The sequence below is a fragment of the Trichosurus vulpecula genome, chromosome 1 (assembly GCF_011100635.1).
Source record: "Trichosurus vulpecula isolate mTriVul1 chromosome 1, mTriVul1.pri, whole genome shotgun sequence".
Classification (NCBI taxonomy): Eukaryota; Metazoa; Chordata; class Mammalia; order Diprotodontia; family Phalangeridae; genus Trichosurus; species Trichosurus vulpecula.
The window spans coordinates 515,034,577-515,106,665 of NC_050573.1; the positions used below are offsets into that span (position 1 = coordinate 515,034,577).

Below are 72,089 nucleotides of genomic sequence, written 5' to 3' on the forward strand. Positions count from 1 at the left end.
GTATTCCCTCCTTGGGTCAAATCCGATGAGAGCAAGATTCACTCATTTCCCCTCACCTGCTCCCTCTCCCCTTCCTACAGGACTGGTTTTTCTTGCCACTGTTATGCAAGATAATTTACCCCATTCTATCTCTCCCTTTCTCCCTCTCTCAATATATTCCTCTCTCATCCCTTAATTTGATTTTATTTTTTAGATATCATCCCTTCATACTCAACTCACCTTGTACCCTCTGTTTGTATATATATATATATATACATACACATATATATATATACACATATATATATACACACAGACAGACACACACATATGTACACAGACACACACACATACATATATATATATACACACACATACACACACACACATATATGCATATTCCCTTCAGCTATGCTAATACTGAGGTCTCATGAATCATACACATCATCTTTCCATGTAGGAATGTAAACAAAACAGTTCAACTTTAGTAAGTCCCTTGTGATTTCTCTTTCTTGTTTACCTTTTCATGCTTCTCTTGATTCTTGTGTTTGAAAGTCAAATTTTCTATTCAGCTCTGGTCTTTTCACTGAGAAAGCTTGAAAGTCCTCTATTTTATTGAAAATCCATATTTTGCCTTGGAGCATGATACTCAGTTTTGCTGGGTAGGTGATTCTTGGTTTTAATCCTAGCTCCACTGACCTCCAGAATATCATATTCCAAGCCCTTTGATCCCTTAATGTAGAAGCTGCTGCTAGATCTTGGGTTATTCTGATTGTGTCTGCACAATACTCAAATTGTTTCTTTCTGGCTGCTTGCAATATTTTCTCCTTGATCTGGGAGCTCTGGAATTTGGTGACAATATTCCTAGGAATTTTCTTTTTGGGATCTTTTTGAGGAGGTGATCTGTGGATTCTTTCCATTTCTATTTTATTCTCTGCTTCTAGAATATCAGGTCTGTTCTCCTTGATAATTTCTTGAAAGATGATACCTAGCCTCTTTTTTTGATCATGGCTTTCAGGTAGTCCAATAATTTTTAAATTCTCTCTCCTGGATCTATTTTCCAGGTCAGTGGTTTTTCCAATGAGATATTTCACAATGTCTTTCACTTTTTCATTCCTTTGGTTCTGTTTTATAATATCTGGATTTCTCATCAAGTCAGTATCTTCCACTTGCTCCAATCTAATTTTTAAGGTAGTATTTTCTTCAGTGGTCTTTTGGACCTCCTTTTCCATTTGGCTAATTCTGCCTTTCAAGGCATACTTCTCCTCATTGACTTTTTGGAGCTCTTTTGCCTTGTGAATTAGTCTAGTTGTTAAGGTGTTGTACTTTGTTCCAAGCTTGAGGGGATGTGCTGTTGTTTTCAGAGCTATTTCTATACAGCCAGCTCTGCCACACCAGCACTCCTCCTTCTCCAAGAACTTTCAACCCAGACCTGACTCAGATCTTAAGCAGGCTCTGCACTCCTGCTCTGATCTGCCACTTAATTCCTCCCATCAGGTGGGCCTGCAGCCGGAAGCAACTGCAGCTGTAGTTCTGTAGCTGCACTGCCTCTGCTCCCCCCAGGGCGGTGGCCAACCCACAAACTCCTTTCATTCCCCACAGCTTTTCCCACTAACCTTCTCTGTTGTCTTTGGTGTTTGTGGGTTAAGAAGTCTGGTAACTGCCACAGCTCACTGATTCAGGGTGCTAGGGCCTGTTCCAGCCGGCTCAGCTCACTTATTCAGAGAGCTAGGGCCTGTTCCACCTGGCTCCTGGTCTGGTTGGTCCTGCCACCACTCACATTCCACTCCACTCCCAGCTCCACGCATGATAGACCTCACCCAGTGACCATCTAGACTGTCCTGGTCTGGAGCCCTGCTTCCCTCTGGTATTTTGTGGGTTCTGCAGTTCTAGAATTTGTTCAGAGCCATTTTTATAGGTTTTTGGAAGGACATGGAGGGGAGCTCACGCAAGTTGAAAAGGTAACCGTTTACCCTACAAACAGTAGCTTCTGCTGTTTCCATGCTCGTCTTTGCCGCAGTCCCTGCAATTTTCACCCTGTCTTGGCCTCCTGTTGTCTCAATCACACGGATCCTGTGGATGGTACCCACACCTCGTCACCTTCACCTCACCAGCATAGAAGCCAGGTTGCCCATGGACACGGGATTATCCTTCCCATGGCAATTCAAATTCATCCTAGGGCAGTGCGCATGCAGTCCTCTATTCTTCTCTGTCCTCTCGTAGGAAGGAGGCTCCATGGGAATCGTCGGGGTGCACGTGTGGCTCCACGCGGGGCCCCAGGTTTGGGTGCCACTTGTTGGGGTCCTTACCCCCCCCCCCAACTCCCAGGCCTTTGTCCAGCAAAGGCCTGATGTCGCGGACAGTGAATGAGGCAGGAGGCAAGATGGTGAATAACTCCGATTTATTCAGGTTAGTAGCAAACTTTTATATCTTTGGTTATATAGCCACTAGGGCCACCCAGGTTCCTCCTATTCTCCTCCTCTCTTTTTCCCTGAGCTCTCCCAAGATTCCCTTGTGGTCAGGCAAATCCAGACTAAGAAACGGAAGTGCCATGTGGTCACAAAGGCGAGACCCTTCCTCCTGACTCCATCTTGTTCCACCCTTACCTCACAGCCCTGAGTTTACCTCAGCAGGCCCTGGGCGTGGAGGTCCAGCGAGGGCAGGGGTCAGCTCTAACTTGCCCTGTTACACATCATGATCAACAAGTGGACTTTGAAGGCTTACCTGGGTTGGTATCTAAAGCAGTCACCAACTACCTTCCTTTTTTCTCACAGTTTCTGGTTCTACTATTTGTCAGATTTGTGACCTTAATAACTAGTTTATCCTATCTGTCCTACTTCCCCAACTGTAAAATGAAGAGGTTGAAGTAGATAGTTTCCAAATTACCTTTCAAGTCTGTAACCCTGAATCTCTGGCTTCCCATAGAGAATGTAAATTTGATAACTTGCACTGTCAGCATCTTCTTTATTATTTCTCTATGTTCACCCTGCTCGCCAATTCCTCTCCACATTCTTCAATAAGACAATCATAAGACTTGAGTGAAATAAAAAAAAACCCAAACAAAACAACATACTGTCTTTATGAGGAAAAGGTCAGGGACCTATGCCTTAGACTTAAAAAATAAAATGCATGACTAATTCAACACCAAATATATCTTACATTACATGGCACTGAAACCTCCCCAAAGAAGATCTGTTCCTAAAATGTCCACACACACACAATGTTATATAAGATTATTTTAATGAATCTGATATTCAAATTACAGTTAAGCAGAGAGGTTATTACTTCATTAGACATAGTCATTATTTTCACAGTGAAGGATTGTTTCTGAAGGTAAGGATGACTTAATAGGATCAGTGAACAGAGTATATCTATTTTGAAACATACCATGTACTAAGTTTTAATTAACAATAAATGGCCCTCAATTTTTTAATGGCTTAAACTCTGCAAGAATTATTTACTAAGAAAAACTCATGACTGTTGTTATACTTGAGGGATCTTGGGTTGATAGCACTTCCCAAATTTCAGGAAGAATAGGCTTCGCCACGTTTACATGAGAGTAAGAAGGCACATGATATGTTCTAGATATAACTTTTTTCATTCTGCCAATGTAAATAATCAGAGAAAATGGTAGTTGTAATATCTTTCATGTTTTAGGGTCATTCATTGAAGATATGGACCACCATCTCCTGTGCCATTCTTAGGAGTTCTTCTCAGAAATCTTGATTGTGACTGTCTTGACTTCAGTGTATTCATGGAGACCATACTCTCCCCTGGAGGGGAAAAAGATTCAAAATTGCATTCACTGTTATCCATATAATATAGTCAATGACTCAATATGAATTTGGCTTTCTTCATTAGGACAGATATAAGACAGAGTAGCCTAGTGGCTAGAAAGAAATTCTTGGAGTCAGGAAGGCCAGGTTTCAAGACCTTCCTCTGACTCATGCTAGCTATATGACCATGGGTAAGGCACTTAATGTCTAAGGGCCTCAAATCTCAAAGAATATACATTAAAGATGAATTCTTGATCTGTATCAGTAGAAGATATTTCTACATGCGTAATTTTCCATGTTCACAAAATCCCATTTATGGACCATTCACAAAAACTTTAGGATTAATGCCCTCAGAAACATTTTATCTTCTGAGAAGCATCAAGTATAGAAATAAAAACTATTAGAGGCACCTTATGTATTAATGGTTCTTCTCCTATAAAATCATATAGAAAGTTATGGCTTTTTGGAATGCCCAGCTCCATTGTTTTATAAATTGGAAGTTTAAAAATTCATGTTCTTATTGTAGTTAAGTGACACATATATTACTCCATTAGACACAGGGCTGACATCCTAGGATTGTTTCCAAAGCCAATTGCAGGGGAATATCTAGCTATGTAAGTAATTGGTGGTGGATGGAGAGTAAGGAGTGGAATGAGCCAGCAACACAGTATGGAGGACAATTGGAGGGGATAGGGCACAGTATGTAGAGAGGACAGTTAAACTATGTACAGTTTCTTTGGGTAAAGTGGTGGCCTGCCTCCCTGTCAATCTGCTAAGAGCTGTGACCTTGTTCCATTTCTTAGAGACCATACTGTACCTCCAAACTCTTGAAGAAGTGCAGGCTGTCAGCCAATGAGGCAAGGAGTGTGTGAACATTTGTAAGATGGGCTGAGTAAATATTCCTTTCTTTCCAAATTGGTACCTGATGCAAAGTCCTCACCACCCTTCCCTAGTTATGTCTCTAAGTGAGTGAGATTCCAAAACACAAGTGAATATTGTGCATATATTTTCTAGGTGATCACTGAACAGGAGGAAGCTGAATCTTCACAGTATTCAAGAATCATTTTACAGTGATTATTAAAAAATCATTAAATCATTGAATTATCTTGAGGTTAAAGGTGACCATTCAATAGACAGATTTACCACTGAGAATTCTAATACTCTTTCAAATAAACACCACCAAATAGATACAGCAAAACAAGAAGAAAACAATACTTCTAAATAAGCAAATACTATAAAAATACAACAGAGGAATTAAACATTCAAGTACTTATTAACAGCAACCTATATTCCATAGTATGGTTATTTTGTTGGCTGGGATGAAATGGAAGGAACTTTGTTTAAAACTGAGAAGCTAACATAGCCCCTAGATATTATAAAGTGGAAAAATTAGTGCATTTTATTATAATGATGAATTTATAAAAAAATAAGTTAAATAATTCTTTTAATGAATTTGAATATGGTGCTGTGGTGCTAGTGTGATCAAAGATCTTCCCTGCTCATTCAATTGGCCTCAGGTGGAGCTAGTTAAGGGAAGCTCAATTAGGAGAGGCTTGCTTGTAGGCAGGCCCACACCCTTTTGCTATTAGGTGCTAAGCCCCTGTATTGGCAACCAAAAATGGGCTCCTTAGCACTTAGTCAACAAGTGCCCTTGACTAGTTTGGCTTTTTCCCCTGAACTGAATGCTGTTTGTATCTTGGACTGGAGTAAGCTTGTCGGCCCCTTCACCTTGCTTCCCTTGCTTGGGCTGATGGAAAGAGCCTGTGCTTTTCTGGTCAGCCCCTTCGCCTTGCTTGGGCAGATTGGGGGAGCCTGTGCTTTCCCCGGCGTGCCTTGCACCCCCGCAGAAGCTGGATGGTTAAAAGCAGCTCCCGTTGGAGCCAGAGGCTGCTACAGCTACAGTTACAGCTACAGTTACAGCTACAGTTACAGCTACAGTTACAGCTACAGTTACAGCTACAGTTACAGCTACAGTTACAGCTACAGTTACAGTTACAGTTACAGCTACAGTTACAGTTACAGTTACAGACACAGCCACAGCCACAGCTGAAGCAGGAGCTGCCAGTAGCAGAGCTGACCTACGGGAGGAAGCTGAACAAAGACTTCAGGCCAGTGGGTAATCTTATTACCATAGAGGGGGAAGCATGATTTTGCTTTACGCAATCATGCTTCTCTGTAGCCTCCTGGTTACTCTTTCAAGGCGTACTTATTGGGCCTGGAAGCCTTTGATCAATATATCAAAATGGGGTTGCTGGTTCATGGGTTGGTTACTGTGGAGCCAAAATATATGTTTTGATTCTTTTGCCTTCTACTTTGAGAGTTTCTTATATCCGGCGGTTCCGAACGTTTCAGACATGTTTATGATCCTCTTTGAGATTATAAACTCTGCCCTCCTAATACAGCCCCAGGCCTACAACCATTTGCTACCAGTTGCTAAGCCCCAGGCCTACACAGGGTACCTCTATCCTGTGGGTTAACCATTAAGCTCAGACTGGAGAGAGCTGTGGAGACCAGAAAGCTGCAGAGAGAAGAGAGAGATGGAGAGACAGAGATGCAGAAATGCAGAGCCATAGAGATGGAGAGACACTGAGATGGAGAGAGAGAGAAAGAACTGCAAGGGCTCTGAGAACTATAGGGGCTTTCAGAACTCCAACCTCTCAGAACTGCGGGAGGAGATGATGCAGGCAAACAGACAGTTAGGATTTGTGAGTGAGTGTTTATGGGAAGGCCCTACCAGAGGGGAAGTTACAGGATGACTTGGCTCTTTGCTGTGATGTCATGTTTTGATTTCCTTGCTGTTACATTGAAATGGATTTACTGGTTTTGGGATATAATTGTTGCTATGTCAAATTGTGATGATTGGTTTTGGGATTTGATCCTCTAGTGTCTGAATAAATGTTTTACTTCTTCTGCCTTCTATACAGAGAGTCTCTTACACTTTGCAATTCCGAACTATATAGGCATATTTGTGGTCACCATTGATATCATGAATCTTGCCTTACTGATACAGGTTCTATTTTGATTTTGATTTTTTGTCCAGTAACAATTCACATCTATATAAATGTAAGGATGCAATTTTATCTATTTGAATACTCTTTTTCATATTAATCGGTGGAACCTAAAATTCAACAAGCTATTTGGGCTTATAGGTTCCTAAGGAAGAGGAAAGAGGGCATATGATGAGAAAGAGACTCTGAATTTATTTGTGAGCACATGGGAAACATCAACAGGTATCATGAAGACAAATTCTAAGTAACACATATTGTGGATATGCCACATAAAATGCCAAAATTCTTTACGTACATTTCTCGCCCATTTCCAGACATCTTGAATCCACCAAAAGGGGCTTGAGGAGAACCTCCAGCATAGCAATTCACCCTGTAAAGACAAAGGTATTTTTACATTAACATTTTGGTGTATTTCACTTTGCATTTGTTTAGTACCTACCATGGATGAGATTCTTTTGATTTTAATTTTGGAAGGGAAGGGAGGAAAGGAAAGGAAATAAGCATTAATTAAGTGTACACTATGTGTCAGGCACTGTGCTAAGTCCTTATAACTCCTTTAACTTTTGGATCAGACCTGTAAGTTCATTTGGATATAGAACTCCCAGTGAAAAATGTTTCTTTACCAAAGTAGTACTTACAGTCCTAAATTGCTCCAGGACACTTAATGGTCAAATAATTTGTCCAGAACTATGGCCAATATATGTCAGAGGCAGGCCTTGAACCAAGGTCTTCGAGATTTTGAGGCTATCTCTTTATCTAATAGAACAAACTACTTCTCTATAAAGGTCATGATAGGTAATTAATGCAAAATTTTCTAGGTTTAGATGAACTATAAAGGGGATAGCACTTAACTCATTAGCTATTAACTCTAGAATAATTTTTATATTTGCTTAAATAATTGAATGGCATTGTCATCTCATCAATTTGTGTATTCCCTCTATTGGAGGAGAACAGGCCCATCCACTTTTTTTTGGAGCCTGTATGACACTCAAGAAGCTGAAAGAACTTATATTTTCTTACATTTTAATAGATTGCATCCCAAGAGACTCTTGTACTATTTATAAGTTATGTTGTCGATACTTCGATAATGCTAATTGATGTTATTAGTATGACAGGTAAAGGGGGTAGTTACCAATATTTAATATTTCACACCTCTTATATGGGTATGTTGACACCTACTTATTGTGTGGGCTATCTTGCTCACTTTAGCCTGCACTCCCAGTGACGGGTCTAAAGTTCCCATTGAAACGGACTGCCACAATATCACTACATTAAAATTCTCTTGAGGTCCTAAGGTTAAGCATGTTTTGGGCTATATATACTTGGTATATAACCATGTTATCTCTTGAGCCCCCACTGATGCATTTCCATTTATATAAACAAGCCACTTACAATGATGACACTTTCAAGTTGTAAATAAAATCATCTCCTTTACAAAAAGGTGAAAAAGATAACAACAACATTGCAGGTACTGATGTACTAAAGCAAATGTTTGAACAATGCAACACATTACAGTCTATAAATAATAATAATAATAACTAACACTTACATAACACTCATTATGTGCCAGGTATTATTCTAAGCACTTTATCATTGTTATGTCATTTGATCAAATAACTTCATAATGACCTCAGAAGGAAGGTGCTATTATTATGCCCATTTAATAGATGAGGAAACAGAGGCAAATAGAGGTTAAGTGACTTGCTCAGGGCCACACAGCAAATGAATGAGGCCACATTTGACCTCAGATCTTTCTAATTCCAGATTCAGTGTTCTATCCACTGAACTTCTTAGGTCATAATCTCAAACTGTAGCACTTAGCATCAGTGGGGGACAGTTGACCTACACTTACAAAAACCTGTCAAGAGAGCATAGGAATCAGCCAAACCCATGCTCTTTAGAAGTACCTCATAATTCTGGGTTTCTGGACCTCAGTATCTTCTTTTTGTCTCAAGAACCACCAATAAAAGTTCTCAGAACATAACATTTTTAAAGGTAAAATCATAGGTGCTTTTTAAATGCCTAGAAATTCCTACAGAAAAGATAATGGAACCACGGGAAAATTCTTAAGGTGGGGAAAATCTTGTGGTTCCAGGGATTCTTTAGCATAGTGCTTCTCAGACTAGAAGTTGGAACTCTCACTAAGACGGAAGTCTATTGGACTGCTTCTGGCAATGCATTACACACACACACACACACAAACACACAAACACAAACATACACGTTATTAGGACTAGCTACGATGGAGAGTGCAGGTAGGAGAAAGCGTCAAAGGAACAGTTTGGATTAAGAAGGAGTAGCTATATGAATGATCCCTTGTCCTAGCCTAAGGTAGGGCCAAAAATGACTAGAAGGCAGGTACATCAAAATTGCAATGTGACCTCAAAGGCTGATACAGCAGCTAATCTGAGAATAGACAAATCCTACAAGAAACGGGACAAAGAGGTTAATTACAGAAAACTGCCATATCACCTTGAAGTGCTGATGTAGGAAAACAACTGAATTTAGAGTCATGGGACTTGGTGTTGTATCCCAGTTTTGTCCTTTACTGTGTGACTTCAACATGCCACTTCACTTCTTTGAGACTCAGATTTCTGATCTATCAGATTCAAGCGGTTGGACTAAATGAACCCCAAGTTTCCTTTGAAGTCTAAATAACATGTCCCTAAATATAACCAAGAAGATAGGGTTCAGTTCTTGCCTCTCAACTATACTGGCCATGTGACCCTGTGCAAATTATTAACCTCTCAACGCCACTGGCAATGCTCTAAGGCAACTTTCCAAGCTTCAGAGCAGGTGCTAGTTTGCACTGGTGGGGGTGTTTTCCTCACTGGGAGATCCTCATACTAATGACATCATAGGTCTACTCCCCAAATAAGAATCTGTAACATTAACATATAACACTGTGCCTTCTACATCAAATAATATAGTGCTGAACATGTAGTAGGTACTGACAAATTATTACTGATTAATTAATTTTTCCCTGTTATCTTGGACCTGTAGTTTCACTGGTATAGTTTCCACTCTTAGTAGGAAATCCTTTCTGTTGATGGAGCAAGACAACTGATGTTTTAACATAATCTTATGTTCCTGTAAGACAAAGGGTTAAATGACTTGCCACACAGCTAGTGTTTGTCAGAGGAAGGGTATGAACGTGAGTCTTTCTCACTCCAAGGATGGTCCTCAGACATTTACTGGATGTACGACACTGGCCAAGTTACATAAATGCCTCCATTTCCACATCTTTAAAATGGACGTAATTCTACCGCTTACCTCCCAGGGATGCTGTCTGGTTAAAATGAGATAATATTTATAAAGTGCTTTGCAATCTTTAAATCTCTCTATAAAGTCCACCTTTGTTATCATAGCTATATTTTATATTATCATATAATATTATTTATTATGACATTTATATTAATAATATTATATATTTTATATTAAATGTTTTGTGTAACATGTATTATTTATAATGTTTTTATATATTATACATCATTAAAATTTGTTCTTCATATTACTAAAAGCAATATTATTATTTACTAACACCAAAATGCCTCTCAATTAGTTAATTTTAAACAACACATTTCATTAAAACATCTTCAGGAACCAAACCATGTAGGATAGACAGATCTCAATTAAACTACTGTTATTACTCATCTATAAAATCATCAAAAGTGCAGAAAAAAGCAGAGAAAACCTACATCTCAGGGGCCTACCTGGTCTGAAAGAAAAAAATGTTGTTTTCCAAATGTCCAAGTTTTTCTTTTAATGTGACTTAAGACGTGATGTAATCTCCTAAAAGGCCATATCAATAAGTTTTGACTTACCGGACTCCTCCAGCTTGAAGGGCAGAGGCAATGGTTAAGGCTTTATCAAGGTCTTTGGTGAAAATGCCTGCTGCTAAGCCATAGTGGGTGTTGTTGGCCCTCCTGATTACTTCATCAACAGTTTTAAATTTCATGATTTGCTGGACTGGTCCAAAAATCTGCTCCATAGAAAGAAGGAGAGAGAAAGAAGTAGAGACAATGAGAGAAGAAAGGAAGGGGGAAGGGGAAAAGCACACAAATATGAATTAAATCAAATTAACTGCTTTGTTGTTGTGTGTATAGTTTGTTTTGGTTTGTTTGTTCATTTAGTTTGGGGTGATAAGTTTTTTAAGAATGGATGTTTTCTTAACATGAAATATGAAATCACTTTGCAGTAAATTGGTCCCCATACTCATGTGTTAGAATTATACCTATGACAAGTAATTTTTGACAAATAGACTGTAAGCTCCTCAAGATCAAAGAGTAGTTCTACATTGTTTTTATTCCCAGTGACAAGCATAGTACCTTGCACATAGTAGTCATTTAATAAATGCTTTTTGAATGAATATCCTGGAAGAAAACAGGTCGGGAGGCACCATGGTATAGTGGAGAGAATGCCAGAATCAGAATCAGAATCAGATGTCATGGGCACTCACGTTGGCTCTGCAATTTACTACCTGTTTGATTTTGCTCAAATCACTTTGCCTTTTTTCAGTCTTTATTTCCTTAACTGTAAAAGGGGGGTAGAATGATGACTTCCGAGGCCACTAAAAAACTTTAGAACTATGATTGTATACATAAGATAAATAACATTTATGTGAGAAATCAAATTCAAAGTGAGGATTTTTTTTATCTTCCTATTCCTCCTTTTAATATTTTGAAAATATTTAATTATTTATTTTTCAGTTTTCAACATTCATTTCCATAAGTTCCATTTACTTTCTCCAGTTTGTTATGAAAGGGGATGGGCAGCATGATCTTCATTCCCCCTTCTTCCCTGAGCTAACACCGGCCAAAAGATTACTTGTGCCACACACTGCTTACCTGCTCTGAACCCCATCCCCATGGCATTATGTAAGAAGGAACATCTGTGTATGTGTATTTGCAGGCATGTGTACATACATACATACATACATACATACATACATACCTACATTATTAATATATGTATATTTATGTATATGCCTGTTGCAAAGTATTACATGTACCCTTAAGTGGCTGTAAAAGATTAGTATATCTATTTACCTATCAGGAAATGACTCAGAAATTGGTGAGAACAAAGCCTGCTATGGAAAATATACAATTTGAAATGGTACTCAAAATACCCTCTAGAAATAATAGCTTTTAATGAATTATCTGTAGTATATTTTAAAATCTATAACTTCTTTTGACCATGCATTTGGTTTTGAGGTTGCTACTTTGCAACCAGTGAAAAAACGTAATGTTACTCTAGTACCTTAGACAAGTGAATTTAATTTTTGTTACCCTACTTTCCTTATGTGTAAAAGGAGGGAGCTGATGCAGATCAAAGCTCATAGAGTGATATCAAAGTGATATCAAAGATTCCCTCCAAGTCTAAAAATAAAATCTATACTTTCAATTTATCCAAATCCCTGGCCAGATACTTCATATTTTTCTACCAAAAAATGAGAGAAGTTGTGGAAGATCTGAGCCCAGGCAATTCTTAATGTGGCCACTTCCTTTTTGGCAAAGAGATGGGGACTACTAATGCAGAATATTACATAATGCTGTCATACTCGATCTCTCTGTCAGTCAATTCTGCCTGTTGTTCTTTAAAATAATGGAGAGTCAATGAAAGAAGGAGCTTATTGGGCAATATCTGTAGTATCAAAAAAGGCACCAATAAAACTTTTAAAAAATGCCAAATATAGACAAACAACATGAGTAAGATATTATGTTCCTAGGTCTTAATTTTCTGCTATAAACCTTCCATTTAAGTTCAGGTCTGGCCAACAAGCATTACACAAAGACTGGACTAATGATTCATAGATGCCTAAAAATTCTTTAAACAAAGTCAGATAATTACTTTCTCAAAGTAAAGTTATTCCTCTCTGAAAGAGAACTGCATGCTTATATATGGCCAGAGGCCTTTGGAACTGAATAAGGCTATAATGCAGATTGATTGATTGTAAAGGGAAACAAGTAAACATTGATGGCAAAATGGTCTCATGAGGAGAATTTGGGCAAGAATCAGGAGGACTGGAATTCTGCTCCCATATTTCCATCAACCAGCTGTGATACCTTAGGCAAGTCATTATGCCATCACTAAATGTCAGTTGTATTGTCTGTTAAAAGGGTAATAACAATGAGTGAGGTAACAGAAAAATATAAAGGATCTCTGATTTTATCAGTGTTGGGAATTCCCTCCAAGAAAATCATAGCATTATCATGCTATGATTTTTTTATGTAAATCCTAAGGAGTGGCTGAATCACAGAGAGGTTAAGTGACATATCCACATGGCTAGTAAGTGTCAGAAGCAAGATTTAAAACTAGGTCTTTCCAACCAGGTGATTAACACTTATCCGTAATATCATGATGTCTCTGTGTGAGTAGGGATGACAAGATCAGAGATTCTAGCACTCTCTGAAAAGTTAAACAGGCTTTAGGAAGATGGCTGTGCGATCCTGGGAATGTCACTTAACTCTGCTTTCCTCAGGTCCCCCTTTTGTGAAATGAGCTGGAGAAGGAAATGAGAAAACACTAAAAAAATTCAGTATCTTTGCCAAAAAAAATCCCAAATGGGATCGAGAAGTATTGGACATGACTGAACAATGACAACTACAACAAATGAAGACAGTACACATGGGTATGCTGGGAAATGTCTACAACTGGATGTCCAAAAATGGAGCCTCAGATTTAGTTTTGATCTGCATTATGAACCTTTTGTTCCTCTTTCTCAAGTCTATTCATGCAACAAAACAAATCATAGCTTCTGAGGTTTGATGTTTTCAAAGTCTAAATTCATGGGATGAATATTTAACAATTGTGGAACAAGTGGAACAGCCTCCAGCATTCCACTGAATGATGTTACTATTAACTACCTTATTCTAGGGCTGAAGAGCAATACTTCTAGTATTGCTTCTAGTTTCTGTCAATGTGATTTTTTTTCATTCAGATATCGTGACTCTTTTTGGTCTTTGCCATCTAGACAGATGGATGGATAGATAGAAAGATAGATAGATAGATAGATGGATATTAAAAAACTGGAGAGGGGTCAAAGTAGTTCAGTGGCAATAGCATTTGTTGGTTTTGGAGTCATAGGATATGGGTTCACATGCCTATTGAATACTGAAGATTTGTGTGATCTTGTATGACTTACTCTCAAGGCCTCAGTTTTTCATCTGGATAATAAAGGTGTGTTCAAGTCTTCTGAGGTCCCTTCTATGACCTTATGCTCCTAACAGTATGACCCAACCATTAACAAGATGAAACAAACAGGTTTGTTAGAAAAAGTAGAAGTAAAAGGAATATACTTGATGTAAAAAAAAGAAGACTAAGGAGTAACTCCAAGGCTATTATCTTGTGAGGAAAGTGTAACTAGTGTGTTCTCTACATTTCTGATAAATAATAGACATTCTGTAATCCTTAGCCTGCTATTTAAATGTTAGCAATAAGTATCATTATGGTTAGTATTAGATTGAGTTGGACTGAAGGGAAATCTTTCTTTTTTAATTTCAATTTTTAGTTTTCAACATTTATTTCCACAAATTTTGACTTCCAAATTTACTCCCCATCTCTCCCAGAGATACATACAAACATATATACATATATATGTATATATGTATGTATGTGTATGTATGTATGTATGTGTATATATATATATATATATATATATATATATATATATATGTATGTATGTATGTATGTATGTATGTATTCCTGAAGGGAAAACCTTTTGAAAGTCAGGGTGACAAAAATGTTGAGAAGTCTTCATCTCTCCAGAAATTTCAACAACAAACCAACAATTTATTCTGGATGGCATAGTTATCCCCAAGCATGAAAGGTAGTGCTCTGGATCAGATAGCATCTCTTCAAGGTCTATGATTCTTAAATAGCCTCAGTGACTTCAATTATATTTTATAAATATATATCATATATATATGTATATATATATATATCATATATATATATATATATCAATTATATTTTATAAATTGAAGTCAAGCCAATAATGACCTGCACAAGGAAGGGTAAGTGTTATGAAGGTTCCCTATCATTGAAAAGGGGGAAAATGCTAATTAATATGGTGCTTTTATGATTTCTAAGTTTTTTTAGCATGTAGAAATAGTTTCTCTTCCTATTATTTGGATATAGTATAGTTTGGAACTGTCATATGATAATTAGTATTTATTGCCAGAGGGTTTGGGAGTGCTTAGTGCTCCCTTCTGTAGTGAAAGTTCAATCAGTGAATGAGACAAGCCAATTAAGGTAAAAATAGAGGGGGAGATTCACATCTATGGGAGGGAAAATATTCATCTAGTTGTGTCTTGAAAATGGATACTTTGTGTACAAGTGTGTAGATAAAAAAGAAAGTAACTGAAGGAACAGGCTGGAACCAAGGCCTTTACCTCTTCTTTGGCGATGCGCATCTCATCAGTAACATTGGAGAAAACTGTGGGCTGGATGAAGAAACCTTTGTCTCCCCATGGTCCTCCTCCACATTCCAGTTTGGCTCCTTGCTTCTTCCCACTCTCAATGAGGTCAAGTATTTTATTGTACTGCTCTTTATCAATCTACATGAATATGAAGGGAAAGGGAGGGAGGGATAACATAAAGGAAAGAAAAAATAAACTTAAAGTGACAATGATTCTTTGAACTTGTGATTAAAAAAAGAAAATGGTTAAGTGTTGCAAATATATCTAAATAGCTTTATTGGCCTTAAAGTTAGCTTTTTAAAAAAATCTGTCTCTGTAAAATATTACATAAGTGTAAATTAAGATTAATCATTGGCAATGAATGGGCAAAAGCTGGGGGAAGAGGGAAGGATGGGCTGGTGGCCTGTGGAATTAGAGAATTTAGGGGGAAATAGAATTTATAAGCAAGGAGGAAATAGAAAAAGGTAGTGGAGAAAGTAGAGAGTGGTTTTGGCCTGAATTCAGCAAAGTAGTTTAGTAAAGGGAAAGTTTGAATTTTATGTTAAGGTATGAGCTCTCACTATGTTCCATCCACTTCTAGGTCTCACATCCCCTGTGAATTAGTAGAAAAGCATAACAAAATGCCCATTTTGGTTAAAGGAATTAGTCTGACCTTCATTTGAAGGACACTATACAGCAAGATTCCTCTTTTCTGTACTAGGCAAGAAGGCACTTGATGATACCTTTATGACAATTTACTCCCTGAATACAGAGGAAGAAAATAGGGCAGAGGGATTTATTTTTAAATACATAATGATTAGTTATAATGGCATTTATATAGCACTAGTACTATTCGTATGGTTTCTTATTTGAATGTCATGAGGTAAATGCTACTATTATTCGTATTTTCCAGATGAGGAGGCAGTCTGAGAGCCTTGCCCATGGTCATGTAGTTAGTGTCTGAGGGGGGATTTCAACTCAGGTCTTCCTGATTCCAGTCTGAGGAAGTTCTGTTCCTTGTCCCAAATTGGGAAATCCTGACTGTGCACATCTTTTCAATCTGTTCCAATCTAGCCCAGGAAAACAAATGCTCATTCTCATTTCATTCTGGATCCAGAAAAAGGAAATAGAGACAAGCTCCCTTCTCTCTATTGATCTTTGTTTCCTATTGTGTGCATTCCTTTAATTACCAACCTGAGGGCCTTGCTGTACTCCTGGGTTCAGAGGATTCCCCAGGGTGTATTTCTTGGCCCGCTCTACGCTCCTCTGAACAAACTCATCATAAATAGACTCTTCCACAAAAACCCTCGATGCAGCAGTGCAGACCTGGCCCTGGTGGAAGAACACACCTTGGTGTGCCGTTTCCACAGCATCATCCACTGTAAAGGAAACATCACCAAGCCACAGGTTATACAAAGTGAAGAAAACACATTTCCAAAAGATTATATATAATATATATACATATATATACAAACACATATCTATATCTATATCTATTTATGTATATATCTATTTGTATATATGTATATACGTATATATCTATATCTGTCTGTCTATCTATCTATCTATCCTTTTTTGCCAAGAGGAGAGAAATGTCTTTTAGCTCTTAAAATACACACCATATATGGTTCTATGGCTCTTTTTGGACCTGACTGTCACTGAGTATTTCTGGATGGAGACTGCATTAAAACTGGGTAGTAGGAAAAACTTGAAATGATTGTACAAGTCTCTTGTGCTCAATTGCATCAAAACATCGTTTTGAAAAGACTTGAGTAATAACTTTGGCTATGGTAAAACAGACTACTGGAATGAAAGCTAAAGTTTCCTTTTCTTTCTTTCAATCTTTTGATCTTGTTCTCCAAAAAGAATCTTTCAAAATGCCTCAAAAATGAGTCTATATCCTTCAAATAAAAACAAACAAAAACCCCACTTGCTTATGCATTGTTGAGATAGTTATATACACATTTAAAAGTTATATGATTGTTTTATAGTTGTTTCTATTACAAGAAAATATAGTCTTTTTAATATACTAATTTTCCAGAAGCTTAGCTTTAGAGTTATGTATGATTTTTTTAAACCTTGTGTACTGCGAAGATCAACTTATTTCCTGCCTGAAAAGACAGTTTAATCTATTTAGCATTCAGTTTAGGAGACTTCCCATATCACCCTTTGATAAGTTAGAGGCCACTTGATTTTACAGTAGATAGAGTCTAGAGTCGAGAAAACCTGAGCTCAAATATAGCCTCTGACCCTTACTAGTTATATCACCCTGGGCAGGTTACTTAAACAGTTTCTTCAACTGTAAAATATATATTCACACACATACATATATATGTGTATACGGCAGGTTTTATTGTTATTTTTGTTATCATTATCTTTATTATAACATCCCAACTACTCAGTTTCCTTTAACTTGATGGAATTTTCTCACCTTCTTAAAAGCCTTCTGGACTAACCTGGGGGGAAAAAGACTTTTAAAAGCAAGTATCTCTTAGGGTGGTAAAGAAAATGCAAGGACAGTATCATCTAAAAAGCTATGCATTTAAAATATCAGGAAATAGATGGTACAGTACCATGTCAGAGGGCCATGTGTCCTTTACACCTGAGCTTAGCTCTCCTGCTGGTATGATAAGATTGAAAACACAGTGAAGCATAATTTAGGGCTTTTTAGTTTGTTGATTATCTTCCAAAAGTAAAGACAGTGGAGCTTTTGTTTGTTTTATTCTAATACAAACTCAAGTAAAATGTAAGCCCCTGGAGAGGAGCAACTGCTTTGGTTTTTGTCTTTTGTATTTCTAGAAGCTAGCAAAGTGCTTTGCAAAAAGAAAGGACTCAGAACTGCAATTATTGATTTAAAAAAGTCTCATCCCAGGAATCTGGAAATAATTGAGCATATTGCAGAATATTGGTCAAACATTGCTCTGAGACATGATAAAAGAGGAAAAAAGCATTAATTATACTAACAGTCAGCATCAGCAAATACAATGCAAGGACTCTTTCCTCCCAATTCCAGTGTAACTCTCTTCAGGTTGCTTTTCCCAGCAGCCTGTTTGATTAGCAGGCCAACCTGAAAGAGAACATAAAGAGGAAGTTGGTTTCCAAGAGGGAAACTTGGTTGGCCTTCATCCATAGGTCTTGGTTTTCTACGTCCTGGATATCTCATGAAGTTCCCTGATTTATATTGTTTCTTTGTCTTTGTATTTGCTCAGACAAGACACTGGATGAAATGATTTCCAGTATCCTTTCCAATTTGAAAGGTGTATGATTTCCTTTATTCTTTAGGCTCACTATCTCAATCTCCTTTTCACTAAGGAAGGAAAACTGGAACGAAGCATTTGGAGATGCCTTTTGCTTGTGTTCGGATATCTCTGTATTTTATCTTGCTGCATAACAATCCCCCAAATCAGTTTCTATTATGACAGTTAATGTTTAGCAAGTTGTTTTCCAAACTAAACTTTGGTGTAAGAACACACAAAGTCTTAAAATGCCTGTTGCTGTCTTAGTACCATATTTTAGTAACATTTCAATTCAATTAACTAGAAAAAAATTGAGTAAATGTTTATTTTGTATCATAAGCATCCATCGGTGCTGGAAAACCAAAGTGGATGAAAAATGTATGTTGCCCAGGTTACATCCCAATTGGATGAGTAGCCTGTCAAATAAGTCTGACTAAGTATAAGTATGACTTCCGCAATCACTGTATATGGACAATGAGTTAGAAGTAGAATTGAATAGTAGGAAGAAATCAGGCTGGATTGCAGTTGGGAAAATTCACAGTACTTTTGACAATCCCAAATTCTTACTTCTGAAATAATCTATTGATTATCAATATTCTCAAAAGAATTATAATTATAAATAATACAAAGGGCAGTAGAAAGACATGAGGCATATATATATAAGCGGGCTGCAGGATATGATCAACAATGATCTATTGAAAGTATGTAAGATTAAAGTGAGGTCATGTATGATCAGAAAAGTAGGTGGTCAGGTAAGAAGAATGAGACGATAGCTGGAATATCCACTTGGTGTATGAGTACCCAGAAGATATAAAATTATATATGAAAGTTCTCCAGTTCTTTTTGTACTACCTCTATGGGAAAAATGGACAAGCATGGTTTAGAATGAGAAAGCATAGAGGGATTATAAATTCTACTCATCAAGGAACTACCAATACCAATAGAATTGTGGATCAATGAAAGCATGTAACTTACTGACTGCTGCCATAAATTACAACAAAATATTTGAATCTCACTTGTTTTAGTTACATTAAAACTAGTTTAGCATTTTAATTCAACTGTGTCTTGTGAATCTAGAAAAAAACTGGTGTGGAGCCCATCTGAATGGTTATTATACTTAAAAACTGTTAAGATAGATGCATTACTATAGTGTAGATGGGAATGACATATACTTGTGATCTTGTTTTCTTAACATATATACTTATGCATGCATCTCTCTTTCTCCCTCTCCTTTCCTCTTCAGCCTTTCCTAGCCAACTCACAGACTATTGTAATTGGGAGGCACTTTAAAGTTTATTTAGTCTAACCCTTTTATTGTATGGAGGAGAAAACTGAGACAGAGAAGGATTGTGATTTGCTGAAGATGTATAATTACTTAATGGCAAAACCTGAACCTGAATCCAAAATTTCTGACTTCAAGGCCTGTGTGATTCTTCACAGGGCTGCTGTAAGAAAAGTGCTTTGTAATATGTAAAGCACCATAGGCATGTGAGACCTCATTAACACTGACATATGATTCAGCATTGATCCTATGGAATAATGCCCTAAATATATAGTGGTCATTCGAAACTGTCAAGGCTTGATTTGTATTTCCATCACAATATTCATCATTATATCATAACCCTATGTGAAAACACCTAGTTCATGACCACGGCCTTTTCTTGCTTGTATCACAATCAGTTTTTCTACATCCACTTGGGACTCATCAATGTGACTAATCTTGGTCTTCCTCACACTGTCAGTTGGTGTGTGCTCATAGAATTCAAGCTTTTTGTGATATTTGTCTATCTATTACAAACACAGTAAGGAAGGACAGTCTGATGGATGTTGGGGGGGGAAATATTAGTGTATCCATTAATCAATGAAGCAGCAGTTATTAAATGCCTACTCTCTGCTAATGTTTCTGCTAGGCACTAGGCAAAAGCAAAAAAGAGAGAATTCTTGCCTCCGGGGGCTTATGTTCTCTCACAACTAGCCCAGTGTCCTGCAAATAGAATGTCCTTAATGAATACCTGTTGAATTAAATTGAAGACTGTTCTCTGTAAATGCCTTCCCCTTAAACCATGTTTGAAGGCATTATGTAAGAATGTAATTGAAGTGGAACTTGACCTCCAAATCACTACACTAACTAGCCATTGAGAATGCCTTAATATCTAACTTGTCTTACCTCTGTGGACCCTGTGAAGGATACTTTATCTACATCCATGTGAGAAGAAATGGCTGCTCCAGCTGTGGGTCCATAACCAGGTACAATATTTACTACTCCTGGAGGAAATCCTGCCTAAAGGAGTGAGAACCACAAATTAATCCCAGAGCAAAAGGATCTAAAACTACTATGAATAGAAAAACACCTTATTATCACCATTATCAGGAAGTTCAGAATCTAATTATAGAAGATAACCATACCAAATAGGAAATCCCTATCTATTACATTTTTATGATTTGTTTCATCCTTGAAGAGTGAAAAATCTTTCAAAAAGAACATTCAGATTGACCTCGGGATGATAGCTGTTTCTGGGAATTAATGCTTCATGAGGTAGAAGAAGAGGAACAGAAGGAAAAAACTAACTCTTTCTCTAAGGATGATTTCATTCATTCATTCATTCATTCATTCGTTCATTCATTCATCATGACAGAAATCTTTGGTGTGTTTTGAAGACATTCCCAATAAAATATTTTGTGTTTCTTCACTTCCCTTTTCCAAGAAGTGATAGATTGGAAATGGTAGTAACCATGCTAGAAAGAAAAGGGAGTCATGAATGGTATGTACGTGTTTCTTCTGTTTATTGATCTATCTGTTGTTCTCCTTGGTTCTAAGTCCTCATCATGATGTAACATTTAATTCCCATAATCCTTTTAGATCACAACATTAAAAATGACCATTGAAGAGTGAGATTCAGCTTTTAGAGTTCTTGGGAGAAAAGAACATTAGCATCCTTAAATATGTCACACCTTACACCATGACGATGTATTAGAGTAAGACTTTAGAGGAGCCCTGAGCTTTGTTATCTTGCTCAAAGTACAAGCTCTGGAAGATCCTGCTGAGCTAGAAAGGCTTTGAAACCAGACCAGTGATAAAATCTGTGCCAACTGTCCAATAATCAGCCTAAGTTTGGGCCTTGTTGGTTGCAGACTATCACGTTTTTCAGCTGAAGCAACTCTCAAGACTTTCAACTAATTTGTGTTGTGGGTATGATCTGTGTCCACTGAAATGAGCTGGTACACTGAGAAAATCATATTCTTGAAATATTTGGTTTTTTTTGCAGGGGGAAGGCAGGGCAATTGGGGTTAAGTGAACATTCTTGAAATATTGAAGAATAATAAAATAGGGTCTGGGTGTGGGGAGGATGACAACCATTGATGGATATTCAAAACCACATGCAATCTAAAAAAAGATGAAAACTGAAAAAAGATGTATTGGTAACGTAAACTTAATGCTATCTAAATATTTTAAACAAACAATAAGCAGCACGAGGAATTAAAATGTATTTCTGAGACATTTAGGCATGGAGAACTTTATTTCTGACCCTTCCTTATGCTCGGATGCACACAGAGATGCACACACACATGTAACATTAAATATACACATATATACGTATACGCATATACCTAAACACACACATATACACACACACACATATATACATATATACACAAACATATACATATATATATACACATATATGTCTATATTAGTATAAAAATTTATTTATTTTTCAATTCATAGAAAAAAACCAAGAATTTCCATAAAACAGTACAATAAAAAATATAAGTGTGCGTAAAAGTGCAAATCTATCATGTACAATTTATTATTCCCTCCAAACATACAACAAAGTTATCAGGTAAATTTCTTTTTTTCCTTTTTCTTCTCCTCTCCCTGCCCTAGAGATGGCCACCATTAGACACAATAGGTATGCACATGTAAAATTATTCTATACCTACCCCTACTTATTTGTTCTTTCTCTGGATGCAGATAGCATCTTTTTTCATATCTCCCTTATTTTTAATTTGTGTTTTTATAATAGTCAAAATGATTTAGTTGCTCAAAGTCATTCTCAAAACAATATTGGTGTCACTGCATAAAATATTCTCTTGCTTTTGTTCACCTGCTACATCATTTTATGCAAGTCTTTCCATGATGGGATATATTTATGTGTATTTTCTGAAATCAGTGTCAAGGATTTTAATGTTTCCTCAAAATGGGCAGGGTCCATTGGCCAATTTGTATTTAGGTGAAGTAGTGGTTTCATGTAATGCAAGTCAAGCAATTTGGATCAGCAGAATACTTAGTGAGAGCAGTACTCCAGTTTAGTACTCCAATAGTAGATTGTTAGAGAGCACATTGTGAGTTAGCAGACTTACCTCCTTAACTAATGATGCTAGATAAAGAGCACTGAGTGGGGTCTGTTCTGCTGGTTTGACGACCACAGTGTTTCCACAGCAAAGGGCAGGTGCAATTTTCCAAATGGCAACCATCAATGGGAAATTCCACTATAAAGCAATAGATGAACATTGATTTCTTCATTGATACTGAATTATATTTTCCATTAAACCCATACCTGATGCCTCATAGTGGCGTGGGGTTACTGTGAACAGTGGAAGGGAAGTTCTAGAAGGTTCTATTCAGCTAAAAGCCTTTTGATTTTAGGGGAGGTGATGAGTTATATGTCATCTGAAGACCAACATGGTTATGTTTGGAGAGGCTAACCAGAGGAGTGGCTAGCAACTCTCAAACAACTTAGCAAGAATATTTACATTGTGAGAGTATTATTAAGATCAAAGAAAGGAGAATCCACACTGTTGAAATCATGATATTTTGAAGTATTAAAATAATGAACTGAACTGAATTTCAGTACCTATGTTTCCCAAACAATAAATAGTAATAATTATAGTAGTACTAACTCAAATGGAGATCTCATAGATTTTAAATGAGTATAAGTTCAATGGCAACTCATGCATATTTTAAAAGAACTTTTAGAAAAAAAAACACAACTTCTCTACGTGGGGTGGTTAAGGAGGGGCAAGTTTGGTCTTTTAATTTGTGTCCTTAGGAGTGATTTTTCTGTGAAAAGAACAATATTTCATGGAGTAGGAAGCAAATTCTCAATGTGACAATAAGTGAGTAAAGATGGAAACACTTCTTGTTTTCTTGGCCACTTGTTATTGTTTTCAAATTATTATATTGGGTTTCAAATAGTAGAAACCACCCAGCAAATCAACTAGTTTGTTGGAGGCATAGAGTTCCATAGAAGTATACATAGTCTTATATTCATCTACATTTTTATCAATTCATTAATATATCATAGTATTTACTTATTCCTCTGTCTATCTATCTAAATGGAAAGGGGAAATCTTTTCATATCCAGATAATATCCCTTTGGGTTTAAAGGAAATCTCAATAAGCATGGACTCTTGCTTAAAATTTTTTAAAAGATCTATCTTTTCAAAAACAGTTTTCAAAATCTCATGTATGGAAGCAACTTACAGGAAGGATTTGGCCACAAACACCAACAGGTTCATGTCTTGTATATGAGAAAAACTTTCCATCTGAAATAAACCAAAATAAACAAGCAAACCCCAAAACATGGTATATCAGACAAATATTGTTCTGAAATAGCCAGTAGAAATAAACAGAAACAAATATTTTCTATGTAGAAAAAAGGTTTTTTTAATACTATTGCATGGCATAATGGTGTATGGTATCATCATCTTATTATTTTTCAATAGGACATTTAAATTCTTACTACTACAAATGTGGGTTTATTTATTTGTTTTATTTAAGTGACCTTTATTATGTGGTATGGTATTTGATGTGACTCAAACCATGAATCCAAGTCATGTCAAAACAACTACATAAAGAGGTGTTAAAAGAGATTTAGAAGGGGGTATAATCCATCCTCTAAAATGTTCTGAAACATATTTGTAAAAGTTTCCAGAAAATCAATGGGAAAATAACAGAGAATGGCATGTATGTGGAGGTGGTGGGTAGGCAGGGAGCAAGGCAAAATGCCACCCTGGAGTTTTAGTATATGGATGATTTAGCAGCAAAAGAGTATTCAGGATTCCTAAAATATTCATGTTTGATTTCCTTTGCTGGTGGTGCAACCTCCAAGAGTGGCCTATCCTAAATGATTTAAATAATAAAAACAGAAAGTCACAAACATTACCTCATCTTCTTTTTCTCTCTTCTCCATCCCCAAAGCCTTTTGGTTTAAATCTGAATTTGACTTCTTTCTAATTACTTACTATTCAATTTTGCCTTTCCTGCTAATGTTTTTTAATTTTCCTCTTTATAATTCCCAAGAATCTAGCAAACCTTACACATAGTTGGTGCTTAATAAATGTTGCTTTTTGATACTCATTAGATTCACTCCATTTGCACACTTTATTCCTTCTTGCACTTTATCAGAATAGAACCTAGATCCCCCCAAACCCCATGTCTGTATAGCAGTATTTCCTTACTCTCTTGGCATTCCCAGTCTATCTTTCAGGGCTGCTTACCTGCCCAATCCCCATCTCATATGTGTAGTTCACCTTGGCTGGGCTACTTTATTAGTTTTTGGGCAGTTTCAGTGTTGTTAGCATTATTTTAAATCCTTGGGGAAACTTAAAGATAATTTGCATCAAATCTTCAACTATCAGGCTCATGAAACTGGAGAGTGAAGTTAGTTCTGTATGCTGGAAGTAGAGAATGTCTTGAGGACAAGTTTCCTTCATTTGCTCTTTAGAAGCAGATTTTACACTCACACTCAGTTCATCTCCCAACCTTTGTGCTCAAACTCTGGCTCTTCTTCACTTAGTAAGTAATTTTAGATAAGTATTTTATTTCAATTTCTTCTTTTCTGAACTCTAGCTGAGCTGAATTAGACAGAAAATCCTCATTTTCCAGATATCTATTTATCATTCTGCAACATTATCTGCATTGCCCATTAGAAAAAATCCAAAAGAAACAAAACAAAATCCAAATGCATTTTTTCCATCTCTAATCTGAAACTTGAGGCTATGGACTCATTTTAATCTTTTTCTGAGTCAACAACTTTCAGCAAAAGTTTAAATCAATAGCACAAAACAAGGCTGGGGCAAATGGTTGTACCTACATGTTATTGAATCTTGAAAATATGGTACCTAACTACTATTTGATACATGAGCATAACATCTCATTGCAGATTAAAAACAAAACCAAACCCCTCAAAATGAGGCATAACATTAAATGTAAACTTTGAAATGTCTGACCCATACATATGTGTATGTGTGAATGTGTGTTAAATTTTACTCTTTTCAATAATTATTGTATTTCGGTGTATTTCATATTGTATCTATTTTAAAAAAATATTTCTATGCCTATTAATGACATATTTTGTTGAGTTTTTCAAAGGCACATAATAAATATTAACAGACTTTTGCAATAGAAATTCAACAAATCACCACAGATTTTTAATAAGCATCATTTTGCATCAAACACTGTATTAGGAGCTTGGTATACACATACAAAGAAGGAAATAAATCCCTACTTCTGATAAGCTTACATTCACGTGAGGGAGACCATAAGTACATATAAATAGATATTCAGCATAAATGTAAAGTTAATAAATAGAAAAGATATATGATATGGAATTATAATAATAAAGATGTGTGTAAAGTACTAAAATACAACATAACTTGGAAGAGAGGGCACAAAATTGGGGAGCCAAGGAAAGGCTTCCTCCAGAAGCTTAAGTTGCATTTTAAAAGAAGAAAGGTGCTCTGTGAGGAAAAGGTAAGGTGGGAATGAATTATAGGAATAGCAGAAAGCTATTGGTAAAGCATGGGGAGACGTATGGAGTATCATGTGTAAGTAATAGAGAAGGCCAATTTATTTGTGGCACAGAGTGTAGGAAGGGGAGCAAGGTCCAATGTAATTTGAAAGATAGGTTGAGCCCAGGACTTTAAGTGTTAAATAGATGAGTTTATATTTGATCCTTAATGAACTAGGAAGCCATCAGAATTGATTGAATAGGGGAATCACATGGTTGGATTTGTACTTAAATAAAATTATTTTGACAGGCGTGGACAATGTGGACTGGAGTGAGAAAATATTTGAGAAAAACAGACCATCTAGGACGCTATATTCATAATCTTGCCAAGAGGAGATGATACGCTAAGTCAGGGGTTAGGAACCTGTGGCCTCAATGCCACACGTGACCCTCTAGGTCCTCAAATGCAGCCCTTTGACTGAATGTAAACTTCACAGAACATTTACATTTAATGTTATGCCTCATTTTGAGGGGTTCAGTTTTGTTCTGTAAAACCTGGACTCAGTCAAAAGGCCATGCCTGAGGACCTAGAAGGCCACATGTGGCCTCAAGGCTGCAGTTTCCCCACTCCTGGTCTAAACCAAGCCAACATTTGTCTGAGTGGAGAGATGGTGTTAGATAGGAAGGTTGTCACAAAAATAGAAATGACAAGATTTGGACACAGATTTGGTATGTGGGGTGAGGAGCCCAAGATAATGAATATAAGGCAATAGAAAGAGGATCATGCATTAAAATCTGGAAAGGAATAGGGTTTAGTGGCAAAGATAACAAGTTCAATTTTAGACATGTTGACCTGAAGATATCTCTACAATATCCAGTTTGAAATGTCCAATAGGATGGTAATTGAGGATGTGAAACTGAAGTTCAGGGGATAAATTGTGGCTAAATATGTAAAAAGGGGAATTATCTGTTTAGAGATAAGGGTTTAACCCATAGCAACTGAAGAAGTTACTAAAAGGGAATATAAAAGGAGAAGAGATGAAGCATCAGAAAAAAAACCTTAAGGGCCACCCATTGTTAGAAGATGGGTTATGGATAATTCAGCAGCAGAGAGACTGGGGAGAAACAGTCACTAATATGAAAATATGTTTGATGTGACTGCACATGCATATCTGATGTATGGATTTCTTGCTGTCTTGGGGATGGGGAGGGAAGGGAGAGAGGAAAGGAGGAAGGGAAATTTGAAAATCAAAATCTTATAAAAATGAATTTTTAAAATTGTCTTTACATGTATGTGGAAAAATAAAACACTATTTATATTAAAAAAAAGAGCAGTCAGATGGCTAGGAGTCAAAGCAGGACAAAGCAGTGTCAGAAAAACTTAGAGGAGAGAGAGTCTCCAGGAGGAAAGGATGATTAACAATGTGAAACTCAGCAAATGGTTTGAGAAGCATTAGGGCTGAGAAAAGAAAATCAAATTTGGCAACTAAGAACAATGGCAGTGGAGTGATGAGGGTGGAAAGAAGACTGCAAATGGCTGAGGAGTAGAAGAGAAAGTGGAGGCCACTAATATAAAGTTGTTTTATTTTCAAGGAATTTGGCCGAGAAAGGGTAAGAGATTAAGAATGACAAATTGAGGGGATGGTAGGGTGTGGTGAAAGAGTATTAGGGATTAGGAAAACTGGAGTTTGTTTAAAGGGAGAGATTCAATATTCAAGAAAGAGGGGAGATGACTGTGGACTGCAATGTCCTGGAGATGATGGCAGGGGGAATAGGATCTCATATGCAAGTAGAAGGTTTGGCCTTGGTAAGGAGACTCCCAAGTCTATCTGGGAATAAAGCAAAGGAAAAGAGACTAGCAGAAAGGAGGAAAGAGTGGTACAGAATATTAAAAATCTAGCACCAAGAGCTACTATGCATTTTTAAAAAGTGCTTCTCAAATTTACTTACCAACTGGGATTGTACGGCCTTGAATCTTATCAGCCCAGCCTGCATAGTAGCGCAAAACAACCGCAGAGAAACTTACATCCATCATGTAGGCATGGGGAAAGAGTTTTCCACCATTCAATGCTTCTATTGTCTGAAAAAAAGATCAGGCCCCAAATTGAGTTTCATATGCTATTAAAAGAAAGTGTTATATTAATTTTATTTCAGGCAATAATCTGGTATAATGAAGGAGTGAGGAATAGATAGGTTCGGAGTCAGGAAGACCTTGGCCTCACTGTTTCTTCTAATACCTACTAGTAGGGTGACTCTGGGAATGCCTCTTAAGCTCTACGTGCTTATGGCAGCACCCTGAGACCTCTCTCCAAAATAAGTTGTCTTATGTAGGATATTAGGAGTTAGAAGACTAGGAACTCCTTCTACTGAAGAAATCACATATCTCTGTTGTGATTCCTCCTGAAAATATATCTTTAGGGGCTTACTTCATGTTTTGAGATATTAGGTAATCTTTTACTCTTCACAGATTACAAGGAGACTACATAGAACAGAGCAGTAGTAGACAAGGCAGTGATGGGGTTTGGGCTGGCACCACATTGTGGGATTTCCCTTAAGGGCAATTGGTGAGCAAAAGGAATCATTAAGGAATTTTAACAGAAAAATGGCATGAACAGAGCTATCAGCAAGGAAGATTAATATATATGGCATATTCTCTTACCTTCCCACTCAACTCCCAGTAGATTACAAACTTAATATAGAAAGGGACCATGTCTTAATTACAGTATTATTGTATTTTTCCCCTACTAAACACAATTCTTTGAACATAATAGACACTTGAGAGTCAGTGATACACTGACAAGACATTGCTTGATAGAATGAATAATTTATATCCTGGAGGCTCATCATTTTCCAAATGATGGTGTCTTGAATCCTAGCTAGGCTTGCTATTTTATATAAAATGCTGTGCTCAGTTCTTTGTTGCAACTCATTCTGGAAGGGGTGACCAATACTGATAATATTTATATGGTACTTTTCAGTTTATTAGCTTCTTTCACATGAATTATTTCAACTGGACAATTGTGAGTCAGCTGGTGGTGTAGTGCATTGATTGCTGGAATTTGACAGCCCTGAGTTCAAAACTAGCCTCATAATTTACTAGCTGTGTGACCCTGGGCAAATTTTAATGAATATGAACCTCACAAACTTATTGGAATGAAAATAAACCATTTGTTCAGATTGTTTTTACTGAAAACTGGTTTAAAAGGATATCTGTCTATCTATCTATCTATCTATCTATCTATCTATCTATCTATCTATCTATATCTCAACCATTACTTAAAATATAGAAGTGATAGGCTCTTTGCTAAAGATGGAGTCACACAAAAAAGGATAAGTAAGAACGAGTTTTCTTGGTATCTTGCAAATTTAATCAAGTGTTTTATGACTGAAAAGAAAGGAGGGACAAAACTTCTTATCAAGCTAATTCTACCATGCTATGTAGCTACACTGTAGCTAAGGGGAGTGTTGGTGGTTACCCCAAAATTCAAAGAGATAAAATCTAAGAAAGCAGCAATCATTAGAACGCATAGCCTCAAGCATCTACACAGAATTGTGCAATGTATGGGAAACAATGAAGTTGAACAGGAGAGTTTAACATAACAAAGCAAATTTGACTTGATAGGTGTCAATGAACCTTGGCTCAAAATGAGGTACATAGTTAAAATATGATTGTAGAATAGAAACATTTTCCAAAAAAAGAGGAGAGGGAAAACAGGAATAAAAGAATGTTAGTTTAAGAAGAAATGCCTATGCGAGCAAATTCTTGAATGAGAGGAGAACATAATGGGGAACTTTTTGGTGATGAGCAATGGAGGCAGAAACAGAAACAGTACTGTTACAGACAAGAGCTCAAAGAGTCAGCTTTACAGATAAAAGGTATGAAGGGTATAGAAGAGTGAGACATTGGTTCTTCTGAACAAGATCTCTAACCTTTCAGTAGGATGAAAGGTCAATAAGTGCCAGCTCTTTAATATGGCAGCCAAAAATATTTAAAACATTTGAAGGAAAGCCATACAGAAACAGGACTTGACTTGTTCTGCTTGGTCATAGATCACAGGACTAGGCATAAACAACAGAAATTTCAACAAGGCAGTTTTAGACTACATATAAAGATATAACCTTCCTTAGAAGACTAAAGATATCCAATCATGGAACGGGATGATTTGGGAGTAGTAGTTTTTTTCACATTGGAGGTCTTGAAGCAAAAGGTAGATGACATCTTTTGTAAATTGTAGAAGAGTTAAACTATTTGCTTTCCAAATCTTTTCCACTTCTGGTTAAGTGCTTTATAATCCTTTAAAGGTGTCATATAAATATTAAGTTATTATTATTAATTAGTACTACTACCACTTCTACTATTTCTGCTGCTGCTGCTACTACTACTACTACCACCACCACCACTACTGCTAGTACTAGAACTACTACTACCTATAAAAGGAGCTGTCAATAAGAGTTCTTTCAACAGAAGGAGAGAGGAGAAATACATTTTCAGAAGACATTCCTTATAATCTCTCTCTGCATATATATTCATGCATATGTGTGTATGTGTATGTATGTATATTACAGGCAAGATATCATCATTGTAAACAAAATCTTCTCATGATAATTAACATGATTGTGATCTCCACCAATCTTCCTTCATCTGGTGCATACTTACTGCCAAGGGTAGACGGTCCCTTTCTATTAAATCAGCCAGTTTGTTCAGGAGCCGTCCTCTCTGTGAAGCATCCATTGTCCGCCATGGAGACCCCATCTGAAAAGCCTCCCTTGCTGCTTTCACTGCCTTGTCCACATCTGCCTAAAAAGTCAAAGAAAGCTAAGTTTAGAGGAAGAATGCTTGAGTTGTTTCCCAAAATAAGTTGGCCATGGAACAACTTAGAGTTGCAGAATTCATATGATGGCTAAGTGTGAACACCACTCAGATGAGAGAGCATTAGAGGATTTCATAGAAAAGAGCAAACGTTATGACTATTTTCACTGATTTTCATATTTTCCCAATGTTGATTTACATAATTTTAAATCACAGGACCACAGAATTTGAGCTGGTAGGGAACTTTTAACTTCATAGTCCTATGTTTATATGAAAATCTTACTACTGTTCTAAGGTTAATATGTTGCATGTCTGGATTGGAACTTGAAGTGTATCTAACCCAACTTGCTTGTTTTACCAGAAGGGAATGGGGAAGCCCAGGGAGTTGAAAGGGACAGCCATGGTTTGAAACAAAGTCTTCTGATTTCAAATGCACATCTGATTTCATGACATATGTTATGTTTATCCCTTACTCAAAATCATTTGCTTTTTTGATAATTGTGTTTTTAATATTTGGGGGAAAGGATCTTAACATTGACATTTTCCACCTACAGAACTACTATTTACATAGAATGGAACACCAGGGTTCCCTGGTGGATGGCTCACCATGGCTGCATCTTAAAAGTTTTCGTATGTTATCTCATTGTTGTCATTATCTTTAATGAAATTTTTGATGGTTTCAATGATGAATTCTCTGACCCACTCTTTCTTTAGGATTAGATGATTTAGTTTCCAATTAATTTTTTATCTATGATTTCAAGGCCATTTATTAAATATAATTTTAATTCATTGTGGTCTGAAAAAAGTGAATTTAATATTTCTGTTTTTCTCCATTTGTGAAGTTTTTATGCCCTAATACAAGGTCAATTTTAGTGAAAGTATATGTAGCTGTACATGTACAACTGGGAAAAAAAAGGCATACTCCTTTATATTCCCAGTCAATTTTTTCTAGCTCTCTATCATATCTAACTTTTTTCTAAAATTCTATTCATTTGCTTAATTTCTTTCTTATTTACTTTATGGATAAATTTATATACCTCTGAGAGGGGTCTGTAGCTCATTCAAATTTTCTGTAAAGAATTTGGATGCTATGCCATTTGGTGCATAAATATTTAGCAGTGATATGACTTCATTGGCTACGATATCTTTTTAGCAAAATGTAGTTTCCTAATTATCTCTCTTAATTATATCTTTTTTTTTTGCTTCTGCATTGTCTGAGATCAAGATTGCTACCCCTGCCTTTTTTAAACTTAAGCTGAAGCATAATAGATTCTGCTCCAGACTTTATTTCAATTGTGTTTATTTTTCTGTTTCAAGTGTGTTTCTTGTAACCATCATAGTTTGGATTCTGGTTTCTAGTCCATTCTGCTATCCACTTCAGTTATGTGAGTGAATTCATTCCATTTACACTCATAGTTATAATTATGAACTCTGTATTTCCTTCCATCCTGTTTTCTTCTGTTTATCCTTCTCTCTCTCTCTCTCTTTTTTTTTACCAGGTTCCTCCTCAAATGTCTGCTTTCTTCTGACCACTGCTTCCCTTAATTTACTTTCCCTCTTATCATTCCACCCCTTTGTCTTTTCTCCATCCCCTCCTATTTACTTATTGGTTAAGATACATTTCTATACATAACTAAGTTTGTGTGTTTATATAAATATGGCTATATATCTATTTGCACACACACACATACATACCATATATAGTATACATACCATTTATAGTACCATATATAGTAGCATATTGTATGTATCATCTTCTATATACTATATACACACTATATATAATACTATAGTAACTATAATACATATCATATGTAGATATATGATATATACTATATCCTACTATATACAGTACAATAAATATATGGCATATAAACATTATTCTACTATATACTACTATATATAGTACTATACATATATGGTGTATATCTATATATATGTATAGTACTACTATATATCTTATACTACTATATACTATATGTATATGCAAATTATATATACACATATAGTAATATATGGGGTGTGTGTGTGTGTGTGTGTCTGTGTGTGTGTGTGTGTTTATTCTTCCCTCTTTAAATTGGTTCAGATGAGAGTGAGGTTCAAGTGTTGCACATCCATTTTTCCCTGCAGTATAGAAGCTCTTCCTTGAACAACTCTTTTATGTGAGATAATTTTCCTATTCTTCCTCTCCCTTCCCCCTTTTCCTAGTGAATTCTTCCTTCTCAGTCCTTTATTTATTTTTGAGAAAACTCCCAATATAATCAACTTACACCTGTGCCTTCTGTCTATGTAGACTCCTTCTAATTCCCGTAATAATGACATAGTTCTTAGGACTTACATGAACCATCTTCCCATACCGCAATGAAAACACTTTAATCTTATTGAGTCTTTTATGATTTCTCTGTCATGCTTTCCCTCTTTAAAGCATCTTTTGATTCTTCTCCTTGAATGTCAGGTTTTCTATTCGTCTCTGGTATTTTATGTCAGTAATGCTTGAAAGTCCTCTATTTCATTATATGTCCATTATTTTTTCCCCCTGAAAGATTTTACTAACTTTTGCTGAGTAGGTCATTTCAGTTTGTAATCCTAGGTCATTTGCAAACCCTCAGCTCTTTTAACATGGTATCTGCTAAATATTGTGTGATTTTGATGGTAGCTCTATGGTATTTCAATGATCTCTCTCTGGTTGCTTGCGTTATTTTCTCCATGATCTGGGGACCATGGAATTTAGATATAATATTCCTTGAACTTTTCATTTTGGAATTTCTTTCAGAATATGATCAGTGGATTCTTTCCATTTCTCTTTTGCCCTCCACCTCTAAGATATCAGTGTAGTTTTCTTTTATTACTCTTAAAATATGTTGCCTAGGCACTTTTTTCGAATATGGCTTCCAGATATTCCAATAATTCTTTTTTCCTCGTACATTTATTTATTTTCTAGCTGTTTTGCTTTTTAAAAATATTTTCACTTTTTTCTTTTTAAAATACATTTTATTTTTCCTCCAATTATATGTTAAAAGAATTAAAAAAAATTTTAAAAAGTTTTGTGCCCCAAATTCTGTCCCTTCCTACACATGTACAGTTATGTAAAACATTTCCATCTCAGTCATTTTGTAGAATGAAATTTAAATAAAAAAGAATGAATAAAAGAAAGAAAGAAAAAAGAAAAAAAGAGGAAAGAAAGAAAGGGAGAAAGAAAGGAAAATAGCATGCTTGTTTGTGTTCAGACAGTATCAGTTCATTCTCTGGAGGTAGATATGTTTTATCAGTCGTCCTTTGGGATTGTCTTGAATTACTGCATTGCTGAGAATAGAAGTCATTTACAATTAATTCTTCATCATAAAGTATTGTTGTTACTATACACAATGTTCTCCTGGTTCTGCTCACTTCACTTTACAACAGTTCATGTGAGTCTTTCTAGGTGTTTCTGAAATCTGCCTGCTTGTGATTTCTTGTAGTACTGAGTAGGCTGTATTTTGGGCCCTCCTGGCTTAAAGTGAGTGTCAATGGTAACTGTTTCTCTTTGGAAATGCAATCCTGAGGGTCTTCCCCTCCCAGCTTGATTTTTTTTCTTTTTTTCTAATTAAAGGGGCCATTTCCTGTTTCACTTCTTAAAGAGGCCTATTCACTGAATGGGTGATACCTCACTCTAAGTGAGTATCTGAAAAGGCCTTAGTCTAAAAGGGACAGGGTCACCCATTTCATCCTAGGCTATCTCCAGTCATATCTGGTCACTGGATCCACATGACTCTGGAGGAGAAAGTGAAGTTGCTGACCTTGCACAGCCTTTCCTCACTCAAATCAAAGTCAATTGTAAGTCATGTCATCATTTCCCTAATAACATGGTCCTCTTCAAAAATAAAGGGCAAACACAATACCACAGCTCGTTTAGTCATTCCCCAACTGATGCACTGCTTCTCAATTTCCAGTTCTTAGCCACCACAAAAGAGCTGCATCATGGCATGGAGAATACAGTTTTTGAATGTAAAGCCAAAAGAGAACAAATTTGGGCAGTTCTTACAATCTGGAAAGGCTTCAAATAAAAATATCTTGATAGATACTATGGCTTTTGTTTAATGACTAAGCACACTAATTTCAGAGATAGCCATGATCAGAATGTTTACTCTAGTGATTAACCACATTGGTTCACAAAGACAGTTTACTAAGTCACAAAGGGGTTGTGACTTGCATGGATACTATTTTATATGGCAAAAGTACAAAAAGACAATGGAAAGCAAACTGCTATTTCCTAGGAATCTTCTGCTGTTCATTTAGTTGTTCTTTTCATGATATCTCAATCTTTTTGTTCATTTTGTTCACTTTACTGGTATCTATATTTTGTTCATTTAGTGATATCTGTATCTATATAGATAGCTTATTAACTACAAGTATGTGCTAGGAATCAAAAGTTATAGGAATGTATATCCAATTCCATGACAGATATGTTGACCTGAATATACTCAAATTCAACCTACTGATAGTTGAACTCATCATTTTTCCTCTCCATATAGATCTCTTGCCAAACTTCTGGTTTTCTGTTGATGATACTAGTATCCTACCACCTTGCTACCATTGTTTGAAAAAAATATTGATGTTTAATCTGGAAAACGTAAGATGTAGGGATGACTTGATAGATTTTTTTTGAATAGTATGCAAGATGTCATATAGAAGAATTAGACCTATTCTGTTTGGCCTGAGGATGGGAGACAGGAAACTTAGAAATATCAGATAGATGGTATAGAGAAGCAATTTAGGTTCATTCTAAGGAAGAAACTTCCTAACAATTAAAAATATTCAGAAGTTTCATGCACTGCCTCAGGTATTAGGGAGAACTTTAGCAATCTAGAATACTCCCTGAGATATTCTAGAGCAGAATCTAGCTGCGATATGGATTGGATAAGATGAAGCCTTCTCTGACTATTCCAATCCTTCACTTGGCTCTCTCTTGTTATTGTCTGAGCCAAGCAATTTAATATTTATTTACATTCTCTTTTGTATTGCTCTTTAATGGTTTCACATGTATTGGTCTGGTTTATAATTACCTCCTCGGAGTCAAGGATAACACCTTAGTCTGCATGCTGTGCCTGTATATCCCAGAAAATACTAATGAGGATTATTTTATTACCAATAGAGGTTGGCACCAGTTTTGACAATCTTTGGCAGTTATATGAGATATTGAGCAGTTAAATGTGAACCCTGGTTTTCTTGATTCTGAAGCCACTCTGTGAACTATGCCATGTTACCTTCCCGTGATGTTCAGCTTTCTTTGTTTCTAGTGATGTTTTGGCTGACATGATTTGATTCATTATTACAGAGATTCAGATATACAAGTAATATTTTTAATAGATACTAACGTATAATAACACAGTAAATAAACTTTTGTATGTTTTGTTGACACTTGAGTTGCTTATCAATCAATGAACACTATGTTCCATACAGTATGCTAAGTACTGGAAATACAAAGAATGCCAAATGACAGTCCCTGCTCTCAAGAAGCTTTCTATCTAATGGGGGGAGATGGGAGAAGATAACATGTAAACAACTATGTACAAACAAACTATAAAGAAAGCTAAATTGAAAAGGATCAACAAGGAAGGTACCAGAATTAAGGGGACTTGGGAAAGACTTGTGGAAATCAAAATTGTAGCTGAGACTTGATGGAAACCAGGGAGGCCAGGAGGCTAAGATGAAGAGGGAGAGCATTCCAGGCATTGAGGGCATCCACTGAAAGTGCCTGGAGTCTAGAAATGAAGGGTCTTGATTAAGGAAAAAGCAGTGGTCAGAAGCAAAACAAACTTTTGAGGAGGGACAGGGTTAAAAAAGAGAAGAATAAATGGAAGAAAAAAGGAGGGAAATCATAGTAATCATAACTGTGAATGTGAATGGGATAAACTCATCCATAAGATAGAAATCAATAGTAGATTGGATTAGAAACCAGAGTCCAACAATATGTTGTTTACAAGAGACACATTTGAAACACACACAATGCATAGAGTTAAAATAAAGGGACTAGAGTAGAATCTATTATTCTTTAACTGAAGTAAAAAGGCAGAGGTAGCTAGCTGACCAAAGGGGTATAATACTGTGCATACTCTTTGCCCCAGCAATACTAGGTCTGTATCCTTAAGAGATAAAAGAGAAAGGGCCTCTATGTACAAAAATATTTATAGCTGGTCTTCTGGGGGCAGAAAACAATTGGAAATGGAGGGCATGGCTTTCAAATGGAGAATGGCTGAACAAGTTGTGGTTTATGATTTGACTGAATAGAACTGCACTATAAGATATGAGGAGCAGGATGATTTCAGAAAAATCTGGGAAGACCTATATAAACTGATGCAAAGTGAAGTAAGCAGAACCAGGAGATCATTGTACATGATAACAGCAATACTGTAATGAGCATTAACTGTGAAAGTCATAGCAACTTTGATTAATACTATGTTTTAAGACAACTCTGAAGTACTTATGATGAAAAATGCTATCAACCATCAGAGAACTGATGAACTTTGAATGCAAAATGAAGGGTTATTTTCTCACATTTTTTGCAACATCTCTAATATGGAAATGTGTTTTGCATGATTTCATGTATATAAATGATATCATATTGTTTGCCTTCTGAAATGGTGGGTGTGGGGCTGTATAGGGGGAGAAAAATTAATTTAAAAATGTTAAAAGTAAATAAATAATATATATTTTAAAAAAGAATGCAAGAAAGTAAGGTTTCCTAATAATCTCATGTGAGAAAACTCACCTTATCTCCTTCTTCCACATCACAAATTTTTTCTTCAGTAGCAGGGTTAATGACTGGGAATTTCTTGCCACTCACTGAATTATGCCATTCATTATTTATAAATATCTATTGGGAAATACAAAAGGAAATCAAAGTTACATACACAGTGATTTAGCCCTGGAAAGTTTCCCACAGTGATTAAGCCTGAAACACTCAAAACATCTTATTTACATGTATCAGTGGTACCACTTTTCTACCCTTTTAAGTCAAAGATACAATAATTCTGCAATTCTAACTTCCCCCTTTAGTATATTTTGGACACATAAAAATTAAACCATGACATAATCTTTGTAACTGTCATTAAAAATGACATTAGTAGGCAAGACTTCTAATGATGAAATGAAGTTCCCTAAAATAAAGACTTCATTCAGTTTTTGCAAGATTAGGTTGTTTAGTGTTGAAGTCACATGGATAATTGCAAATTATTTTACTTCTTTCATGTTCTTAATCATAGGATGAGTGATTTGGTTTTAGAATACTGAGAAGAGGAACACAAGATAGATAGCCCCACGTAAACAAATATGCAAACATATGTGTATAGTTGTGAGCAGGTAGTGGTGGTGGGTAGGGGAGCTGCTCACTCAAAAATAAATTGAAAGATGTTAGACAAGGGGGAACCATGTGTACTCTGTTAGATAAAGACCTATATAGTACATATGATAATATGTCATCCTGTTCCTTGATTCTTGGCTTTCGAATGTATTTTACAATGTTTAGGGTCTTTTGATTCACTTTAGGTTCCTAATTTCTCTGTATTTAAAATCTCTCTTGCTTCTTAATTTATGCTGCTGGAGGCATCCTACCTCAAAGTGCCTCCAAAATGTTTTTGATCTCCACTGAGAGTAAGTCCTTCTACTGATTCCCTGGGCCTCATGCTGGTGCTGCAAGTTTCATCTCCTCTCTAGGAGCAAGATAGTGAGGGAGAGGTCTCACCAATAAAATTGGTTTCATACTAGATTTGAAGTCCTCTCTTGACCCATATATTCAAAGTCATCATGTAAAGCTTTCATGGTTATAGAGAGATATGCTCTCGGTAGAATTAACTGTTTCCTGGTACCATTAGGGGAATCAATCATAGTACATTCTAATATTCCATTTTCCAACATCCACCGTTGTTTGAATAGAATGATGTTTTTAAGTGACTGGAACTTGAGACATTTAGCATAACTTCTTTGCTTTTTGGGCTATATAATTCCCCCAGTCCTTCATCACCTGATGTTGCTTTCAGTCATCTAGTTATATCTGAGGCCAGGAAGGTTGGTTCAATGTAACAAGATTCATATATTTATGGTTCAAATACTCTCTGGTTTCAACACCTTCCTACTTACTCATAGTATATCTCCCTGGCTACCACATATAGCCCTCACAACTTAGTCTTTGATAACATGACTATTATAGAAGTGTTTTGCATGATGATACACATGTAGCCTATGTTGAATTGCTTGCCTTCTCAAGGAGGTTGGATGGGGAGGGAAAAAGGGAGAGAATTTGGAACTCAAAGTCCTAAAAACAAATGTTCAAAAAAAGTTGTTTTTACATGCAACTGGGATATAAGATATACAGGCAATGGGGTATAGAAATCTATCTTGCCCTACAAGAAAATAAGGGGAAATGGGATAAGGTGGCGGGGGAGTGGGGTGACAAAAGGGAGGACAGACTGGGGAAAGGGGCAATCAAAATATATGCCCTCTTGGGATGGGAGGGGAGGATAAAAATGGGGAGAAAATTTGTAACTCCAAATCTTGTGGAAATCAATGTTGAAAACTAAAAATATTAAATAATAAAAAATAAATTTAAAAAATAGAGGGAAAGGATCCTACAGAATCATAAATGGCGCCTAATATGCTCTTCTGGTTGTGTTGTAGTTCTGAATATTTCTATTATCTATAGAGAGAAATGATCCTGACCAAGCTGGGACATAAGGCATCCTATTTTACTCCTTAGTGAGGGCTGCATGAGCATCCCTAAGATTTGTCATAGAAAGGACTGCTGTTCAGGTTTGTAGTAACTTAAGTTCCTCTCCCACTCTGGTATTCAGTGATCCTATTTTCTCAGTGCCTTATCTCAGTTAGCTTTAACTGGAAGAAAGTAACGTGATACATTCATGGTAAACACTAAGGCACATATGAAAAAGGAGTTTGATGTGTTGCCCTTGTAGAGACCTTTACAACCTGAAAGAAGATGCCAGATAATTCACAGGAGTGACTGTAATTTTTGCATTTTATTTTTTTTTTGTTTTAGCCAAGGAAAAAGACAAAGTTTATTAGGGATTCACTGTAATGGGTTGTCTTAAGAAATCCCACCATTCGTGATGCCTGTTTTTACAAGGAGGCTAGACTCAATCTACTGAGCTAGTAGATTGTACGCCTTCATGGAGGCAAGATGAGACTTATGTCCACAAAGACTGTGGGAGGGATTGAGGGGTGGTCTGGGGTGACTAGAGGAAGGGTTTAGGGAGGGTCTTGAGGAGGAGTCTAAGGAGGAGCTTGATGGGACTGGGATGAGGTCAGACTCTGGGATGAGGTCAGACTCCAGGATGGGAAATAGCAGAAGGCTACAATCTTTTCTGAGAATGGGGTTCTGAGAGAGCTCCAGGAAGGCCATTAAATAGGAAATTTCTCTCTATTTTCCTTCTCGCCGGCAGTACAACTCTAGCTTTCAGTCTTGGCTGGAGAAGAACTTGAGATGAGCAGTATTCCCAGTCTCAGGGAACCAAAAATGAAGAGGTTAAAGAAAAATGATGATACTAGGGAACCATAGGTTTTGAGGAGTGCTCGACACCCTAAAGTACCGACATGCTGGGTCCTGCCGAAAGAATTAGACTCAAGCCTTCTCAGCCAAGAGAAAAGACAAAGTTTATTAGGGATTCACCATAATGGGTTGTCTTAAGAAATCCCACCCTTTGTGACGCCTGTTTTCACAAGCAGGCCAGACTCAATCTACTGAGCGAGACTGAATCTGAGCTGATTTTTGCATTTTAGGTAGCATAGTAGGTAGATATTTCAAGAGTTCCAGCTCATTCCCAATATAATCACATAGGGCACTCTTTACTCTGCTTTTGAATAAAAAAATTTCTCATACAGAGAGAGTAAAATCAATTTTTTTTTTAGCAAGTTAGATACATGCCTAGGAGTAGGCTATGTTCAGAGGCTAGAATAGATATTTGTGTGAAAAAAAATTCATCGTCCCCTTTAACAGGGTTAAAACAGAATGTGAAACTTGTGAAAGGTGTCACAAATTATTCTTTATTGGAAGGTATGTCACTGGCCCAGGAGTTAAGAACATGAGAATTCCCAAAGCCTTTGTCTCCTCATCAGCTCCCTTCCCAGACCAAATTGTGCCTTTTTAGTAAAGAAAGAAAAAAAAACAGCCCTCCTTACCAATAAGCCTTTCCATTCTGCCCCTACTCCTTCAGTAATTAATTTTATTTATCAGTTCTTTAGACTTTTTTTTTAGTTTTGAGTATATGTATTTCTCCTTTAACATTCAAGATTCCATCTTTTGTGCCTATTAGGAGTTTGTTTTTTTCAGGTACGAAATTTTTAAATCTATATTCAGTTCAATAATCCCTCTTTTATATTTTGTTCATTTATTTTTTAAGCATTTAATTACTTAGGAAAGAACTCCCCATCTAATAAGACCCGCTAGGAAAACTGGAAAGCAGTCTCGCTGAAATTAGGGTAGACAAACATTTTAAACTATGATTCCATGATAAATTCAAAATGAATAAGCTACCTGCACGTTAAAGACTTGGGAAAACTGTATCCCACAGGCTGAATCTAGTTTGTCATCTGTCTTTGTACAGCCAATGACATAAAAGTGGATTTTACATTTTAAGATATAATAAAACTTTATTTAAAAGTGTAAAAACCACTCAGCTCACAGGTCATACAACAGCAGGCTGGGAGTCAGATTTGGCCGTTATGGCCGAACCCTGTTAAAGGTCATGCAATAAAAGAAGTGAAGAAAATCACCTATCTTTCTTGGCTATGTAGAGAAGTTTAATCATTAACCAAACAAGGGATGGTGCCAATTAAAAAATGTGAAATAAACAAATCTGGTCTTATGAAATTGAAAAAAGTGTTTGCATAAATAAGAGCATAGACTTAGGAATTATTGACTGGGGGAAATGTGTCACACTTTTTCGGTAAGGATTTAATCTCTTAATTGTTAGACTTTTTGAAGAATGGACATTTAATTTTATTTATCTCTTCTTGAGTTCATCTATTTCTTTTCTAATTTTTAAGATTTCTGCATTTGTTTTTAATTTATTGACTTTCTAATTTTGTAATGTGATTTTCCATTAAAATTCTTTTTACTTTGTTAATATATGCAATAAATACTCTGAAGATTGCTTTAGGAACATTTTAGAAATTTGGGCAGATCGACTTGTAATTACCATTGCTGTTCATCTAGTTCTGATTTTTTTTTAAAATAAAATTTGTTCTTTGTCCAATAATTATTTACGATTTCATTCTTAAATTTCCATTTAGGTTTTCACATTTTTCTTGTACCACTTTAACTGAGTTATCTTAATACTGTTTATGGTGTTGTAGTCTCTAAAGGCTATGTTTAACATTTATGCTTTTATACATTTATTTCCAAATTTTATGCAACTCAATACACGCTCTACTAATGTAGAAATGTCATGTGGTCCTGATATGTGTGTGTGTGTGTGTCTGTGTGTCTGTGTGTAATATGTAATGTAGTGGTTTCATTCAGAAGGCACCATGAATCATTCAGCTCTAAATTCTCTGACAACTTGTTCAATTCTATGTTTTCTTTTTAGTTTATTTTTCTTTTAGATTTATCAGATTTGGAGAAAGGAACATTAAAGTTTCCAGTTATTACTGTGTTAATATATTGTAAATCATTCTTCAATTTAGTAAATACTTTCCCTTATGGATGTAGATACTATCCTGCTTAGAGAATATAATTTAAAAAGTGATATTAGTTTTTTTTCCTCAATTATCTCCATATTTTCCTCCCTTTGTGTCAACAATGTTGCTTAAATTATTTTATAGTTCCCATTCCTTTTTTAGGCTAGTATTTTGTTGCAGTGATTGGTTTTTCTTAATCTTATTGGATAACACCTAATTTCCACAGGCTCCCATCCCCCACTTCACTATTTCTGCTATTTTTCAACCCTTTTCCTAGTTTTAATGTTTTACATAATTTATTTATTTCTGTTTCTTAATTTCTTTAAATTGTCAACTTTTTTCTTCATCTTTCTCCCCTGTTATTTAAGTGATTAATTTCTTTACTTTGTTCTCTTCATAATTTTTCCCCTTTCTGTATATATTCTTAATTTTTATGCTATGACTTTTGGTCTAGAAATTTATTTATTTCTTCTGTAGTTTCTTTCTGTTCCTCAAAAATGAAAGCCTGTGAGTTTGAGCTCCATCTTAAGCAATTTCTCTATTCAGAATTTCTGGGCTATTTTCTTATGTTATTTCTTACATTATAATGCACACACATATATGTATAAATGCACAGTGTACATATATATTTATATATAGTAGTAAAGTTTAAGAAATATAGCAAATTTGAACTCCATCTTCTATCTGATTTCAGTATTAAGAACGTCTGGGGTGTGTTCTTGTGTTATTTCGTGAAATCTTTGGTTTTTCAGCCTCTTTTTCTTATACTCTCACATTATTTAACTTATGATTATTCCCCCTTGAAGAGGGGAGTATAACTGGATGATAAATTTGCTTCATTTTTCTCCTTTGTAGAAGGATTTATGTTTTGGTAAGGTTCTTGCTCTAAGTAGTCTACCTCTCTCTCTCTCTCTCTCTCCCCCTTCCTCTCTCTGTCTCTGTCTCTCTCTCACTCTCTCTCTCTGTCTCTATCTCTCTCTCCACTCCCCCCCAGCTGTGTTTAATTTTTCTTTCTTTCAGGTAAACTTGCTGGCTTACTACACCAGTTCTTCCCTTTTCTTCTCTGGCTGGACTGAATCAAGACTTGTGCCTAGTGTCAACGGTAGGCAAAAACAGTGTTCTGGACAGAATTTCTGTAGACATGGGTCTCTAACTCACCCATTCCCCATCGGGTATAAATTAATTACTCTTTTTTTCAATCCTGTTCATATACCTAGGCATAATCAATGCAGGGTGGCATGTGGACAGGGCATGGTGTATGCTACCAGCCTCTGGAACAAAAGACAATCCAATTGTGAATCTGAGGCAGAAGCCCACAGGTTGGCCTCTGCATCCTTGACAATAGTGTGGAGTTTGATGGGAGAAGGGGCTTGAGTGAGTGCTTTAAGGATTATTATTCTTCAGTGCTAATCCAGAATACCTTTACCTAGTTAAATTTCTCTTTAATAAATCTAGATCTGGCACAGAATTCTTTTTTTCCCTATGTAAAAGATTTGAAAGTTTGTCTGGATTGGGGTAAATATTTAGTCTACCATCTTGTTACTCAGACACATGATCTGGAAGTCTCTTGTATTGTTATTTTTTGGCTAGATGGAAACACCTAAAGTTAAAATTTCCTTGACATACACTAGGAAGGTGGAAAGTTTTGTAAAAATGGTTTTAATCACCGAAATTTTTCTTAATGACCACAAATCAAATTTCACCACCTCCCCAGTTAAAGAGACTGGGTTTTATGCTTATGCATTTGGATTGGAAAGATATGCTTTTACTTAAGCATAACATGATAGCAGAAAAAGTAGATTTGGCATTGCCAGAATTTTGGAGTTTCAAGGAACAAATAATATTTCTTTCAAATTAGCCTATAGAAAACAGAAAGGAAATTGAGGACCAATGAGGTTATATCATTTACCTTATTTTGTATATCAATTTGTGGCAGAAAACTCTATATCAATCAACCTCAATTAAGCCAGCTACTATGTGGAATATTATACTTTAAAAATGTTAATTTAGGTACCCACTTTGGGGAGAACAAAGTTGTTTATAGTGTACAATACCTTAGAGTTGCAAATGGTAGGAATATAGAAGTTATTTTGGTTATTATACATCTTTATGAAATTCATTGACTCCCCAAACTTGATAAAACATTTTTTAAAAATAAGATTAAAAGAGAATTTATACCTCCAAATAAGGCATTTTCTCAAAGGAATGATCTGTAGAATTTGACACTTTCCCCCCCAAAAGCCCATAATACTCAGTTTTTTGAAAAGAGAAATACTAAACTTGAAAATGCTTAAGATCTCCAAGGCTGCAAATAAGTTATTTCTCCTCTTCCAATTTTTCTACTATTGAAATTGGTTTGTTCAGAAAGCAAAATTGGCCATCTATAGAGTTCAGACACAAGCATTCTTATCTTCTGCTGTGCATTACAACCAAAGTCAGTTTCAAATTATATAATAAATCACCACTGCTTTAGTGAGTTGGGGGGGTATGTGGAAATCTTTCTTCAGAGGTCCTGTGATTTGACTTTAAGGCTTTTATATAACAGTTTGGAATGAGCACACATGACAGAAACATTTTTGGACTTAACAAGTTGGAACCGTGCTTTAGTTTCACTTTAGCCATGATTCTCTAAGTGGGGAGACTGGAGACCAGCTTTGGCTTTATGTTCTTATTAATGTCGACCAGTCTGCTGCTAGGCATCTGTTTCAATAGCAGTAAGCATATCTAGTGACATAAATTAATTTATTCATAATACATAATACAGCATGCTGGGTTTCCTTCAGCTTTTATCTCAAATATGCTTATTGAAATAATGATCCTTAACTATTCCCTGCTCTCCCCATCCATCCATACAAAACTATGCAACCATCAACTATATCCCTTAAATGACTTGCACCAGCTCCTATAAGATGTATGAATACAGTCGAGCATCAGAATCCAGACTAAATTGTATAAGGTAATTTTTCCTACTTAATATCTTGTATTTAGTAAGATTCTTTAACCAAATTACCATTATGTATAGCTACTGTTAATTCTTATAATGTATTTTAAATAAGACTACTTTAACATTCCCCCTTTTTCTATAAATGTATTTTTCACCTACTTAAGGTAAGGAAACAGACATGCAGTTTGAATCTACTCACCTTAGCATATTGAATTTTGAGGTTGGTGAGTGGGGCAGGCATGTTCCCCTCTGCTGGATTTGCTGAAGACATTTCTGGGCTGGTTCAAGAGACACAAGTGAAGTCAAGTAGCAGACCAGGTTTAGCAATTTTGTGCTGACTGAATGCTTCCTTGGCTTTATTTTTTCCTTTTAATCTGAACTGACTGAGGATTATTTGCATACTGGACTGTGACTGGATGAACCAAAAAGAAAATAAAAGTACCTTTTTTTTGTAAGAGAAGAACTCGACTATAACATAAATCTTTAAGAAACCATTTTATCAAACCTGTAGCTAGTCTGGAACACAGTTTATTATATGCAAATGAATTCATAATTTTAAAAAATCGAAATATTGGACAAGAGTAATAGCTGCTTTGATTATTGAAGTTGAAATCATCCCCTCCCCTCAACTCCCATTCCCTCAACCCCTTTACTGTTTAAATTAATTTTTCTGAAAGATATCAGAAAGGGAAAAAAGGCAGTAGTCTTTGGGTACTCCAAGTTTTGGAAGATATGAGGGGGAAGACATTGGTGCCTTTTTTTCAATTAAAAGACTGCTTAATCTAACATGCTACATGTTACCTCATATGAGTCTTACAACAATTCTGAGATATATGCTACTGCTATCCCTATCTTTAAAATGAGAAAACTAAGGCTCAGTGATTGACGTAAGTCCTAACATCACATAGTGAGGAAGTATCCAAAGTGTTAAGCCCTAGTGCTTCTTCATTCTTACTGTAGCTCTCTGGCCACCAAGGGGCTCTCGTCACCTCTGCTGAGGTAGTTCCTTTGAGTGAGGGACAGAATTGGACAGCTCATCACTCTTTTCTACCTAACTCATCATGAATAAGCATTTTTGAGGAAGATAAGAGTAAGTTTACTGTGGCCATAAATGAGAACAGGGTAAAAGTTTTGCTTTAATACATCAAACTGAACAACTAAGCCTTTTGGGATAAGCAATAGTGGGAAGTCAGTAGTATTAAGCAATCAGCACAAGTTTCTTGCAGTATATAGGATTTTAGCTGGTACTTGAAGGAAGCCAGGGAAGCCAAGAGGCAGGGATGAAGAGGGAGAGAATCCCAAACATGAGGAGCAGCCGGTTACAATTCATGGAGTTGGAGGATGCAGTGTCCTGGGTGAGCAAACAGCATGCAGGATAGTGTTACTGAATCTCAGGCTATTTGTAGGTGATTAAGGTATAAGAAGACTGGCAAGGTTGTCAATCAGGAAGCATCTATCAAGTCCTTACTATGTGCCAAGCACTGTGCTAAGTGCCAGAGTCATGAAGGGCTTTAACAGCAGAGGATGTTCTCTTTGATCCTGGAGAAGACCAGGAGCCACTGAAAGTTTTTGAACCAGGAAATGGCAGAGTCAGATTCGATCTTTAGGAGGGTCAATCTGATATCTGAATAGAAGTCAGATTTAATAGGGAGAAATTTGTGTCATGGAGATGAACCAGAAAGCTATTGTAGTAATCCAGGCATGAGGTATTTAGGGCCATGTCGGCTTCACTCTTCCTGAGTCATTGGAATGCAGTGACAAGACAAATAATTAAGACCAGTGGCAATGACTTGGAATACAGTGAAAACCTTGGTGTCTTTTATGTCTAGCTGAGCTCAAAGCGCTCCACAATGCTAGCTTCTGTCACTGTTACAGCCTACTAGAACGATTTGTTCTCCTTTGTCTATTCCACCAACTAAGTCTTCACACACTTGGTTTAGATGTAACTGTAAGTCTTCCTTTAACACCTCAAATACCCAGGCACAATTCTGCCTCACTTAAATACCATTTATTGTGTGAGTCAAAAGACATCACCCATAACTTTTTTTAAAATCGTTTTTATCTAGTTTGAAGTTCAGTGGCAATGAGCAAGTGATAAAGCAGCAGGTGCAGATACAGTGGGCATTGTACATCCCTGCACACAGCCCCGGCACTGGGTCATCTTTTCACTGGACTGAAGTAGCAGTAGGATACAGCAGCCTCCGGGTGTCTGAGCTACCTTTTTAAAGGATTTTACTGCTCACCTCTTAGCATGAGGAAGGGGCTAGAAAAGTGCCCTAAAAATTGTTTGCTTCACCTAACCTAACCCTGACATTCCACAACATTCAGGGATCCTACTCTGCAGTCAAAATATGTAAAAAAATGTACAAAAACTTTTGTGAAGATGATTCCAGTCACCAGTGTCGCATGGAATGTGCACATACTTATGGACAATAAAAAATCCAGTAGACCTGAAAGACAAACAGCTCTTGTTTCAAGAGAACTCAGCAGGTATTGCATTCAAATAGCAGGCTTGAGTGAAACAAGTCTGGCAAATGAAGGCCAACTTACCGAAGTCAGAGCAGGATGCAAGTTTTTCTGGAGTGGGCACTGAGATGAGGAGTGCCATGAAGTTGGTGTAGGTTTCATAATCAAATCTAATCTTGCCAACAAGGTTGTATGCCTCTAAAAAGGAGTGAATAGCAAGCTCATGTTAATGGGATCACCAACTGAAGGAAGTGCTGTGGCACTCCAACTGTGCATCTGTGCATATACTCCCAATCTGATGAGGTCAAAGAAAAATTTTTTGAAAACCTGGAGAGCTTCATCATCAATGTGCTGAAAGAGGATAAGCTTGTAATTCTCAAGGACTTTAATGGCAGAGTAGACACAGACTATAGAAATGGCAGGGAGTTCTTGGGAAGAATGGAGTCTGAAACAATAACCACAATGGTCACTTACTACTGAAGACCTGTGCATCTCCTGACCTTCCCATCTCTAACACTGTCTTCAATTTGCCTAAATGCAATAAAAATTCATGATTTCACCCTTGAAGTAAACATTGGCATTTAATAGACTATCTTTGTAAGGAAAAAAGATAGGATGTGATAGAGATAAAGACCATGTGTGGTACAGAGTGCTGGACTGATCATAGACTTATCCTCTCCAAGCTAAACATTCACATTCAACAAAAGCAGTAGCCCCAAGGCAAGATTACCACCAGAAGTATTAATGATCCCAGATTAGAGTGCTTTTACTTCCTGGACAATTTATTGCTAACTTGAAGGGAAAACAGAGCCAACACATGGTTGGCAATGGTGAAGCAGCAAAGGAGTGGGCAGCTTTCCTAAATTTGGTATATATCCCCGCATTTACTCATCTGGGCCAGAAGACTCACAAACTCACCAAACACAAAAACTCAGGATTTGTTTCAGGAAAATTCACATATTATTAAATGAAAAATGAGAACTCCATAGTTCATAAGTCTCTAAGAAGGCAGAACTTAAGTCAATCAAAAATAAGGTGCAAGTAAAGCTTAGAGAAATGTAGCCTTCTTGGCTCAGTAAGAATGCAGATGAAATTCAGTTTTACACTGATAGTAATAATCCAAAGCACTTTTACGATGCCCTGAAGGCTATTTATGGGTTGAAGACCTATGGTGCATCTCAATTACTCAGTACTGATGAGCCACATTGATTAGTAATAAGGGCATGATCTTTGAGAGATCGGCTGAATGCTTTTATGGTGTTCTCAACAGATCATCATCAACCAGTGCTGAAGTCATTTACCATATATCTCAGGTTGAAGTCAGTCCCTTTCCAGCCAAACTTCCAACTGAAGAAGAAGTTGTGAATGCCATTAGGCTTCTCTCCTGCTGCAAAACACCTGGTGTTGATTCTATTTCAGCCACGATTTACAAGGCAGGGGGTCCATTGCTCATACAAAAGCTGACTGAAATCTTCTCAGTTGTATGGCAAGAGGATATTATCTCCCAGAAGTTCAAGGATGCCTCCATTGTCCATCTGTATAAAGGAAAAGGAAATAGGCTGCCCTGTGACAACCACAGAGGGGGTCTCTCTTAGTCATTACTGGCAACATTGTAAAAGCCTGTTTTTTTCAGAGCTATATTTCAAGAAATCATAAATGAAGACTTCATGGAACAAAAAGTAAATTGCCCCAGCTTTTTGAAAAAAAAAATGTAATAAAACATGAAAAAAATGTAGCACCCAAACCCCAAAATATCTGATAAAACATGTGAACAAAATTATATTCCTATGCACAGAGCGCCCTTGTGTAGTGATATTGTGCCCCAAGGGGAGAGAGGTACCACATATGGTGAGGGAAGAAGAAGAAGAAATTCTTCTAAATAAGCAAATACTATATAAATATTGTAGAGGAATTAAAAACTTAAGTATTTATTACCAACCAATTATATTCCACAATATGTTTATCCTGTTGGCTGAGGTGAAATGAAAGGATCTTTACTGACTTCTAAAGTTTAGGTTATGTCTACATATCCACAAACACAACATGCTTTGAGATCAAACAAAGCTTAAAAATCACCTTACTACATATTCTGTCATATGGAAAACAGTAAAAAAAAAAAAGAGAACAAAATTCCAGCCTTTTCCCTGAGACTGAATTCAGTCTTCTTTCCCAGCTACCTCTACCTCCCCGCCAAAAACACAATTAAAAATACTTTGTATAGAAACACCCTTAGCACCCCCCCCCCCCCCAAATCATCAGAGTTAGGCTGATTCTATCCTCTCTAATGGCTCACTTCTAAGATCAGAAGATTTTATAACTGTCCTGGGAACTTATTTTCCCTGTTCATATTTTTTTTTTTTGGCTTTGAAGAGAGGTTTTGAGTGACTTTATTTTAACATGCGGAGGAAGTCCCATCTGCCCAGGCCAGGGCACACAGCACAAAGCCCGGGAAAAATCGAGTGGTTATGATTAACTCATCAGAAGACTGCTGGGGGCGTAACGTGGGGAGCTCGTGGTCCGGGGTGCAGGCAGGTCCTGAGGTCACGGGGGAATGTCCAGCGAGCCGCTCCTTCACTCCTTCTTCTTGTAGCTCTCCAGGTGGGGTAAGACCCAGCCCCCGGGCACGAGGAGGCACACGAAGCTGGAGGCCAGGCCAACGGCCTCCTCCAGTGTGCTCAGCTCCTCCCGGGCCGGCCGCGCGTGGGACACGCACGAGGCTGCGGGCCGGGCGCGTCCGGCCGCTCAGCGGGCGCGGAGCCAGCGCGGACATGGCGGCGTCGGGGCGCGGGCTGGGACCGGGACGAAGCCGGGACGCGGCGCGGAGGAGCAGAGCCAAGGTCGCCCGGAGAAACGACCCCCTGTTCATATTAAAGAAGGAATAGGAATAAGTAAGCCATTGGGTATTGTTCCCTAATCTATACTCTACAGTCTAGCCACCTCACTGTTCCTCATACCCAATTCTCTATCTTCAGTCTCCTTGACTTTCCACTGGCTGTCCCATTTGCCTAGAATATAATCTCTCCTTACCTCTGGCTCTGAAATCAAGTACCTTTTACATGGAACCCTTCCTGACCTCTCCAATTGCTTGGGCCTTCTTTCCTAAGCTATCTTGTATTTAATGGGTGTGTGTGTGTGTGTGTGTGTGTGTGTGTGTGTGTGTGTGTGTGTGTGTGTGTGTGTGTGTGTTGTGTGTGTGTGTGTGTGTCTGTGTGTGTCTGTGTGTCTGTGTGTGTCTGTGTCTGTGTGGTATATATTTGCATTGCTTCCTTCTGTTTACCTATGTCCTCACACAGTGCCTGAACCCAGCGGATGAGTAATAAATATGTGTTCATTGATTGGCTGGATCCTTAAGGGAGACCTTAACCATTATTAGGACAGTTTCCTGCTAGTTTCTTTCTAATACACCTACATAAAAAGTTCATTGTTTTTAGATCAATAATAAAACTTCTAAACACATTTAAATCAAAGCCTGATATTTTAGTTTGTTTTTTTTTCCCTCAAAAGTGCAAATTTATCTCATTACAGTTCTGCTTATATTTAGAATCTTTTCATGGTATTCCTGTACCTTTTTTTGATGAGAGCCTAGATCAGAGGTGGGGATCCTCCAGCTTTTCTTGGTCCTCAAGTGCAGCCCTTTGACTGAATCTGAACTTCAGAGAACAAATCCCTTTAATAAAAGGATTTGTTCTGTAAAACTTGGACTTAGTCAACAAGCAGCACCTAACGACCTAGAAGGCCACATGTGGCCTTGAGGCCACAGGTTCTCTGCCCCTGGAGACATTAAAACTGCTAGATACAGTTTAAAATAGTTTTTTTTTAACACTATCTGTGAGTATTTGAGATCTGAAGTCTTAAATGACTAAATGTCCTTTTTCCAGTGTGAGGGCCTTGATGTCATCTCGCTTTTTTCTAATATTCTTTAACAAATAATTTGTCAATTAAACTCCTCAAACTTGGCTCCTGTGGGAACTTAGTTGACAGTGCTACAGCTTGAGCTAAAATCTCATTTGAGATTTCTTTCTCTCTGATATTTTTGAGAGAACCTACTGAAAGTTACTTTTTACTTTATTAAGAGATTCTCATTGTAGGTTGGAACGCTTTGTACATTTTATATCTGTTATTTGATTTTCACTGTGCTTTGTCATTGTACAGCCAGACTTTACAACTGTACAAATGTGAATATATCTGATATGATTAGTCTATCATGTCCTAATTTTTAGTTCCTAGGCCTAATTTGTCATTTAACTTCCAGCATTTTCAGATTTCTTGTGCGTGATTAGATTAGAATCGTAGCTTTTTAGGACTAGAGAGGACCATAGGATTTATGTAGTTCCATCCCTTTATTGTAAGATATAGAAACTAAAATGTATCATATTATCTGTGCCATGCTGTTATTTTTTAACTAACCAGTTAATCCAAAGGTCGAATCTGAATGTTACATGGCAGTGTCTTGGCAGCGACACCTAAACGAAGAGCCAAGACTGGGAGTAGAAATGTAGGACAGAATGAATAGAATGTAGTGAGAGAAGGGGGGATGGGGACATACTCAGAAGCAATTTTTACAAATGTATATATTCTGAATGTCAGGAAAACCCTGTTTCTGATGGTGTCTAGGTATTTATTTTGTGAGTTTGTGATAAGTCAAGTTGCATTGTTATAGTGAAGAGTCAAACTTTTCAGTGGATAATAACATAGAGCAGGAACAATATTTAAAATGGAATGGAAGCATGCAATGTCCAAACCATGCCTAGGTCTTCTTTTTGCTTTGTTTTGAGAGTATATTAAATGACACCTCAATGACATTGCTTTGGGATCATATTCATTTTTTATATAGGTAGCTAAGGTCATAAATTCTTGGTAACATAGAAGACAATTCCCAGGTTGCAATTCTTATTTTTCAAATTGGTGTCTGAAGCAATTCAGTAATATGAGGACACAAAACCCCCATAATATATTCCAAAGGCTAGTATTAATATTATTCTTTAATACTTTATTTTTCCCAATTAGTGTTAAAACAATTTTCTTATAATGATGAGTTTATAAAGAGGAAAAAAGTCATGTGATTCTTTTTTAAAATTTATTCATTTAATATATTTAGTTTTCAGCATTGATTTTCACAAGGGTTTGAATTACAAATTTTCTCCCCATTTCTATCCTCCCACCCACTCCAAGATGGTGTATATTCTGGTTGCCCCACTCCCCAGTCAGTCCTCCCTTCTGTCACCCCACTCCCCTCCCACCCCCTTTTCCCTTCCTTTCTTGTAGGGCAAGACAAATTTCTATGCCCCATTGCCTGTGTATCTTATTTCCTAGTTGCATGCAAAAAACTTTTTTGTTTCTGTTTTTGAACATCTGTTTTTAAAACTTTGAGTTCCAAATTCTCTCCCCTCTTCCCTCCCCACCCACTCTCCCTAAGAAGGCAAGAAATCCAACATAGGCCACATGCATATCATTATGTAAAGCCCTTCCATAATACTCATGTTGTGAAAAACTAACTATATTTTGCTCCTTCCTAACCGATCCCCCTTTACTGAATTTTCTCCCTTGACCCTGTCCCTTTTCAAAAGTGTTTGTTTTTGATTACCTCCTCCCCCTATCTGCCCTCCCTTCTATCATCCCCCCTTTTTTATCTTCTTCCTCCTCCTTTCCTGTAGGGTAAGATACCCAATTGAGTGTGTATGGTATTCCCTCTTTGGGTCAAATCCGATGAGAGCAAGATTCGCTCATTCCCCCTCACCTGCTCCCTCTGCCCTTCCTACAGAACTGCTTTTTCTTGCCACCTTTATGTGAGATAATTTACCCCATTCTATCTCTTCCTTTCTCCCTCTCTCAATATATTCCTCTCTCATGACTTGATTTGATTTTATTTTTTAGATATCATCCCTTCATACTCAACTCACCCTGTGCCCTCTGTCTGTGTGTGTATACACACACACACACACACACACACACACACATACACACAGACACATACACACACATATATATGCATATTCCCTTCAGCTACCCTAATACTGAGGTCTCATGAATCATACACATCATCTTTCCGTGTAGGAATGTAAACAAAACAGTTCAACTTTGGTAAGTCCCTTGTGATTTCTCTTTCTTGTTTACCTTTTCATGCTTCTCTTGATTCTTGTGTTTGAAAGTCAAATTTTCTATTCAGCTCTGGTCTTTTCACTGAGAAAGCTTGAAAGTCCTCTATTTTATTGAAAATCCATATTTTGCCTTGGAGCATGATACTCAGTTTTGCTGGGTAGGTGATTCTTGGTTTTAATCCTGACTCCATTGACCTCCAGAATATCATATTCCAAGCCCTTTGATCCCTTAATGTAGAAGCTGCTAGATTTTGTGTTATTCTGATTGTGTTTGCACAATACTCAAATTGTTTCTTTCTGGCTGCTTGCAGTATTTTCTCCTTGATCTGGGAGCTCTGGAATTGGGCCACAATATTCCTAGGAGTTTTCTTTTGGGGATCTGTTTGAGGAGGTGATCTGTGGATTCTTTCAATTTCTATTTTGCCCTCTGCTTCTAGAATATTAGGGCAGTTCTCCTTGATAATTTCTGGAAAGATGATATGTAGGCTCTTTTTTTGATCATGGCTTTCGGGTAGTCCAATAATTTTAAAATTATCTCTCCTGGATCTGTTTTCCAGGTCAGTGATTTTTCCAATGAGATATTTCACATTGTCTTCCATTTTTTCATTCCTTTGGTTCTGTTTTATAATATCTTGATTTCTCATAAAGTCAGTATCTCCCACTTGCTCCAATCTAATTTTTCAGGTAGTATTTTCTTCAGTGGTCTTTTGGACCTCCTTTTCCATTTGAGTAATTCTGCCTTTCAAGGCATTCTTCTCCTCATTGACTTTTTGGAGCTCTTTTGCCATGTGAGTTAGTCTATTTTTTAAGGTGTTGTTTCCTTCAGTATTTTTTTCAGTGTTTTTTGGGTCTCCTTTAGCAAGTCCTTGACTTGTTTTTCATGGTTTTCTCACATCACTCTCATTTCTCTTCCCAGTTTTTCCTCTCCTTCTCTAACTTGCTTTTCCAACTGCTTTTTGAGCTCTTCCATGGCCTGAGACCAGTTCATGTTTTTCTTGGAGGCTTTTGATGTAGGCTCTTTGACTTTGTTGACTTCTTCTGGCTGTATGTTTTGGTCTTCTTTGTCACCAAAGAAAGATTCCAAAGTCTGAGTCTGAATCTGAGTCCATTTTTGCTGCCTGGCCATGTTCCTAGCCACCTTATTTGACCCTTGAGTTTTTCAGGGGGGGTATGACTGCTTGTAGGGTAAAGAGTACTTTGTTCCAAGCTTGAGGGGATGTGCTGTTGTTTTCAGAGCTATTTCTGTACAGCCAGCTCTGCCACACCAGCACTCCTCCTTCCCCAAGAACTGCCAACCTGGACCTGACTCATATCTTCAGCAGGCTCTGCACTCCTGCTCTGATCTGCCACTTAATTCCTCCCACCAGGTGGGCCTGGGACTGGAAGCAACTGCAGCTATAGTTCTGTAGCTGGACTGCCTCTGCTCTCCCCAGGGTGGTGGCTGACCAGCGAACTCCTTTCACTCCCTGCAGCTTTTCCCACTAACCTTCTCTGTTGTCTTTGGTGTTTGTGGGTTAAGAAGTCTGGTAACTGCCACAGTTCACTGATTCAGGGTGGTAAGGCCTGTTCCAGCTGGCTCAGCTCACTTATTCAGAGAGCTAGGGCCTGTTCCACCTGGCTCGTGGTCTGGTTGGTCCTTCCACCACTCACGTTCCACTCTGCTCCCAGCTCCATGCACGATAGACCTTACCCTGCGACCATCCTGGCTGTCCTGGTCTGGAGCCCTGCTTCCTTCTGCTATTTTGTGGGTTCTGCAGTTCTAGAATTTGTTCAGAGCCATTTTTTATAGGTTTATGGAGGGGAGCTTACGCTAGTCCCCACTTTCTAGCTGCCATCTTCTCATGTAATTCTTTTAATAAATATGCTTTAATTTTGATTCCCATGTTTTGTCCAGAAACAATTCACATATTAATAAGTGTAAGTATACAACTTGAAGTACTTGTTCACTCCTTTTGGTATTAGTCTGTGGAATGTAAGATTCAATGAAAGATCCAGTTGCTAAGAAAGAGAAAGGAGGGCACATGTTCAAAGAGAGACTGAATTTATTGCAGAGCACACATAGCATAGAATGAGTCAGAAGGGATCTGAGGAGAAGCCACCACATACCAGTCCACTCATCAAAGACAAGAGTGTTTTACACTACCATTTCAATTTAATTCAATCAGCATTTGTTTAGTGGCTACTATTATGAAGTCCATTTGATTTTATTTTTTGGAAGGGAAGAGAGGAAAGAAAAGAGAATATTTATTATAGGGCTATTTCTTTATTATTAAGGGGATATTTATTAAGGGCTCACTGTGTGCTAAACATTGTGTGCTAAGGGTTTTTAAAATATTATCTCATTTAATTTTAATTTCAGATCTGTGATTTCATTGGGATAAGGAATGCCCAGTGAAAAGGTTCCCTCCATTAAAGCAAATCTGCTCTGCAATTTACAATTCTAAATTGTCCAGGACATTAAGTGGTTCACTGATTTGCTCAGAACTATGGCTAGGAAGTGTCAGAGGCAGGCCTTGAACCAAAGTCTTCTAGACTTTGAGTGCAGTTTTCTATCTACAAAGACAAACTACCTCTCTCTGAGATAGATAATAAATGCAAAATTTTATAGCTTTAGATGAGTGGTGAAAGCATTTAATTTTTAAAGTATTAACTCTAATGTCAATATTTGCTTCAATAATTTGATGATATTGTTATGTTATCAATATGGATACTCCCTCTATCAGTGGGGCCCACACCCTATCCACTTGTTTCACAGTCTCTATAACTCTCCAGAAGCCAAAAGATCTTATATTTTTATTATATTTCTAGAGGACAGCATCATAAGAGAGTCTTGTACAATTTATAAGCTATGTTGTGAATACTTAATATTTACTGATGCCATTAGTATGACGAGTACATGGGGTAGTGACCCATACTTTATATCTCATGCCTCTCACACTGGTACATAGTGATAATCATTTAATATCATTTTTGTAACTTCAGTAACGGCCAGAGCCTGAACTAATGATCAACTAGAAGAAAAGCCTGGACCTAAGCTTCTTTGTTCTCTGAGTAAACTCAGAGAATGCCTCTTCCTATATCAACAAGGCCAGATCGGGCTGACTTAAGGACATTCTTTCCTCTTAACTCTGTGGCCATTAAGGATGAGACCTTTACCTTGAGAAACTATACAGAATAATGTGAATTTTTCTTACCTTAATATTTTATGGGCATATACTATGTTATGGCATGTTAATGGTAAATTAAACACAGGGATTCTAGGTTGTAATTTCAATTGACACTTTGTCAACTCTCTTATCTTATTGTATTTACAACCTACTCCATTAAGGAAAATGCTTTTCTTGCATCATGGTTAAACAAACTTGGAGATCATAAAATTGAAGTAACACAGGCAAGCTGAGTTGGGACTAAAAGTGTATTTAAGCCTTGTCATTCTTTTGTTCAGACAGTCAGACTTTGTCTGGCCCCATACATGTATGTATCCGCTAGCTTTAAGGGAATAAACAATATGAATTTACATATCACCTAGCTGCTTTGCCTACTTCAACCAAAGTTTCAGGTCAACATGGACACTCTCTGGGCTAAAACACTCACTCCAACACGCTTTATTTTCTATCCTATTTTACTCACTGTAACCTACTCTGTCACTGAAGGGTCTAGTTTTCTACCTACAAGGATTGCTATCATGTGGTGACATTAAAATTCTCTCAGAGTCCTAAGGCTAACCATGTTTTGTGGGATAAACACTTTTTGTATTTGCTACGTTAGCTTTTGAGACCCCACTGATACATTTTCATTTATACAAGCCAGCCACTCACAATGATGACACTGTTAAGTCTTAAATATAACCATTTATGTAATAAGGCAAAAGAAATCACAACAACCTCAAGGTACTGAAATATTAAAACAAATACATAAACAATAAAACATATCACAATCTATCATCATAGCTAATATTAATATATCACTTACTATGTACTGGGTATCCTGCTAAGCACTTTACAATTACTGTCTCATTTGATCAATTATTCTCACAACTCTGGAAAGTAGGTGCTGTTATTCTGCTCATTGTATAGATGTGGAAGCTGAGGCAAATAGAGGTCAAGTGACTTTTCCAGGGTCATAAAATTAGTGAATGTATGAGGTCAGATTTGTACTCAGGTCTTCCTGACTCAAGGCCCACCTCTCTATCCACTACACCATGTAGGCCACAATTTTTATGTAATCACTCACTATCTATGGGACAGAGTGGGCATGCAGGAAACACCCACTTTCTTTAGGTAATTCATAATTGTCGACTCTGGCGTCCTTTTTCTGTCTCAGGAGCTATTCTTAAAAGTTCTTGAACATAACTAATATTTTAATTCCAGAGTTTGTCACAGTGAATAGCACATAGTAAGTATTTAATACTCATTGTCTTGTCTTCCCATGAAATCATTAGTTAGTGCCCTACCTTAGTACCATGGCATGAAAGAGTTGTCTTGAAAATACGAAAATAGTTACCCTATTTAGGAAAGCATAAATCGTAAGACTATGTATGGCATCCTAAGTTTTCAATACTATCAGCTTATCTGATCAGGATCTCAAAAATTGATACAGGTGATAATTCCTGTCACATTGCTTCAATTGATAGGCATATAACATGTCTTTTCATAGTGGACTCTTACCATTTTATGTTAATTCTCATTAACAAGCACAGAGGGGGATAAGTGGTCACACCTTTACCCTTGCACAATATTTTGGAGTCAAGTTAATGTAATCAGGTAAGAAATTTAGAAATGTTTACTTGTAGGAATTTTAAAGGTGTTAAAAATTAACAATATGTTCATGAGGTTTTCTTTTAAGGAACCTCTTCTAGATACAGGAAACATACACCAACCTTTGGTAGAGCAATGATAGGAGGAGAAAGTTACAAATGTTGGAAGGGATGTGGAAAAATTGGAACCTTAATTCATTGTTCATGGATCTGTGAGCTGATCCAACCATTTTGGAGAGTGATCTGCAATTATGCCCAAAGAGTTATTAAACTTTGACCTAGCAAAACCACTAGTAGGTCTGTTCCCCAAGATGATTAGGGAAAAAAAGAACCTATATTTTGTAAAATATTTATAGCAGCTCTTTTTGTGGTGGCAAAGAACTGGAAATTGTGGGGGTGTCTGTCAGTTAGGGAATGGATAAACATGTTGTGGTATATGTTTGTTATGGAACATTACTCTGCTATAAGAAACAATGAGCTTGATGATTTTAGGGGAAAACCATGGAAGTATTTGTATGAGATAATGAAGACTGAAATGAACAGAACCAAGAGAACATTGTATACAGTAATAACAACATTGTTTTAAGAAGAATTTTGAGAGACTAAGTCATTCTGGCTGTTATAAATACTCAAATTAACCACAAACCAAATTCTGCTTCATGCTCTGAACACTTTTTTGTAAAATAAATTTTTATTGATATATTTTGGTTTTGTCATCACAGTTTCCTCATATATACCTCCGTGTCCTTCTCTTGGAGAATGTGCTCTTACAGAGTTTTTTTCTTTTACTTGTCTTTCCTGCACACTAAACCTCCCTTCATTCCTCACTGCAAATATTTTAAATTAATTTTTAGTTTGCAACATTCATTTCCACAAGATTTTGAGTTACAATTTCCCCCCCATTTCTCCCCCCCACCCTAAGACAGTGCGCATTCTGATTACTCCTTCCCCCAATCTGCCCTCCTTTCTATCCCACCCCCCCATTCTCTTATCCCCTTCCCTTCTATTTTCCTGTAAGACAAGATAGGTTTCTATACCGCATTGACTGTATATATTATTTTCTAGTTGCATGTACAAACAATTTTTACATTCATTTTTAACACTTTGAGTTTCACATTCTCTCCCTCTTCCCTCCCCATCCACCCTCATTGAGATAGCAAGCAATTCGATATAGGTTATACATGTGTAGTTATGTTGTGAAATAATAACTATATTTCCCTCCATCCTATCCTGCCCCCCATTTATTCTATTCTCTCCTTTGACCCTGTCCCTCCTCAAAAGTGGTTGTTTCTCATTACCACCTCCTCTCATTTGCCCTCTCTTCTATCATCCTCCCCCCTTATCCCATTAACCCCTACTTTCCTGTAGGTGAAGATAGATTTCCATATCTAATTGGGTGTGTATGTTATTCCCTCCTTAAGCCAAATCTGATGAGAGTAAGGTCCACTCATTCCTTCTTACCTCCCCCCTCTTTCCCTCCATTGTAAAAGCCTTTTCTTACCTCTTTTATGTGAGATAATTTACCCCATTCTACCTCTCCCTTTCTCTTTCTTCCAGTACATTCTTCTCTCACCCCTTAATTTTATTTCATAGATATCATTCCTTCATATTCAACTCAGCCTGTGCCCTCTATCTATACATATGTATATTCCCTTCAACTACCCTAATACTGAGAAAGGCTTCAAGAATTGTTAATATCATCTTTCCATGTAGGAATGTAAACATGTAAATGTAAACTTTAATAAGTCCCTTATGATTTCTCTTTCCTGTTTACCTTTTCATGCTTCTGTTAAGTCTTTATTTGTAAGTCAGATTTTCTCTCAGCTCTAGTCTTTTCACCAAGAATGCTTGAAAGTCCTCTATTTCATTGACTATCCATTTTTCCCTGAAGTATTATACACGGTTTTGCTGGGTAGGTGATTCTTGTTTTTAATCCTAGCTCCTTTGACCTCCAAAATATCATATCGCAAGCCCTCCACTGCCTTCATGTAGAAGCTGCTAAATCTTGTGTTATCTTGATTGTGTCTCCACAATACTTGAAATGTGTCTTTCTGGTTGCTTGCAGTACCTTTTCCTTGACCTGGGAACTCTGAAATTTGGCTATGATACTCCTAGGAGTTTTCCTTTTGAGATCTCTTTAAGGAGGTGATTAGTGGATTCTTTCGATTTCTACTTTGCCCTCTAGTTCCAGAATATCAGGGCAGCCTTCCTTGATAGTTTCTTGAAAGATAATGTCTAGGCTCTTTTTTTGATCATGGCTTTCAGGTAATCCAATAAATTTTAAATTGTCTCTCCTGGATCTATTTTCCAGGTTAGTTGTTTTTCTAGTGAAGTATTTCACATCATCTTCTGTTTTTTCGTTCTTTTGGTTTTGTTTTATAATATCTTGATTTCTCATACAGTCACTAGCTTCCACTTGCTCTGATCTAATTTTTGAGGTGGTATTTTCTTCAGTCTTCTTTTGAACCTCCTTTTCTATTTGGCTAATTCTGCCTTCCAAGGCATTCTTCTCCTCATTGCCCTTTTGGACTTCTTTTGCCCTTTGAGTTAGTCCATTTTTAAGGTGTTATTTTCTTTAACATTTTTGGGGGTCTCCTTTAGCATGGTGTTGACTTGTTTTTCATGATTTTGTTGCATCACTCTTGGTTCTCTTCCAATTTTTCCTCTACTTCTCTTACTTGATTTTAAAAATCCTTTTTGAGCCCTTCCATGGCCTGAGACCAATCAATACGTTTTGTGGAGGCTTTGGATGTAGGAGCTTTGACTTTGTGGTCTTCTTCTGGTTGTATGTTTTGATGTTTCTTGTCACCAAAGTAAGATTCTATAGTCTGATTTTTCCCCCACTGTTTGCTCATTATCCCAGCCAAATTACTTGAATTTTAAGCTCTTTGTTAAGGTAACATTCTGCTTCCAGTGTGGGGAGTGTACTGTCCCAAGCATCAGGGGTTTTGTGCAGCTGTTTTCAGGGATTCTAGGGACCTGTAAATTTTCAGTTCTTCCAAGGTGGTGTGATCACAGAAGAGGTGTTTATTCCTTTCCTGGCCTGTGCTCTTGTTTGTGAGTGACCACAAGCTTTCTTTTTTGCCTTAGAATTGTAAGAAGGATTCTCATTCCACCACTGCCACATGCTCTGCCATGCCAGACCTTCTCCTCACCCCAGGATCACCATCCAGCACCGTGCCCCAGATCCAAGCACTGGCAAAGCAAGAGAATCCTGCCTCAGCACCAGCAAAGAGAGCCCTGCAATCCCCCTCTGCTCAGCCACTTGATTCCCCTGCCCCCATCTGTGGGCTGAGAGCTCTAGAAGCAGCCACAGCCGCTGCTGCTGCCCTGGGGCTAAGGCCAGACCATGCTTCTCTCTCCTCTGGGTTCCAACAGACCTTTCCTGCTGACCTAAGTTCTCTTTGGCATTTGTGGGTTGAGAAGTCTGTAAACTGCCACAGCTGCCAGTGATTCAGTCCCCTGAGGCCTACCCCAGTCCTGTCTGTGCTGGCACAGCCCATGCTAGACTATGCTTATCTCTCAGACTGGTGCAACAGGTCTTTCCTGTTGCCCTTCCAGGTTGTTTTGGGCTGGAGATTTGTTTCACTCTGTCATTTTGTGTGTTCTGCTGCTCTAGAATTGGTTTAGAGTTATTTTTTACAGGTAGTTGGAGGGGTTTGGGAGAGAGCTCAAGCAAATCCCTGCTTTTACGTCACCGTCTTGGTTCCACCCCCGAGAATATTTTTAAATAAAGAAAAGAAAATAAAGAAAAATAAAGTCTCCAATATGTAGCTACATAGGCCAGCAAAGCAAATTCTCATGTTGGCCAAATCTGAAAATATATGTGCTCACTGCATTTTAAATTCATTGCCTCTTTAATAGTAGATTAATGGTGTATTTCATCTTTTGCTAGCCATCTGTGGATAGAGCAAGAGAATTGATATCAGGAAGACTTCAGTTCAAATCCAGCCTCAGAAACTTACTAACTGGGCAATCCAGAGGAAGTCGTTTAATGGATGCTGCTACAGATTCTTCATCTTTTAAAATGGGGATCCTAATAGCACCTACTTTCCAAGATTGTGGTGAGGATCCAATGAGGTATTTTTTAAAGCACTTTGCAGGTCTTAAAGCATCATATAAATACTAATTGTTACTATTATTATTCATTCATTCATTCCTCTGGACCTTTCTCTTACCAAAGTGTAAAAATTCTAAACTCTTTTAAAGCTGTTTTTCTCTATGATGTTATCATTGCATAAATTGTTCCTCTAGTTTTGCTCACTTTACTCTGCCTTAGTTCACAAAGTTCTTTTTAGTTTCCTATGAAACTATCCATTTTAGAGTTTCCATTAGATATTCCATTACTTTTACATACCACAATTAGTATAGCCATTCCCCAAGATGAGGATGCAGCTTTAGTTTCAAATTTTTGAGAAGCACGAGAAGAACTGCAGTAAGTATTTTTATATATCCTTTTCCTCTTTTTTCCCCTCAATGCAGGCTGAGAAGTGGTGTACCTGAGCCAAAGTGTATGCATAGTATTGTTATACTTTTGGGCATAGTTCCAAATTGCTTTCCAGAATGTCAACTGAGAGTTGTTCTGTAAAGTTTGGATTCGGTCAAAGGGCTGCACTTGAGGACCTAGAGGTCCACATGTGTCCTTAAGATTGCAGGTTCCCCCTCCCTGGCTAGGGAATTTAGAGCTCCACTGATATTGAATATACCTATTTTCTCACATTTTCTCACATTTTCCCACAACCTTTCCACAATTTCAAATGGACCATTGCCAAACTCCCAGCCCATCTTAGTGGTCTTCCACATCCTCCTGCTTGAACATGGACATGGCTGTTGACCAATCCTGTCATTGTGTTCTCAAAAGCACAGCCACTGTACTATAGCCAGAGGAATCCAGCACTGTCCTCACAAAATAGGCCTGGAAGAGACAGGAGAGTTTACAGGAAAACAGTACCTGCCCTTTTTCTTCAAGCAGAGTGGCCTTAAAGGGATGATAAACCTCCCAGGAGTTAGGGAGTGCCCCACAAATGGGGCTGGGGATGTCACACCTACTTCATCCCAGCCCTCCCTGACTCCTAAGGAAATTTGTCTCTCCCTCTAAATCTCTCTGTCTCTGTCTCTCCCTCTCTGTCTCTCTCTCTCTGTGTCTCTCTGTGTGTGTGTCTCTGCCTCTCTCTGTCTCTCTCCATCTCTCTCTCTCTTTTTCTCTCTGTCTCTCTTTTTTGCCCTGTGTCTGTCTCTCTTTCTCTCACTGTCTCTGTCTCTTCTCTTTCTCTCTGTCTCTCTTTTTCTCTTTCACATTCTCTCTCGCTGTCTCTCATACACACACACACACACACACACACACACACACACACACACGCGCGCACACACAGAGTCAAGAAACCCCACTCTTTCAGTAAGTGTGTTTTTCACCTCCCCAAGGCAAGTTAACAGATATATAGTCTGAATCTATCAGCTTAGTATAATGAATTTTGCATTTGGTGAGTGGGGCAGCTATGTGGTGCCATAGTGCACAGAATGCCAGTCCTAGAGTTAGGAGGACTCATGTTCCTGGGTCCAAATCTGTCTTTAGACACTTCCTTGCAGTATGAACTTGGGCAAGTCACTTAACCCTGTTTGCCTCAGTTTCCTCACCTGTAAAATGAAGAGGAGAAAGAAGGGTTGGATCACTTTAGTGTCTGTCAGGTAAACCCCAAACGGGATCATGAAGAGTCAGACCCAATTGAACAACGAGTGGGGCAGGAACAGTCCGATCTGCTGGATTTACTGAGGTCTCTTTCTTCAACATTTGTGGGCTAGTCCTAGAGATACAAGGGAAGTCAAATATCAGACAGGTTGCACAACTTTATCCTGACTGAACATTTGGCTTCATTTCTTCCTTTTTTTCCTGAACTAACTGAGGATCATTATCATTCTAGAATATGATTGAATGAACCAGCTGAAAACCAAAAGAAAATAAAACTAATTCTTTAGTAACCCATGGGGTGAGGAGGCTCTGACTTTAAACATCATTAAGAAATCATTTCTCCAAACCTGAAGCAGATCTGGGAGACAGTTAATTATTTGCAGATGAATTCACAATTTCACAAAATTGAAACCTATGATGAGTGATCAGCTGCTTTGACTATCAAGGTTAAGGTCATTCTATCTTTCCTCACTCCCCTCTTTTATTTTTATGCTTCTGTGGAACTCATTTTTCTGCAAAAGGAACAAGGCAGAAATTTTGTGGGGCTCCCATTTCTAGGTGATAGAAGGGGAAGAGATCTGTTCTTTTTTCAGTTAAAGGACCACTTAATAGCATATTCTACATGTTACCTCATCTGAGTCTCATAACAACTCTGAGGTAAATGCTACTTAATACTAGCTCTATGTTATTTTATTTTCATTTAAAAATATTTACTTCTGTATTTTAAATATTTTTTTAAACTTTTGAGTTCCTGATTCTCTCCCCTCATCCCACACCTCCCACGTGAGAAGACGAACAGTATAATATTAATTACATATGTGAAGTCATCACAAAACATGTTCATATTAGCAACGTCACAAAAAAGCAAAAAACTAAAATGAGAAAATTATACTTCAGTTTTCACTGAGAGTTCATCAGTTCTCTCTCTGGAGATGGATAGTATTTTTTCATAATGAGTCCTTCACAATTCTCTTGGATCCTTGTATTGTTCTGAACAGCTTAGTCTTTCAGAGTTAATCATCATTACAACATTGCTGTTACTTTGTGCAACGATCTCCTGGTTCTTCTCATTTCACTTTGCATCAGTTCATATAGGTCTTGCCATGTTTTTTTGATCCTCTCCATCCCCCCCTCATCATTTCTTATAGTACAATAGTATTCTAACACAATCACATGCCACAACTTGTTTAGCCATCACCCAACTAATGAGCATCTCTTTCATTTCTAATTCTTTGCCAACATAAAAGGAGCTGCTATAAATATTTTTATCCATATAGGTCCTTTTCCTTTTCCTTTGACGTTTTTGGGATACAGACATAGTAGTGGTATTGCTGGGACCAAGGATATGTACAGTGTTACAGCCCTTTGGGTATAGTTCCAAATTGTTTCCCAGCATGGTTGGAGCAGTGCACTACTCAACCAGCAGTTCATCAGTCTACCTATTTTTCTTCATCCCTTCTAGGATTTGTCATTTCTGATAGGTGAGGTGGTACCTAAGAATTGTTTTAATTTGCATTTCTCTAATCAGTGCTAATTTTGAGCATTTTTTTGCATTTTTTGTAAATTTAAAAAATTTTAAACCTCAATATTAAATAAGTAAGGAAAAAGGAAACAAACTTAAATACTGAAACTAAAATAATAGAAAATAAGAATTTAAAAAAAAAAGCATTTCCATGTGCAGAACATGAGAGAGAGGATTCCAAATATACAGGAATAAATTTCCATTTCAAGAAAGAAGATATAATAAATACTATGTTTCATGTTGAGAGTTGTCCATCTTTCTTTGCTGCCTTTGTTCTCTGCTGTGCAATTTTTACTTTGTTCTTTCTGCCCTTCCTCTCCCCTCTCCCCTGCAAGAAGGCTGCAATTAAGTGTGTAGATACATACACACATGTACATATATATGCACATACATATATATGCATATAGACATATACACACAAAGATATAATTATATACATAAATACAATACACTTGTACATGCATACCCTTACATAGACATACACAGATATCAATAATCATATATGTAGGCATATACATTCATATGCATCTATGTAAGACCACACTACTTATTTATCCTCTGTTTTTCTAAAGGCGGATAACCTCTTCCTTCATAAGTCTGAGTCTTTCCATCTTTTTCCAAGTTCATCAACTTGTCATTTCCTATATACCACAGAAATATTCCCACCTTGTACTATCTAATTATTTTAAATAGTACAAAACAATATTGATAAATATGGCTGACACAGTGTAGTTTCTCTATTTTTCTCTTTTGATTAAATCTATTTTAACCTTAACTTTGTCCAGGATCATAATTACCACACCTGCTCCCTTTTCCCTAACAAATTCTACTCCTGATCTTTTTTTTTTATGTTTGTGCATATCTCTTATTTCCTATCCCTACTGACTCCTCTACTTTACTTCCACCCGCTACCTTGCCCTCCTATTGCTTAACTCCACCCCCAAGGATCCCTTCCTTATTCTTCCATTCTCATTAATCTAAACCCCCTTCTATATCCTCCTTTATCCTATTCCCTCACCCTCCTCTCTAAAGATCCCTCCCTTATCCTCTCCCTCCGTTTCCTTAATGTTTTATTTTTTTCTGAATTTAGAAGACTTTTATAATCACATATATGAGTATATATAGTTCAGTCTTGAAACCATTTCCAATGAAAATAGGTTTGCAGAAATACCAGCCCTCCTCCCCCATCTAATTCCTCTGTGTGGGTTCTTCCTCTTGCACCTCATTTGTATAAGATAATGGCTCTGTTTAGGTGTTCCTAAATGGTTTTACTTTTAAAAAATCATTTCATACTCAGGTCTACCCCAATCTTTCCTATGAGCCAAATGATTACTAATAGCAATCTTATACATATATTTTAGATTTTATATACATGCAAATAAAACACTCTGTCCCTATTGAGTACCTTGTATGTCTTTGGTATGTACCTTATTTTTCTCTTGGCTCTTGTATGTTAGTCTTCTATTGAGTTCAGGTCTTTTTTTTTTTTTTTACAAATGCTGAAAGTCTGACAATTCATTAAATATCCTTTTTTTCATTTTAACCATTTCATTTCATTCATGATTATGCTTAGCTTTGCTGGGTATTTTAGGCCTGAACTCCAGTTCTCTTACTCTAGCCACTGCCTCCCTTAGTCTGCATTCCTCTTTACCTCTGCCCCTCAATCCCATTCTCTTATATTCTTCCTCTCCTATTTCCCTATTGGGTAAGTTACATTTTTATTTACAATTGAGTGTGTATATATATTCTTCCCTCATTGAACCAATTCCTATGAGAGTGAGGTTCAGGCATTCTGCTTCTCTCCCCTCATTTTCTCCTACATTGTTAAAGCCCTTCCTTGCACTCCTTTATTACATGAGAAAAATTTCCCCATTCTACTTTTCCATTTCTCCTTCTTCCAGTACATCCCTTTTTCTCACCCCTTCATTTTTTTTGGAGATCATTCCAACCTAGTTGACTCACACTCATGTCCTCTGTCTGTGTAAATTCCTTTTAACTGCTGTAATAATCATAGGTTCTTAAGAGTTACATGTATCATCTTTCCATATAGGAATATAAACAGTTTAATTTATCAAGTTTTTTATGATTACTCTTTCATCTTTGTCTTGTCAACTGGGCCTAATATTTTAGTAGACTTTTTATGATTCTCTTGAGTCTTATGTTTGAATGTCAAATTTTCTATTCAGCTTTGGTCTTTTCATTAGGAATGCTTGAAAGCCCTATATTTCCTTAAATATCCATTTTTTCCCCTGAAGGCTTACACTCAGTTTTTTTGGGTAGGTTAGTCTTGGTTGTAATGCTAGCTCCTATGTCCTTCTAGAATATCACATCCCAAGCTCTTGGCATCTTTAACATGGAACATGCTAAATCTTACATTATCCTGACTCCATAATATTTAAATTGTTTATTTTGGCTGTTCAAAATGTTTTCTCTTTGACCTGGGAGTTAAGGAATTTTGCTATAATATTCTTGGGAATTTGCATTTTGGGATTTCTTTAAGAAGGGGATCAGTGCATTCTTTCAATTTCTATTTTACCCTTTGGTCCTATGATATCATGGCAGTTTTTGTTGATGTTTTCCTGAAGTATGATGTCTGGGCTCTTTTTTTCATCATGGCTTTTAGGTTGTGTAATAATTCTTTTTTCCCCTTTTAAAAAATTGATGGAAAATTTATGTATTTTTTCTTACTTTTAAGAAAATTTATTTTTAATATATGGAATAAAATACACATTTCCATGACATAGTACAATAAAAAAATGATTGTACATAAAACTGCCAGTCTACTATGTACAACTTGCTCTTCCTTTCAAATATACAACAAAATTGACTTCTGGCTGTATATTTTAGTCTTCTTTGTCACCAAAGAAAGATTCCAAAGTCTGAGTCTGAATCTGAGTCCATTTTTGCTGCGTGGCCATGTTCCTAGCCAACTTACTTGACCCTTGAGTTTTTCATTGGGGTATGACTGCTTGTAGAGTATAGAGTACTTTGTCCCAAGCTTGAGGGGATGTGCTGTTGTTTTCAGAGCTACACAGCAAGCTCTGCCACACCAGTTCTCCTCCTCCCCAAGAACCACCAACCCAGATGGGACTCAGATCTAAACTGGCTCTGCACTCCCACTCAGATCTGCCACTTAATTCCTCCCACTTGGTGGGCCTGGGGCCTGAAGCAACTGCAGCTGTAGCTCTGTAAGCAGCCTCAGAGCTGCATCACCTCTGCTGCCCCTTCTTCCCTGAGCTAATACTGCCCAAAGGACTACTTGTAGCACATAGTGCCTATCTGCTCCAAACACCATCCGCATGGCAGTACATAAGAAGGAACATAGATGTATGTGTGTTTACAGGCGTGTGTATATACATACATACATACATACATAATACATATATGTATATGTATGTATATTCCTGTTGCAAAGAAGTACATATACCCTTAAATGGCTGTAAAAGATTAGTATATCTATTTACCTATTAGGAAATGGCTCAGAGATTGGTGACAACAAACCTAATATGGAAAATTTCCAATTTGAAATGGAAGTCAGTCTTCTAGTACTCCTCATAGAGAGATGGGGACTACGAATGCAGAATATTACATAATTACCTAATCACTTTGTCAATCAATTCTGCCTGTTGTTCTTTAAAATAATGGAGAGTCAATGGAAGAAGGAGTTTATTGGGCAATATCTGTGGTATCAAAAAAGGCATCAATAAAACTTTTAAAAGTACCAAACGTGGACAAACGACATGAGTAAGATAATATGTTCTTAGGTCTTAATTTTCTGCTACAAACCTTGCATTTAAGTTTAGGTCTGGCCAACAAGCATTACACAAAGACTGGACTAATGATCCACATGTGCCTAAGAATTCTTTAAACAAAGTCAGATAAATTACTTTCTCAAAGTAAAATTATTCCTCTGTGAAAGAGAAATGAGCACTTATACTTGGCCAGAGGCCCTTGGAATTGAATATGGCTGCAATGCATTATTTTGCATTTACAAAGCATTTACATTACAATTTGCATTTACAATGATTAATTGTAAAGGGAAACAAAATGAACGTCAATGGCAAAATGGTCTGGTACAAAGAATTTGTAGGTAAGAATCAGGAGGACTGGAATCCTATTCCTGTATTTCCATCAACCAGCTGTGATACCTCAGGCAAATGACTTTGCTATCACTAAACTTCAGTTATCTTACCTGTCAAAAGGGTAATAAATTATGAGTGAGGTAGCAGAGATATATAAATGATCTTTGATTTTACCAGTGTTGAGAATTCCCTTAAGCAAAATCAGAACATTACCATGCTATGACTTAGTAGTTAAGTCCTGAGGAGTGGTTGAATCACACAGAGGTTTAGTGACATACACACATGGCTAGCAAGTGTCAGAAGCAAGATTTAAAACTAGGTCTTGGAGATTTCCAGGATCTAAGATGGCAGAGGAAGCAGTAAGTCACTCTTACTCTCCCTTACTGACCTTGAAAAACCCAGAAAATACCACTCCTGGAAAAATTCTGGAACAGTGGAACCAGAAGAAAGATGGGGTGCAGCAGTTTTTTCGCTCATGAGGCTAGGGAGATTAACAGAAAAGGTCCCTCTTGCTGTAGTTGAAGGGGACCAATACAGAAGGGTAGGTTTCCCAGTAAGCCAGCAGTAAGCCCTACCTCAGTGACCTAGCAGGAGATCCTGAGCCCCAGGGTGGTGGCACGGGTAAGCACCAACACTAGAACCTTGTGTGCCTTCACACAGACAGGGGTAGACAGACGCCAGTGTGAAGGACTATCACTTGTGTAGTAAACAGAAGTCCACCAGCAGCTGACTCTACCCATGCCCTAGTGCAGACCTCAGTGAGGAGCTGACCTCCAATGGCCAGACTACTCCCACCTCCACACTCACCTGTGAGCTTCAGTGTAACGTGGGGGAGATGTAGTAAAACTACACCTGGCATTGGCACACACCAGCCACTACCACCAGCTCCAGCTCAGCACCAGGTAAGCTACAGCCTTTATAGTCTCCAACTGCCAGGAGGGAAGAAGTAGGAAAGAAAAAGGAAAGAAAAGGGAGAGAGCTGATAGAAGGGAGGGAAGATAGAGGAAAAGAGAGAAGGGAGAAGTAAAAGCATAAATTTGGAAGGGGGGAAATAGAATGGAGAGAAAGACACAGGTAGTAATCATAACTATAAATGTGAATGGGATGAACTCTCCCATTAAATGGAAGCAGAATGGATTAAAAACCATAATCCTACAATATGTTGTTTACAAGAAACACATTTGAAATGGGGATACACAGGGTAAAGGTAAAAGGCTGAAGTGGCATACTTCAGCTGAAGTAAAAAAGAAAGCAGGGGTAGTAATCCTCATCTCAGACAAAGCAAAAGTAAAGATAGATCTTATTAAAAGACATAAGAAAGGAAACTACATCCTGCTAAATATCACCATAGACAATGAAGTAATATCATTACTAAACATATATGCCCCAAGTGATACCACATCAATCAAAGTGATATCCTCATGTCCAGATTCTTTGAGGAGAATTTAATGGAGTTACAGGAAGAAATACATGGCAAAAGTATACTAGTAGGAAAACTCAACCTCTCCCTCTCTGAACTAGATAAATCTAACCACAAAATAAACAGGAAAGATGGAGGTGAATAGAATTTTAGAAAAGTTAGATATGGCAGACCTCTGGAAAAAACTGAATGGAGATGAAAAGGAATATGCCTTTTTCTCAGTGGTACATGGCACATAGACAAAAATTGACCATATACTAGGGCACAAAATCCTCAAAATCCAATGCAGAAAGGCAGAAATAGTCAATGCATCCTTTTCAGATCATGATGCAATAAAATTCCATGTAATAAAGACTAAAAATTGTAAACTAAATAATATAATTTTGAAGAATGAGTAGGTCAAACAACAAATCACAGCAACAATCAATAACTTCATCCAAGAGAATGAGACAATATACCAAGACTTATGGAAGGCAGCAAAAATAGTTCTTAGGGAAATTTAATATG

At 37.2% G+C, this 72,089-nt stretch overlaps 2 protein-coding genes across 2 annotated transcripts in view; both read right to left on the reverse strand.

The window, feature by feature from the left end:
• Window positions 1-3,347: 3,347 nt before the first annotated feature.
• Window positions 3,348-45,907, reverse strand: LOC118833610 (retinal dehydrogenase 1-like). Its single transcript, XM_036740987.1, has 13 exons — window positions 45,752-45,907; window positions 37,690-37,794; window positions 30,789-30,929; window positions 28,082-28,211; window positions 23,884-23,945; window positions 22,761-22,889; window positions 20,566-20,679; window positions 18,127-18,229; window positions 16,357-16,541; window positions 15,157-15,321; window positions 10,588-10,745; window positions 7,059-7,133; window positions 3,348-3,752 (listed from the first exon to the last, which is right to left on the reverse strand). Exons 1-13 carry the CDS (start codon window positions 45,821-45,823, stop codon window positions 3,680-3,682), a joined length of 1,512 nt encoding a protein of 503 aa, XP_036596882.1. The 5' UTR covers window positions 45,824-45,907; the 3' UTR covers window positions 3,348-3,679.
• An 18,636-nt stretch (window positions 45,908-64,543) lies between these two features.
• LOC118840954 (aldehyde dehydrogenase, cytosolic 2-like) overlaps window positions 64,544-72,089 on the reverse strand; it is a 16,474-nt gene continuing 8,928 nt past the window's right edge. Inside the window, exons 4-5 of the mRNA XM_036748346.1 lie at window positions 69,678-69,760; window positions 64,544-64,673 (exon numbers count right to left, since the gene is read on the reverse strand). Coding sequence (XP_036604241.1) covers window positions 64,544-64,673; window positions 69,678-69,760 — 213 coding nt within the window. The remainder of the gene's footprint in view (window positions 64,674-69,677; window positions 69,761-72,089) is intronic.

Bases quoted from the DNA above. Each gene is read 5' to 3' on its own strand.
- LOC118833610 (XM_036740987.1), bottom strand. From the start codon at position 45,823: ATGTCTTCAGCAAATCCAGCAGAGGGGAACATGCCTGCCCCACTCACC. The intron at 23,946-28,081 runs GTAAGTAAATTT...GGTTTATTTCAG, and splicing joins AGGCCGTACAATCCCAGTTG to ATGGAAAGTTTTTCTCATAT. The intron at 18,230-20,565 runs GTAAGACAAGTT...GTTCTCTTTCAG, and splicing joins CCTTCACAGGGTCCACAGAG to GTTGGCCTGCTAATCAAACA.